This window comes from Triticum aestivum, chromosome 1B (genome assembly GCF_018294505.1).
Source record: "Triticum aestivum cultivar Chinese Spring chromosome 1B, IWGSC CS RefSeq v2.1, whole genome shotgun sequence".
In the NCBI taxonomy this organism is placed as follows: Eukaryota; Viridiplantae; Streptophyta; class Magnoliopsida; order Poales; family Poaceae; genus Triticum; species Triticum aestivum.
In genome coordinates, this window is record NC_057795.1 from 637759428 (window position 1) to 637831516 (window position 72089).

The 72089-nt window shown below is 45.2% G+C and overlaps 3 protein-coding genes and 1 pseudogene across 3 annotated transcripts; 3 read left to right on the plus strand and 1 right to left on the minus strand.

The window, feature by feature from the left end:
• Positions 1–3691: 3691 nt before the first annotated feature.
• On the minus strand, positions 3692–6422 carry LOC123144314 (heme chaperone HemW). Its single transcript, XM_044563410.1, has 2 exons — positions 5612–6422; positions 3692–4542 (listed from the first exon to the last, which is right to left on the minus strand). Exons 1-2 carry the CDS (start codon positions 6403–6405, stop codon positions 3915–3917), a joined length of 1422 nt encoding a protein of 473 aa, XP_044419345.1. The 5' UTR covers positions 6406–6422; the 3' UTR covers positions 3692–3914.
• A 1639-nt stretch (positions 6423–8061) lies between these two features.
• On the plus strand, positions 8062–13920 carry LOC123097893 (probable U3 small nucleolar RNA-associated protein 7). The gene is made up of 8 exons (XM_044519743.1): positions 8062–8206; positions 8401–8524; positions 8646–8735; positions 9382–9514; positions 9947–10068; positions 11385–11452; positions 12000–12048; positions 12715–13920. Exons 2-8 carry the CDS (start codon positions 8411–8413, stop codon positions 13741–13743), a joined length of 1605 nt encoding a protein of 534 aa, XP_044375678.1. The 5' UTR covers positions 8062–8206; positions 8401–8410; the 3' UTR covers positions 13744–13920.
• Positions 13921–14738: 818 nt separating this feature from the next.
• On the plus strand, positions 14739–15170 carry LOC123097900 (defensin-like protein). The gene is made up of 2 exons (XM_044519749.1): positions 14739–14802; positions 14882–15170. The coding sequence occupies exons 1-2, from the start codon at positions 14739–14741 to the stop codon at positions 15052–15054; spliced, it is 237 nt and encodes a 78-aa protein (XP_044375684.1). The 3' UTR covers positions 15055–15170.
• Positions 15171–27946: 12776 nt separating this feature from the next.
• Positions 27947–45485, plus strand: LOC123097901 (BTB/POZ and MATH domain-containing protein 3-like; annotated as a pseudogene).
• The last annotated feature ends 26604 nt before the right edge of the window (positions 45486–72089 follow it).

A 72089-nucleotide genomic window follows, 5' to 3' on the forward strand; every position in this document is an offset into this window, starting at 1 on the left:
ATAGTGTTTCTACGTAAGTTATCGGGTATGTGGTTCGTATACTATCATTCTATTTTCACATAATTTATCAATGATATGTTTTTCAACAATTTTCTTGCTTCTTGGTAAAATTTACCGTTGTCTTTGTACGTAATTTATCGTGTATGCAGTTCATATATTACCGTGCTATTTTCACATAAGTTATCGATGTATATTTTTCAACAACTTTTTTCTCATGGGTAAAAGTTATCGAGGTATTTGTGGATAAGTTATCACACCCGTGGTGCACATGTTACCATGTTGTTTACGCAGAAGTTACCGGGGGTATATTTTTAACAACTTGTTTCTTCCGGGCTAAAGGTCCCGCACGTGGGCTACATAAGTTACCACACCTGTGACATGTTAGTTATCATGGTATTTTCGTTGAAGTTACCAGGGGAATGTTTTTCAACAATTTTTCCCCTTTTGTGAATGTTACCGCGGTGTTTGTAAGTGCTGTCAGATCTACGGTCCGTATATTACCACGCTATTTTCATAGAAGTTATAGAGGGTATGTTTTCAACAACCTTTCCTCTCGGGTCAAATATTTTCTCTCCGGTCAAAAATTACCACAGTGTTTGTATGTAAGTTATACGTCTGCATTGTGTATATTATCGTGTTATTTACACATAAGTTACCGGTTATTGTTGAATAAATTTTTCCACAACTTGCTCAAGTTCCTACTATAGAAAAAAAGAAAATAGTATTCTTACATGCAATAGAAATTATTGCCCCATGACTAATTTGGGTTGTACAAGAAGAATATATACATCCCCCATTGAAGAAAATACAAATATTTCGCTCACCCTCGAAATAATCAAAAATTTGTGAAATTTTAGAATTTTTGTTGAATTTTTCCTTGTACATGAACGGTTTACAATAAAAGTTGGATAGGTACACAATTATGTGATGATAACCTTAACATGAATAGATTTGTAACTGAATAGTATCGACGGCAAGATAACTAATATTCACCATAGTGGTAAATTTAACCGAGCTAACGGCACGGTGATAACTATAACCTAAATATGGTGGCGACTATTCTACTTGAACTCGTTTGATCAGCTTTCAACCGTTAAAAAAGGCACACCACAAAAACAGTAGGATGTCTATCATTCCCTGAATAAACTGAAGAAAGTAAAAAGAGAGTGGGGGAAAGCAAGTTATTAGACACATGTCCTCGGCGTCATTGTAGCTGAGGGCAATTCTGCAAGCTTGCTTACACCATAATTTTCTTATGTATTTTGAAGTTAGTAATGACACATCATTCACCACTCTGCACAACAACACCGATCATCCATGTTTATCGACTCGCTCTCCACCTTTAGCGCCAAGGTACTCGCATTTGGTTCCACTTTTTCTTAGAAGCAAATGCACCATTATCTCCTTTTTCACCATTGTGGTTCTGCATGTGCTTGAGTTATGCATTATGGCTCTCCACTTTGAAGTAGAAGGCGTTTCAGCTTGGTTACAACCCTTTGTCCTGGTAATTTCGTTGTTATTTTGCTTTGCCTGGATTGTTCTTGATCTCTCAAGTTTTGTTGTCCTTATTATCCTGTTATGACCCATCTTCATTGGAGCATTTGGCCATTTACTAACCATGCTTGTAAACTCTTCTAAATTATATCTTTCTGGTTTGTCCGAGCAGATCTATCAAGTTTGGCTGACGGCCCCATGGTTGTGTTTGCTGTCTTGGATTTCATCGCCATTTTGGTCGTTCAAGAGGCTACTGTCACCGTTAGTCTTCATCTTGGCCACCATAGTATGCTCTTTTTTCTCTGTCTTGCTATTTACCTCTTTGATTTAGAAGTGTAGCTATTGACAACCAACATTAGTTTGCAGCACAGTCTCCATCTGTAACAGCCAATTGATCCACACAAGCATCCAGTTTAAATACCTAAACTGCAGCTCTGAAGAATTCCATCTTCTGCTCTAAACAGTAACTCTGATACGATGCAGCTCGACGGGAGCAAAATCCACACCAGCGAGCCACACGGCCGACGGAGTGGTGCAGGCGGGGTCGATGGCAGTCGTCATGGAGGCACCGGAGGCCATATTCGTCAGGCAGAGCTGTGTTCCTGCCGCAGCGAGCACCAGATCGAGCCGTCCAGCCGGTGAAGAGGTGCGGGCGATGGTCAGCGGCGGTCTTTAGGAAGTCGCCGGAGGTCGCGACCATCTGGGCGAAAGGAGTACAACAGAGCTCCTTTCAAAGGTGATAGCAGTGAGTAGAAAAAGATGAGAGAGGACGAGGGAGGAAGGAGGATGAAGGGAATAAAAAGGAGCCGACGGGGCGGCAGCGGCGACGGCTCGTCGAAGGAGAAGGCAGCGACGATGAACAGCGAACACGGGCGGCGCACGCTGAGCGCTGCAAGGGACGGCATATCGGTATTGTGCGTCGCTCAGGGGCGAGGCATGCTCGAGCGATTTGAATCGAACAACGACGAGAGCGTGTGGCAATTTCGCGCGTTGGATTCAAATCGACGGCATCCAGGTGGTGTGGCGTTTTTGCAATCTGTCACAGGGTTGCCAAATACATTTTTCGTTTATCAAATTGCTCATACAAAGATGGTGGACGGCGAAACAACAAGTAACAGAAATGTAGGCTATAAGACACGTGACTCTAAGAGGACAACATTTCCAACTGCACGGGAGCACGGCGGAGTTGTGGGAATACAGAAAGGAGACCGATGCTTGTTAGCGAAAGAGATCCCGTGATAAGGAAGAAGAGGGCGGTGTCAGTGATTTGAAACTTCTCCCTTGGTTCGTTTGTTGTATTTTTCCATACTACAATAACTGGTGTGGTAGAAGAAGAACTCTTGTGGTGAAATCGAAGATGTGCAGGATGAGAATTGGAGAAAGAACGAGACTAGTAACTCGGCCTAAGTTTCTCCATCTCTGTGAAGGAAACTCGGTACCTTTTTCTTTACATGAAAATCTCGGCACCTGACTGCAGCAGCTCAAGTTCTTTTTTCCTAAACACGCAAGAGCTTTGCGTGTTGATGCATTTAAGATTGGATAGAACAAAAGAGTTTAAGTTACATGATGCTAAAGAAGAAAGTCTCAAGCAATCCACATCCACCCCAAGCCTATGAGAATTTTATGTCTCTTGTTCTCTCACTATCCTCACTTCACTCCTCTTCATATGCCAAGCTAGTTTCCATAGCCTTCACTCCACAAGGATTTTGTTTGCCACCTCGTTGTCCGAGGTTGAGATATTATCGAAAGTTCGCCGATTCCTCTCTTTCCAGATGGAGAACATCACCAGAGTGATTATCACGCTGGCTTCCTTTCGGCGGGCACCTCTTCCCACCAAGGCACGAGAACTGAATTTTGCTGAGGGCACGGGATGGCAATATTCAGAGGTATGGTTACCGATGACCAGACAGTCCCGGGGAATGGACACTGCCTTAGGAGATGATTCATCGTTCCAGGCTCCTCAAGGCACAGCGTACACAGCGGTTGGTGCTGAGGCCCTCGATCTTGAAGACGATCCTTTCTGTTTGCCCTCCGCAAGGATTCTGTTCAGGACCAGCAGGTAAAGTTCAGCGTCCAGACTCCGTGACCACTAAGCAATTCATGTGCACATTATCAGCAACCAAGCCTTGCCAAAACATGATCCTCGCCAGGATGTACCACACTACATTATCATCTCAGGAGGTGCGAACTCAATTCGTAGAGGGTGCCCCATTAAATTTAAATTCAGAAGCACCAGCTAGGAGTCTGGTAAACGCACCGATATGTGTCGGCTGAAAATTTGAACAATTTTATAAAACAAAAATTGCTATGGATCCCAGTGATCAGCTAATGTCTAGTATATCAGTAAGTGTCAATTTTGTCAGATAAAATCTGACAAATAAGAATACGGAATTATCAATGCGAAAAGCCAGCTACTGTTGTCATGGCGAAATAGTCCCAAAGGCCAGCGAGATCAACTCATTGGACAACAGAAATCCATCCGGGTCACTCAGACGGATGAAGGCCACCCTGCTCCCGGTCATCTCTCCCTCGCTTTCCAAATCCGACTCAAACTCACTGAACTGCAGGGCCTCTCGCTCCTTGTCCATGGCGATCACCAGCCCACTCTCAACAAAAGGCCTGAACGTATCACACAATGACCGTGTCAGACCCTCTCCAAAAGATTTACTGAAACTGTGCAGATCCAGCCCGCGAGCTGTTCTCAGTGACAGCATCACCGAGTCCATAGCCATATCCTTCGTCTCGGAGACGCTGGACTCATGGCACCAGGTGCCGTCTTCCAGCTTCTGAACCCAATCTGCGTAGTTCTTCATTCCTCTGGGCCTCGAGTACCTGACACCGTTGATGTAGCTTGCTGATCCAAGGCCAAACGCATAGAACGGCCTGTTTTGCCAGTATGTTACGTTGTGCTTGCACTCGTAACCAGGCTTGCAGTAGCTACTGATCTCGTAGTGTTGATATCCTGCTTCAGAAAGCCGTTTCGAAGCTATCTTGTAGAAGTTCGCAGAGTCTGTCTCATTTGGGAGAGGAAATACACCAGGCGTATAGCTGCAACATTTAATATGAAAAGAATGAGATTGGCATCAGTATGACACATATTTACGTGAGTTCGCTTGATCTTTAATACAAAAATGTCAGTGCAAATTAATATGTGAAGAAATTGTTAGAAACTTGGCCTTAGTAGTATAATGCAGGCTGTGTAATACCCCCCCGAAAAAATTCAGTTAAGCCCTTTAACTTCGCAACTATCAGCATCATGAGTCAGAAAAGAAGACTGAACTTCTTTCTCTGGAATGACATAACCTTCACGAACAGTTAGACAACAATCAGACCTACGGTTCAGTTCTTACTCAATTGTAGTAACACTTTACAATATATCAAAGGGCAAGACTACTGTAGTCCACGGACAAGCTAGCAAGGAGAAATTCCATGCCAGACAAATTGTAGCACTGGTTAGATGCCACCTAAAATAAAATTGCAACTTGGACGACAAATGAAGAGGAAAAAATCATTATGCCTGCCTGGGACATGGTGCCATGTTGCCCTAATGCATAAGAAACAGAAGCCATTAGATGTCTAGACGGTGTCCAAAAAGCGCTGGTCTGCACTAATCAGGCCGATGCCGATTCAGAGCAATTGCCCGATGGTGGTTAATGCCCTCAAGCCTCACAATTAGTGGTAGCATTCGAGAGGTTTGTCTCCTGTTGCCTGAACTCTCAAGTCACAGAATTCTAAAAGCAGGGTCACAGGGTATCGAATGGTTTAGCTCCGCACTGTAGAAAGGTGGTTCTTGGTTGTGTCAGTGTTCTACGAGATACAGTCCTGGCCTGCCTGTTGGTATGATTACTGCGCGATTGTAATCTCAGCTCTGTAACTTATTAATAAGTAGCCCCTTTCCAAGAAGAGAAGACTGAGCTTGTACAGCACAAACCAGTGCAAATCAAAACAAGAATTGTAGCTAATTGTTTGAAGATGATGGTTGTAGTGTGTTAGTTTTCACCCAATTTCATTATCCATAGAACAGAACCACCACAAACCACGCACATAGAGTATTTGTCAGGACCGATAATGTTTTCAAGATAGGCCATAGGAGTAGTCATGCACAGAATGAACTCACATTTGCCCAAACTTGGTGCCCTGCTCGATCTGCAGGTCGTAGACGGAGACATGCGTGGGGCGGGCATCGACGGTGCGCCGCAAGCTCTCCTCCCACATCTCCTGGGTCTGGTTGGGCAGGGAGGAGATGAGGTCCATGCTCCAGTTCTGGAGCCCCTCGCAGGCGGTCACGATCCCGACGGCCTCGTGCACCTCCCGCAGGCCGTGCGCGCGGCCGCACGCCCGGAGCAGCTCCTCCTGGAACGCCTGCACGCCGAGCGACACCCGGTTCACGCCCACGCCCACCAGCTCCCGCAGCTTGGCCGCGTCGAACGTGCCGGGGTCCATCTCGATGGACACCTCCGGACACGCGGACAGCCCGAACCTGCCGCGCAGCGCGTCGAGCACCGCGGCCACCAGCCTCGGCGGGACTAGCGACGGGGTGCCGCCGCCGAAGAAGATGGTCTGCAGCGGCACGCCGTCGTCGGAGACGGGACGCGTGGCGGCTACCTCCCGGAGCAGGAGGCGCACGTAGTCGGCGATCCGGGGGTCCTCGCCCTCGCCCGGGCCGCCGGGGGAGGACGCGGAGGAGCCGAGCGCCACGATGGGGAAGTCGCAGTAGTGGCACCGCTTGCGGCAGAAGGGGAGGTGCACGTAGGCGGAGGCCGGAGGTAGTGGGCGTGGCGGAGGAGGCGGCGGCGGGACGGCGGCGGCGGGGGAGGCATAGCGACGAACAGGTTGTGGGCGGGGTGGGTGGATTGGGGGCGGTTTCCTGTGCGGCAACTGAGAGACGAGAGGGAAGGCTGATCTTAGCATTACTGACCACTCGCCTCCCTCCCAAGGCTCCTCCCGGTGGACTGGTGTACTAGAAAGAGTATTAGAATTGAATTGTTATATGAATTCCAAATTGAATTTTTAAAAAGTAACGATCCAACTTTGTTGATAAATTACACAAAGTGCATCAAATCAAACAAAGACGGGAATAGCAAGGGCCAAGGAAAAAAAACATAAAGTTACAAAAGTCCTCTGTAGTCATTGACTCTAGATCCATGTCTTGTATCTTGATTTTTTTTCCATACATCTAGTGAAGAAAAAGTAGAATCTCGCAAAAAAAAACATGAACCATAAAAGACCTAACCTGCACAAATTGTACTGATTTCAAACATTTTCAAGACTCGTATGGACCGTCCACTTCAACGGGTGTCAAGTTAGGATCGGTGACATGTATTATGGTCAGGGGGACACACTGCTTGCAAGAGTCGCCATATTATCGGGGAAGAAAACCAGGAGCACAAAAGAACGAATATACATACCTAGTGATGAGGGCATGCTTGACAATACTATTGTGGCCACACCACCGGATAGGCCCAAGCATCGGACGACCATCTACAAGGGCATCAATCATCGATCTACGAGACAAAAACACCGTCAAATCCGCTGTAGATTGTATCGGCCACGATAGCCACACTAGGATGAAGATAAAAACCACGAGAATTGTTCCGTGTAACGCCGCCTCCACATCTATAGTTTGTTGTCAAGGGCACATAAAAAATGTTGAAGAAAAGCAATCTGGACTATGAGCATTGATCGATAACCCCTCCCCCTCTCACCTTTGAAAGTTGAATAGGATGTTGGACGGGAAGCCAGAGCTTAAGCACGTGTGTTTCCTAAGTGTTTTTTTTTGCTTGTTTTCTTTCCTACTTAAAATGAACGCAAGGTTTTATCGTCCATCTCACCCTTGCTCCAACCTTACTTATGTTTCCCCTTCATCTCTCCGTTTTGATGTTTTTCTTGTATCTTTGGGTTTTTATTGGTTTTCCTTGAGCATCGTCTTCACTGGCTCGTGACATATCAAATAAAATTATTTTTCTCAAAAAAGTTATGTTTTCTTTGAAAAGCCTTACAAAATAAAATCCTAAAATTTATTTGGGTAGGTAAATAGTAAATATACACAATCACATGTATATGGACAGTCAAATTACAGGCTAACATACCACGTTGCAAGCACGTGTGATTATCTAGTCCTTTTTATAAGAAAAAACATTCTCTCCAAAAGAGGGGAAAGCAACAAACCAACTTTTGGTTGGGATGATTAGAAGAATAGTGGTATCTTCAACCCACCAAAGTTCAATTCTAGATTTGAATTAGTGCTTGCATTATTCTTGGATTTATTTCAGGCTTCCGACGATGTTCGTTCAGTGGGAGGGAACCTTACCGTCGACTGCGAAGCGTTGATGGTGACTTCGTAAAATCTCGAGATGTTATGTTGGCTTAATGTGTGCGTGTGTGCGTGTTCAAAAAAAAAAGGAAAACATAACCTAACGTTTTTTTCAGACAAATACAAAACCTAACGTCCGTGAGGCCGAGTTAACCAGGCCAATATCTGGCCCAACGCGTGGCTCGTTATGAAGGCCCAACACGTGGCTTTGCGCTTGCCTGCCGCCGCGTGCCCAATAAGCTATATATATAGCTTGAGCCGCCGCGGCCCGCGTCCACCGCCGACGCATCAACCCCGTCGCCGCCGTCGCCATCGCCGTCCCCGTTCCCATCGTTGCGGCGTCGTCTCTGCTGTCTCCACACGCCCACGAGCTTTGGCCACTGGGTTTTGGGTTCCGAGGTATGAACTTGTGATCAGTCAAACCCCCACTGATGACCTATACAATTGCAGGGCAGATGAATGCCGATGCTTCTAATCAACATGCTAACGCCACGATATCTGCTCGATTTTGTTTTCAGGAGTTTATTCCTGTAAATTCACTCGCGTGGCCGTCTCGTTGTTAATTTCGATTTTCCATTGTGAGATTGTGACAGGTTGAGCAGGATGGGGATCGCCACGGAAGGAGACCCCAGTGAGAGGGAGAACCGCCGAGGCTCTCCGGACGAGATGGAGATGAAGGTGGCCAGGTTCTCCCGGGGGAAGGCTGCTAACCTGGGGGTGAGATTGCTGCTCTGCTACTGTCCTACTAGTGCAGTTGTTGGAGATTCAGGTGCTAGATGCTCTGCCTGCTATAATACTTCAGAAGTGAAGCTGACATTTTTGGTTTTCTCCGTAACAGGATTTGCGCGACAAGAAACTGAAAGGGCAGCTCGCTGGAAAGGAGAAGCTGATTGGAGTGTCCGCCAAAGCTGCCGCGCAGGCTGAAAAGGTCTGTGTTTGTGGATTTGTTGCAGAACGTGTGTGAATTTGTTGATTCATACAACATATATATATATGTAGCTATCTCACTGAAAATCTCGGGGGCACTAACCAACAGGGTATGCATGACAAGGGAATCTGGCATTCTAGACTAGTGACTTGTGACAGTGTGATGTTCTAGAATATATATAGCTCTTCTTTAGCTATTCACCAGTGTCATGTGGAACTGTTTGGATGAAGTGCTCTACTCATATGTATAGAATCCACATTTTAAATGTAAACATGGATTGATCTGGCGTTGCCGTTAAAGAGATGATGGCTAGTCGGCGAAAGACCGCCCAGTAGGTTTTCGACGAATCTACCGTGACAAGGAGTAAAATTTACTGAGTATACACATACTCTTTTTGGATCGTCTTAATTCACATTGCTTGACAATTATGGCATAGATAGATATGGCTATATGTCACTTTGAGTATGGACTCTCTTGCATAACTCCATGGTGCTCGTCGGAACATAATATAACACTGCACCCATGTAAATTCTTTGTCTACCTCATGCCTCTTGATTTTCATGCTAAACAACTATCCAGTCGAACTAACTTGTGCAAACATGAGATAATTTGCACTACGCTGATTTTTCTTTTACTCAATTTACAGTGGCTATTGCCTAGCGTTGGGGGCTATCTAGAGCCTGAAGGTCTCGAAAAGACATACAGATTTGAGCAGTGGTCGATTCTGCCAAAGGTGGACATTTGGAGTTCAAGAAAATCATTTGACATGATCTTACCTGGTAAATATGTAGATCTGTTACAGTATTATCTGAATCTGCCACCCTAGCTACATTATCCAGTACCAAAATAGCTACATGATGCCCAGCTCAGATTGACGATATCGTATTTCTTGATTCTTATTGTGTATGCCTTTATAGACTTACAATGTGGTTGTTACATATACCCTTCTTACTGTTTACGTGAAAGGAAGATGCAAGTTAGCCTGTAAAACATTTGTAACCATAACATAACATTGGCTCTATCAGCTTTGTATGACTAAACAGTTTTCCTAATTGAATAATTCAGTGAAAGAACTCTGCTGCAGGCTCTTATGTTATTTCATTAGGCATACTCTATGTTGCGACCTTGCTGAATGCTAACTGTCAGTTTCCCTAATTATGGTTTATGACCATGAGTTGTATGAGGGTGCTGACTAGCTGTTTTGTATGCAGTGCTTGGTCCTTATACTCTAGAATACACACCAAATGGGCGCTACATGATAGTAGGTGGGCGAAAAGGTCATATTGCATTTATGGATATGTTGAATAATATGGAACTCATCAATGAATTTGAGGTCAGCTTTCAGTATTTAAGCAGTTTGTCAGTATGCAGGTTTACTTCTCTTCTGTTCTTTTTTTCTCAGTAAAATGTTCGCTATTGAATTTCAGTGCTTTGCTCATAAATTAGACTCGCGAGAATGATCTTAGTCTGGTCCTCAATTTTGGTGGAAGTTAGCAGCACTAGAAGTTTGTGCCTTTTGTTAGACCAACTTGAAAGCAAGAACTAAATGAACGCTGGGGTTTCGTTTGCTAGTTCGAAAAATATACGCATGCGAAGGCTAAGAGCCTAAGAGGCTAAGATACCATCGAGAAATAAGGATATCTATTTTGTGTGCTCGTAAGTTGTAAGTAAAGATGATGCACATTTTAATTGATGGAAGGCGTGGGTGTTGAAGTCAAGGAACTACTTAATACTTCAGATTGTTCCAAGGTATTGAAACTAGAGTAACTGCTACCCAACAGCTTGCTCACCTTGCAGGGTTTACATTACATGGTTTAATCGCCCTTGTACTTAGTTATAATCAGCCTTGTACTCCGGTTATTCTGATAACCTGTGAGTGCACCTAGTACAAGTTGAGTTTACGACTTAGTAGACCTAGTCATTGAGTTTTTCATTTCATATGATTTGAGTGATAGCAGCTCAAATTCAGATCAAATACGCTGAGTTTACTGTAGGTAGTTTTTCTTGTTTGCCTAGAGAGGAGTAAAGTCCATTGTTTCTCTCCGTTGGTTTCCAAGGTAAGCGGGTGGTGTATGGTTGCCTAGTTCCTAGACGGTCACCTGGAACATGGTGAGCCAAGTAGCAAACCGAGCACCTGGGCCAAGGACCATGCATCCAAGAGTAAAAATTACATAGAGCGGTAAGGGAGTAGGATGGAGGGTGGATGTGGAGAATGTACAGGTCGTTGCAGCAGGCAGCTGGAGGAGGATGCTTCGTGGCGGTAGGGGAGTGTGGCTCGTGGAGTCTGGAAAATGGTGTCCCCTGCCCCCATGTTTTAGTTCATAGCGGAGCATGTAAGCAGCGCCTAATAGCATCTTTTGAACCTTGATGAAAGAAAGCGGACCTGATCCCTTCGCATTGTTTGTCCCTCGTAAAAAAGGAGAAATTTCTATATAAGGATACCACGAATGTTGACACAAACTGAATGGTCTAGATAGAGGGTACACTGGCACAAAAAATCCACACTCGATTCTAATATTGTCCCCTACTTTTCTCTGACATCAGCCTCTGGTTTTTATAAAATCACTGTGACTGTAGACATCTCCAACATTATTTCTTGTTGCACCTCATATAAGTATTGTACTTCTCTGATCTTACCTTTTTTTATAGGTGAAGGAAACTGTGCGCGACGTGGCATTTTTACAGAACGAGCAACTCTTTGCAGTCGCCCAGAAAAAGTAATTTATTGACTCTACTCAAGCTTTGCGACATATTTCCATTTCTCATGAAGTATATCAACATGTTCCATGTGCTAAAAAAGATGTAATAAGATGACCCCTACAGCTTGATGATGTAAAGTAAGGATGCACAAACCCATGCTCAACAAAATAAGAACCGTTGTCAGAATAAGTTTGATCTGTGGACCAATCAGGCTATAGAATTATGCAACACATGCCAACATGATTCGCTACATCATTTCCTTGTACACTTTCCCAAAAGTGGGGCATTATCATAAAAATGGCATCGGTGAACAAGTCTAATTTCTAGCAGTTTCTTGAATTGTTAGTGCATAAATGTGTGAGCTAGGTACAGCATAGAATTGCCTTCTGACTTCAATATTTGAGAAATGGGTTGTTGCTCTGGACTCTGGAACTGTTTTTTTGGTAAGCCGTGTATTAATACTCTATGTGCAAATGGTGCTTACAAGTTGTGAAGGGCTGATTATGCTGATGAATCCTGTACTTTGTTAGTTCCTCGCAAGAATACTGAATATTGTTGTAACAGGTATACCTACATATATAATCGTCATGGCACAGAAATTCACTGTCTAAAGGTAATCATGGTTTGAATACCTCCATGTTCTTCGTAACTTTGCCCTGGTTATTGATGGTTCTGAGGAAGTTGTTGTAACTTGTAAATGTTGGTAACATGCTTTAATATGTAGAAATAGTAGTAATATATGTTCCTGTTCTCCTTTTTTAAGAACTCCACGGAACTAATGATTAATAGAACTCAAGTTTTTATGTTAGGTACAATCAAGTGATTTGTTCTTCGATCAGCTAATCGCAATACAGAACCTCCCGTTTTTGAACTTGGAAAACTAGCAAAGTAGTGCCCAAACCACGTGTCGCTATCAATGTCCATGTCAGTGTACATCCAGACACATTTTTGATAACTGAAAGCTTTGTGGTGGTAAAATAGCACCATGCAAATAGCTGAATTGATTGTTCCTTTGTTAATGAGTGAGATACTTTTTTCCCCCCGAGGCTTTCAAAATAAACTTTATTAGTACTAAAACAGTTGGGTACTGCATTTTTTTTGTCGGAAGGAATTACTTTGGACAGTGCTTCTGTTTCTTTAGCATCATAACAGTGTAGTAACACTCATTTCTTAGCTATCTGTCATCTAATTTGTACCCAATGCATGTCCACGAAAGACGTGGTATCTCCAAAATACTTCTTTTTGGGAATCTAACAGTGATCACTCTTCCGTTTCACAGGAACATGGCGAATCGCTGAAGCTTCAGTTTCTGGATAAACACTTACTCTTGGCATCGATAAACAGCTTCGGGCAGCTCCACTACCAAGATATGAGCACTGGTGAGATGGTTGCAAACTACAGCACAGGTCTTGGACGTACGGACGTGATGCGGGTAAATCCCTACAATGCCGTCATTGGCCTTGGACATGCTCGTGGGAAACTCACAATGTGGAAGCCAACCAGTGCGAAACCCCTTGTCACAATGTTGTGCCATAAGGGTCCTCTGACTGCAGTCGCATTTGACAGGGGTGGTCACCTTATGGCAACTGCAGGTGCTGACCGGAACCGGAAGATTAAGATTTGGGATCTCAGGAAGTTTGAGGTTGTGCATTCATACACCGCACGTGCTCAGTCCCTAGATTTCAGCCAGAAGGGGTTGTTGGCGAGCAGCAACGGGTCTCTAGTGGAGATATACAGGGATTGCGGGGGCCAGGACTATAAAATCTATATGAAGCACAGAATGATAAAGGGATATCAGGTGGGCAAGGTTTTGTTCCGCCCTTACGAGGACATCTGTGGGATCGGGCACTCCAAGGGATTTTCCTCCATTCTCATTCCTGGATCAGGCGAGCCAAACTTCGATACCTTCGTTGACAACCCCATGGAGACCGGGAAGCAAAGGCAGGAGAAGGAGGTGCAAGCCCTCCTTGACAAGCTCCAACCAGAGACCATCATGCTTGATCCGAATGTGATAGCCACCGTAAAACAACTGAAGAAGAAAAAGAAGAAAACCAAGAAAGAGATCGAGGACGAGATTGAAGGTGCCGTCGAGGCCGCCAAGAACATTAGGGTCAAGAATAAGACCAAGGGTAGGAGTAAGCCGAGCAGGCGGGCCAAGAAGGAGGAGGAGGAGGTTCTCAGAGCCAAGAGGCCTTTGTTGGATCAACACAAGGAAGCCAGTGGGCACCCGGATAAGAAACAGCGGATCAGCGATGAGACCGGGCTGCCGAAAACATTGCAGCGGTTTGCCAAGAACAGGCAATCGTGATCTTAGTTATCAACTTATCATTATCGGAGTATTATGTAAAGGAGTAGCTGGCAAGTGAACTTGTTAGAAAAATATGCACCAAAATTTTATTCTCTGCTGGGCATTACGTTCTCCAGGTTGAAGTTTGGTTTAGGTCAGCTCTTCTTCCTGGGCTGGCGTATCTTTTATGTTTGATGATGATGAGGTTGAGGCTTGAGAGGCCCGTTTGATCTAATTACTTGTGCCTTGGTGGTGTCTAACACTGTTTTATGTGCCGAGCTCCAATTCCTATTGGAATTCACAACACTGTTTTTGTAGGATAAATGTCCTTTGGGTCAGAAATCCCGACCAATGCAGCATAGAAAGAAACAAAAAGCATAGGTCTGGTGGTTACTGCTGGGAAAGGGGGCATGTGTTACTTGTGTATATGTTTTTCGGTTGTAGCATGAAGAAACTATCAAATTCCACCGAAAATTATACAGAACAGTTTCCTGTTCCCAACCTTAGTTGTCGCCACCGCCGAAGGTCTCCTCCACAGTCCACACTGCTGTCTCGGCCCCTCCTCTCCCCTGTCCGACGTTCTCGTCGTCGGCAATACGAGTGGGGACCTGTTTGATTTCTTTTTCTTTTTTATTAGGTTTTGTTTCCATGGCAGTGGAGGCGATGAAGGCAAGTTATTGACAAAAAACTACCGCTTTAGGGGTTTGCGTCCCACTGAACTATCATGTCACTATCATCCAAGGCAGCAAGATATAGTCATCATGCAGGTTGCCCTATTATTAGCCATGGCTTTAGGCAGCCAATCCTTTTTAATGAACGTGCGTTGATTCCAGCAATCAAGTCTTGAGATTCATGTCACTACATAGGAGGCCTATCCCCAAAATCCAATCAAATCATTCCTATGCACGTCCTCACCTTCGACTATATAAGAAGCCTACCCCAATCTCCCTCCTGTCATCTCCAAACACAGCTCCCCATTTCTCTCTTACTCCTCCAGAAGAAGAGCTCCCGCAACAATGGCGGTTTCGTCGAAGCTTTTCCCGGCCGCCGTCCTTCTCCTGCTTCTCCTCCTGGCCACAGGTAATTGACTGTTTGTTTCTCCTGATAGCCTTAGTAACTTCAAACCTAACCTGAGACTGATCGTTCTTGATGCGTGCAGAGATGGGGCCTGTGCGGGAGGCGACGGCATGCGAGCACGCTCCGTGCAAGAAGTGCACCGGATCGTGCTTCGACCCGGAGGAGTGCGCCATCACGTGCCGGAACGAGGGCTATGACTCCGGCGACTGCACCGGCAGCGGAGCCTACCGCTGCACGTGCAGCAAGAATTGCTAGCTAGCTAGTGCGTGAAGAACACACGAGTAGAATAAAAAGGGAATTACAGTTCTGTGCTACTCTAGTTTGTTCTTTTCTTTTTGACCTTGGATTTTGTTGGAAGGTTCACACGAATATGGCCGAAACTCAGTGGACTTCACTAGGGCCCAGTTCTGAGATTATTTTGTATCGCACAAATTATGTACTAAGAGAGATTTCTCTCAAAAAAGAATACTAAAAGAGAGTAATTGTTAGTCACATGTTTGTCCCTCAGAACAGGAGTATACGGTGGGCAATCAAATTGACATGGCAAACATCCAAAACAGATTAGCAAAAGTCCGACAAGTGGGGTTAACCAAAAAAGTTTGGGTAGAGCCAGATCTAAGTCTTGGCTAGATAAACGCCCTGCGATAAGAGGGTAGTTATGAACCTTGTGTTGATTTGAGGGGAAAAAAGAGTCAAAATCCAATCGAAACCTTCATATGCACATCTTCCTCTTCAACTACATAAGACACAAAACAAACATGTCATCTTAACCCTTCAGAACTATCTCAGTGGCGGTTTCTCGGTCATCCTTCTCCTGCCCACATGTATGTTGTAATTGATTGTGATATTGGGTGCTTATGCATGCATGGATTAAACGTCTCCAACCACAATGGTCATTTGCCACAATGAGGGTCTGCTTTAGACCCTCATTTGTCAAGGTACAGAACGATATTTCTTAATCCATTTTCAAATTGTCTAAACACAAGCACATGGTTGATAGGGTGGTCAATTCTCCATTAGTGAAAGGAAAGAAGAAAAAGGTCAAAGATGGGCCGGTCGGACGGACTGTCCGGACACCTCCGTTTCTTTCACACATGGCTGGGTTAGTGGATTTGCGGACAGCCATGGCAAACGGAGGTTTTTGAGGACTCGGTTGAAGGCTTCTTTTGTACGTATCCACACACTGTCCGGATATATAGATATATGAGGACGATTTGAGTGTCTGGTTGAAGACCCTCTTACATAAGGATCTGCAAATACAGGTTCTTTCAGGTGAAAAAAAAATCTCATTTTTTTTGTGTGAAACATTGACAAAATGTTTGTACTTGCAAAATTTCATCACCATATTACATTCGTGGAAACCAAGGCAAAAGAAACAAAATCGATGCTCCATATATTTTGGAGCATTGGTTTTTTTTTGCCACATTTTCCAGGGATTTCATTTCATGATGAAATTTGCGATCTAACAAACATATCATCAATGTTTCACACACAAAAAATTAGTTTACTGTTCACACACGCTCACATGAGCTAGGGCTTAGAACATCACTTTCGTTGACAAAATATATTTCTTTGTCTAGCATAGATTCATTCATACGTGCTAGAAATTCTTGGAGCTGCCACTTACACTCAGAGTTGGCAGCTAGGTGTTGTGAAATACTCCCTTCATTCCCTTATATACGGTGTATTTACTTTTAGTTCAATTTTACTAAAATTTTACAAGTTAAGGTGTATTTATGCTAATTTCACATATCCTCGTTTCTGTGCCTCCACCCTCATGTACGAACAACCTCACACGAGAATCAGTGCCGAAAGCTAGTATCATATCAATGATACTGTATCTTAATAAAACTAATTACTACCGTGTGTCGTGCAAAACAACAAACAAGATTATCTAAGGTTGTAACGTAGTACTACCTTCGTCCTGGTTTATTGGTCATCTTTATAATTTGTGCCAAAATTTGACCAAATATTTAATTAACAAAATGTTAATGCATGTCAACAAAAACATGACATGTATTACATTTTATTAGTTAAATCTATGGTTAAAATTTGACATAATTTACAATTAGTGGGACCAATAAATCAGGACGGAGATAATATGCACTATGAAGTTAGAATCATACACTGCGAGTAGTCTAACCGTACGTGCATGCAATTAGCTAGATGCGGCCATGCGGGCCACCAGATCATTTGTTTCCCAATGGAAACGCATGCAACATGTATTTTTGTGTTTTAGAGATACTTCTGAGGGGGGAAATGCTGTTGGGGCACGTAGCAGAAATTTAAAAAAATTTCTACGAGTCACAGAGATCTATCTATGGAGAGACTAGCAACGAGAGAGAGGGGAGTGCATCTACATACCCTTGTAGATCGCTAAGCGGAAGCGTTCAAGAGAACGGGGTTGAAAGAGTCATACTCGTCGTGATCCAAATCACCGGAGATCCTAGTGCCGAACGGACGGCACCTCCGCGTTCAACACACGTACAGCCCGGTGACGTCTCCCATGCCTTGATCCAGCAAGGAGAGAGGGAGAGGTTGGGGAAGACTCCATCCAGCAGCAGCACAACGGCGTGGTGGTGATGGAGGAGTGTGGTGATCCAGCAGGGCTTCGCCAAGCACCGCGAGAGACAAGGAGAAAGAGAGGTAGGGCTGCGCCAGGGAGAGGTGGAAACTCATGTGTATGGCAGCCCCAAAACCTCAAGTATATATAGGGGAGAGGGAGGGGGCTGCGCCCCCTTTAGGGTTCCCACCCCAAGGGGTGCGGCTGCCCCAAAAACCCATCTAGGGTGGCGGCCAAGGGGGGAGAGGGGGAAAAAACTTGCCCCCCCCCCCCCCCCAAGCAAGGTGGAGGCGCCCCCTCCCCAAACCCTAGGCGCCTTGGGCCCTTGTGGGGGGGGGGGGAGGGGGGCGCACCAGCCCACCTGGGGCTGGCCCATGCTACCCTCTGGGGCCGGTGGCCCCACTTGGTGGACCCCCGGGACCCTCCCGGTGGTCCTGGTACATTACCGATAACACCCGAAACTTTTTCAGTGACCAAAACAGGACTTCCCATATATAAATCTTTACCTCCGGACCATTCAGGAACTCCTCGTGACGTCCGGGATCTCATCCGGGACTCCGAACAACATTCGGTAACCACATATATCTATTCCCTATAACCCTAGCGTCATCGAACCTTAAGTGTGTAGACCCTACAGGTTCGGGAACCATGCAGACATGACCGAGACGTTCTCCGGTCAATAACCAACAACGGGATCTGGATACCCATGTTGGCTCCCACATTTTCCTACGATGATCTCATCGGATGAACCACGGTGTCAAGGACTCAATCAATCCCGTATACAATTCCCTTTGTCTAGCGGTATTGTACTTGCCCGAGATTCGATCGTCGGTATGCCGATACCTTGTTCAATCTCATTACCGGCAAGTCTCTTTACTCGTTCCGTAACACATCATCCCGTGATCAACCCCTTGGTCACATTGTGCACATTATGATGATGTCCTACCGAGTGGGCCCAGAGATACCTCTTCGTCAACCGAAATGACAAATCCCAGTCTCGATTCGTGCCAACCCAACAGACACTTTCGGAGATACCGATAGTGCACATTTATAGCCACCCAGTTACGTTGTGATGTTTGGCACACCCAAAGCATTCCTACGGTATCCGGGAGTTGCACAATCTCATGGTCTAAGGAAATGATACTTGACATAGGAAAGCTTTAGCATACGAACTACACGATCTTTGTGCTAGGCTTAGGATTGGGTCTTGTCCATCACATCATTCTCCTAATGATGTGATCCCGTTATCAACGACATCCAATGTCCATGGTCAGGAAACCGTAACCATCTACTGATCAACGAGCTAGTCAATTAGAGGCTTACTAGGGACATGGTGTGTCTATGTACCCACACATGTATCTGAGTTTCCTATCAATACAATTATTGCATGGATAATAAACGATTATCATGAACAAGGAAATATAATAATAATAACTAATTTATTATTGCCTCTAGGGCATATTTCCAACAGTCTCCCACTTGCACTAGAGTCAATAATCTAGTTCACATCGCCATGTGATTAACACTGATAGGTCACATCGACATGTGACCAACATCCAAAGAGTTTACTAGTGTCACTAAACTAGTTCACATCACCATGTGATTAAGACTCAATGAGTTCTGGGGTTTGATCATGTTTTGCTTCTGAGAGAGGTTTTAGTCAACGGGTCTGCAACATTCAGATCCGTATGTATTTCGCAAATCTCTAGGTCATATTGTAAATGTTGCTTCCATGCTCCATTTGGAGCTATTCTAAATGGTTGCTCCACTATACGTATCCGGTTTGCTACTCAGAGTCATTCGGATAGGTGTTAAAGCTTGCATCGACGTAGCCCTTTACGCCGAACTCTTTATCACCTCCATAATCGAGAACCATTTCCTTATTCCTCTAAGGATAATTTTGACCGCTGTCCAATGATCCGTTCCTGGATCATTCTTGTACCCCTTGACTGACTCATGGCAAGGCACACTTCCGGTGCGGTACACAGCATAGCATACTATAGAGCCTACGTCTGAAGCATAGGGGACGACCTTCGTCCTTTCTCTCTCTTCTGCTGTGGTCGAGCTTTAACTCTTAACTTCATACCTTACAACTCAGGCAAGAACTCCTTCTTTGACTGATCCATCTTGAACACCTTCAAGATCATATCAAGGTATGTGCTCATTTGAAAGTACCATTTAGCGTTTTTGATATATCCTAGTAGATCTTGATGCTCAATGTTCAAGCAGCTTAATTCAGGTTTTCTATTGAAAAACACTTTTCAAATAACCCTATATGCTTTCCAGAAATTCTACATCACTTCGGATCAACAATATGTCATTCACATATACTTATCAGAAATTCTATAGTGCTCCCACTCACTTCTTTGGAAATACAAGTTTCTCATAAACTTTGTATAAACCCAACATCTTTGATCATCTCATCAAAGCATATATTCCAACTCCGAGATGCTTACTCCAGTCCTTAGAAGGATTGCTGGAGCTTTGCATACTTGTTAGTGTCTTTCAGGATTGTTAAAACCTTCTGGTTGTATCACATACAACCTTTCCTCAAGAAAATTGTCGAGGAAACAATGTTTTGACATCCTATCTGCAAGATTTCATAAATAATGCAGTAACTACTAATCCAATTCTGACAGACTCTTAGCATCGCTACGAGTGAGAAAGCCTCACCGTAGTCAACTCCTTGAACTTGTCGGAAAACATCTTAATGACAAGTTGAGCTTTCTTAATGGTGATACTTACCATCATTGTCCGTCTTCCTTTTAAAATCCATCTGTACCCAATAGCCTTACGACCATCAAGCAGTTCTGCCAAAGTCTACACTTTGTTTTCATACATGGATCCTCTCTCGGATTTCATGGCCTCGAGCCATTTGTCGGAATCCGGGCCCACCATCGCTTCTCCATAGCTCGTAGGTTCATAGTTGTCTCGCAACATGACCTCCAAGACAGGATTACGTACCACTCTGAAGCAGTATGCATCCTTGTCGACCTACGAGGTTTGGTAGTGACTTGATCTAAAGTTTCATGATCACTATCATAAGCTTCTACTTCAATTGGTGTAGGTGCCACAGGAACAACTTCCTGTGCCCTGCTACACACTAGTTGAAGTGATGGTTCAACAACCTCATCAAGTCTCCACCATCCTCCCACTTAATTCTTTCGAGAGAAACTATTCCTCGAGAAAGGACCCGTTTCTAGAAACAATTACTTTTGCTTCCGGATCTGAAATAGGAGGTATACTCAACCATTTTGGGTATCCTATGAAGATGCATTTATTAGTTTTGGGTTCGAGCTTATCACGATGAAACCTTTTTCAGATAAGCGTCGCAGCCCCAAACTTTCAAGAAACGACAACTTAGGTTTCTCCAAACCATAGTTCATACGGTGTCATCTCAACGGAATTACGTGGTGCCCTATTAAAGTGAGTGCGGTTGTCTCTGATGCCTAACCCATGAGCGATAGTGGTAATTCGATAAGAGACATCATGGTACGCACCATATCCAATAGGGTGCAACTATGATGTTCGGACACACCATCACACTATGGTGTTCCAGGTGGTATTAATTGTGAAACAATTTCCTCAATGCCTTAATTGCGTGCCAAAGCTCGTAACTCAGATACTCATCTCTATGATCATATCATAGACATTTTATCCTCTTGTCACGATGATCTTTAACTTCACTCCGAAATTACTTGAACCATTCAATAATTCAGACTTGTGTTTCATCAAGTAAATATACTCAACATCTACTCAAATCATCTGTGAAGTAAGAACATAATGATATTCACTGCATGCCTCGGCACTCATTGGACTGCACACATCAAAATGTGTTACTTCCAACAAGTTGCTATCTTGTTCCATCTTACTGAAAACGAGGCTTTTCAGTCATCTTGCCCATGTGGTATGATTTGCATATCTCAAGTGATTCAAAATCAAGTGAGTCCAAACGATCCATCTGCATGGAGTTTCTTCATGCGCATACACCAATAGACATGGTTCGCATGTCTCAAACTTTTCAAAAACGAGTGAGTCCAAAGATCCATCAACATGGAGCTTCTTCATGCATTTTATACCAATATGACTTTCATGGCAGTGCCACAAGTAAGTGGTACTATCATTACTATCTTATATCTTTTGGCATGAAAATGTGTATCACTACGATCGAGATTCAACAAACCATTCTTTTAGGTGCAAGACCATTGAAGGTATTATTCAAATAAATAGAGTAACCATTATTCTCCTTAAATGAATAACCGTATTGCGATAGACATAATCCAATCATGTCTATGCTCAATGCAAACACCAAATGACAATTATTTAGGTTTAATACTAATCTTGATGGTAGAGGGAGCATGCGATGTTTGATCACATCAACCTTGGAAACACTTCCAACACATATCGTCAACTCACCTTTAGCTAGTCTCCGTTTATTGCATAGCTTTTATTTCGAGTTACTAACACTTAGCAACCAAACCGGTATCTAATACCCTGGTGCTACTAGGAGTACTAGTAAAGTACACATTAACATAATGTATATCCAATATACTTCTATCGACCTTGCCAGCCTTCTTATCTACCAAGTATCCAGGGTAATTCTGCTCCAGTGGCTGTTCCCCTTATTACAGAAGCACTTAGTCTCAGGTTTGGGTTCAACCTTGGGTTTCTTCATTAGAGAAGCAGCTGATTTGCTGTTTCACGAAGTATCCCTTCTTGCCCTTGCCCTTCTTGAAACTTAGTGGTTTCACCAACCATCAACAATTGATGCTCCTTCTTGATTTCTACTTTCGCGGTGTCAAACATCGCGAATATCTCAAGGATCATCATATTTATCCCTGATTTGTTATAGTTCATCACGAAGCTTTAGCAGCTTGGTGGCAATGACTTTGGAGAAACATCACTATCTCATCTGGAAGATCAACTCCCACTCGATTCAAGTCATTGTTGTACTCAGACAATCTGAGCACAAGCTCAACGATTGAGCTTTTCTCCCCTAGTTTGCAGGCTAAGAAAATCGTCGGAGGTCTTATACCTCTTGACGTGGGCACGAGCCTGAAATCCCAATTTCAGCCCTCAAAACATCTCATATGTTCCGCGACTTTTTGAAAACGTCTTTGGTGCCTCAACTCTAAACCGTTTAACTGAACTATCACGTAGTTATCAAAACGTGTATGTCAGATGTTCGCAACATCTACAGACGACATTCGAGGTTCAGCACACTGAGCGGTGCATTAAGGACATAAGCCTTCTACTGTCCGCATAATTGCTACTGTCAACTTTCAACTATATTTTCTCTAGGAACATATCTAAAACAGTAGAACTGAAGCGCGAGCTATGACATAATTTTCAAAGGGTTTTTGACTATCTTCAGGATAATTAAGTTCATCTAATGAACTCTCACTCAGATAGACATCCCTCCCTTCATCTAAGTGATTACATGATCCGAATCAACTAGGCCATGTCCGATCATCACGTGAGATGGACTAGTCATCATCGGTGAATATCTTCATGTTGATCGTATCCACCATACGACTCATGCTCGACCTTTCGGCCTCTTGTGTTCCGAGGCCATGTCTGTACATGCTAGGCTCGTCAAGTTAACCTAAGTGTTTCGCGTGTGTAAATCTGGCTTACACCCGTTGTATGTGAACGTTAGAATCTATCACACCCGATCATCATGTTGTGCTTCGAAACGACGAACTTTCGCAACGGTGCACAGTTAGGGGGAACACTTTCTTGAAATTTTAATGAGGGATCATCTTATTTACTACCGTCGTTCTAAGCAAATAAGATGCATAAACATGATAAACATCACATGCAATCAAATAGTGACATGATATGGCCAATATCATTTTGCTCCTTTTGATCTCCATCTTCGGGGCTCCATGATCATCATCGTCACCGGCATGACACCATGATCTCCATCATCGTGTCTCCATGAAGTTGTCTCGCCAACTTATTACTTCTACTACTATGGATACCGGTTAGCAATAAAGTAAAGTAATTACATGGCGTTGTTCAATGACACGCAAGTCATACAATAAATTAAGACAACTCCTATGGCTCCTGCCGGTTGTCATACTCATCGACATGCAAGTCGTGATTCCTATTACAAGAACATGATCAATCTCATACATCACATATCATTCATTACATTCTTTTGGCCATATCAAATCACATAGCATACCCTGCAAAAACAAGTTAGATGTCCTCTAATTGTTGTTTGCATGTTTTACGTGGCTGCTATGGGTTTCTAGCAAGAACATTTCTTACCTACGCAAAAACCACAACGTGATATGTCAATTGCTATTTACCCTTCATAAGGACCCTTTTCATCGAATGTGATCTGACTAAAGTGGGAGAGACTGGCACCCGCTAGCCACCTTATGCAACCAGTGCATGTCAATCGGTGGAACCTGTCTCACGTAAGTGTACGTGTAAGGTCGGTCCGGGCCGCTTCATCCCACAATACCGTCGAAACAAGATTGGACTAGTAACGGTAAGCATATTGAACAAAATCAATGCCCACAACTACTTTGTGTTCTACTCGTGCAAAGAATCTACGCAATAGACCTAGCTCATGATGCCACTGTTGGGGAACGTAGCAGAAATTCAAAAAAATTCCTACGAGTCACCAAGATCTATCTATGGAGAGACTAGCAACGAGAGAGAGAGGAGTGCATCTACATACCCTTGTAGATCGCTAAGCGGAAGCGTTCAAGAGAACGGGGTTGTAGAAGTTGTACTCGTCGTGATCCAAATCACCGGAGATCCTAGTGCCGAACGGATGGCACCTCCGCATTCAACACACGTACAGCCCGGTGACATCTCCCATGCCTTGATCCAGCAAGGAGAGAGGGAGAGGTTAGGGAAGACTCCATCCAGCAGCAGCACAACGGCGTGGTAGTGATGGAGGAGCGTGGTGATCCAGCAGGGCTTCGCCAAGCACCGCGAGAGACAAGGAGAAAGAGAGGTAGGGCTGCGCCAGGGAGAGGTGGAAACTCATGTGTATGGCAGCCCCAAAACCTCAAGTATATATAGGGGAGAGGGAGGGGGCTGCGCCCCCTTTAGGGTTCCCACCCCAAGGGGTGCGGCTGCCCCAAAAACCCATCTAGGGTGGCGGCCAAGGGGGGAGAGGGGGAAACTTGCCCCCCAAGCAAGGTGGAGGCGCCCCCTCCCCAAACCCTAGGCGCCTTGGGCCCTTGTGGGGGGGGGGGGGGTGCACCAGCCCACTTGGGGCTGGTCCCCTCCCACACTTGGCCCATGCTACACTCTGGGGCCGGTGGCCCCACTTGGTGGACCCCCGGGACCCTCCCGGTGGTCCCGGTGCATTACCGATAACACCCGAAACTTTTTCGGTGACCAAAACAGGACTTCCCATATATAAATCTTTACCTCTGGACCATTCCGGAACTCCTCGTGACGTCCGGGATATCATCCGGGACTCCGAACAACATTCGGTAACCACGTATATCTATTCCCTATAACCCTAGCGTCATCGAACCTTAAGTGTGTAGACCCTACGGGTTCGGGAACCATTCAGACATGACCGAGACGTTCTCCGGTCAATAACCAACAACGGGATCTGGATACCCATGTTGGCTCCCACATGTTCCTACGATGATCTCATCGGATGAACCACGATGTCAAGGACTCAATCAATCCCGTATACAATTTCCTTTGTCTAGCGGTATTGTACTTGCCCGAGATTCGATCGTCGGCATGCCGATACCTTGTTCAATCTCGTTACCGGCAAGTCTCTTTACTCGTTCCGTAACACATCATCCTGTGATCAACCCCTTGGTCACATTGTGCACATTATGATGATGTCCTACCGAGTGGGCCCAGAGATACCTCTCCGTCAACCAGAGTGATAAATCCCAGTCTCGATTCGTGCCAACCGAACAGACACTTTTGGAGATACCCGTAGTGCACCTTTATAGCCACCCAGTTATGTTGTGATGTTTGGTACACCCAAAGCATTCCTATGGTATCTGGGAGTTGCACAATCTCATGGTCTAAGGAAATGATACCTGACATTAGAAAAGCTTTAGCATATGAACTACATGATCTTTGTGCTAGGCTTAGGATTGGATCTTGTCCATCACATCATTCTCCTAATGATGTGATCCCGTTATCAACGACACTCAATGTCCATGGTCAGGAAACCGTAACCATCTATTAATCAACGAGCTAGTCAATTAGAGGCTTACTAGGGACATGGTGTTGTCTATGTACCCACACATGTATCTGAGTTTCCTATCAATACAATTATAGCATGGATAATAAACGATTATCATGAACAAGGAAATATAATAATAATAACTAATTTATTATTGCCTCTAGGGCATATTTCCAACAAATGCACCTTACATTAAAGAATATGACGATCAAGAAAAAATATACCTTACATAAAAGAATGAAGGAGATAGAATAGAATTTACGTCACGGTTTTCCCCCTTGGGATTTTGAATTTAACTCCGATTATGGGTATTAGTGGCTTTAAAATCAAATCAAAATTCATTCATCAAGGCACGATAAATATGACAACCGCAATTTCATTACAATGAGGCTAAGATTAGCCATTAATGGATTTTTTATGTGTTTCGGAAAAGATGTCTTTTGGAAGGCACACGATGAAGGTATCTTGACCTCTTACACTGCGTTTGGATGTCTATATTGGGGTCCTGAATTGGATTCCGTATTCCTCAACCACCAATTCGAGTGTTTGGCATGCCAGCGGAAACAGCAGTCTGAAATCGATCCAATACAGCGATGAAATCAGTCCCACGCGCCGAGGCCTCGCACGATACTGAGCCCAACCCCTCCGATTTGGCATGTATTCATGCCTCCCGCAAAAGAAAACGTTTCGCGGCCCGTCTTTTCTCCCCCGCTCGACTGAAGCAGCCACTCCCTACCCCGAGCGACGAGAGGAGGCAGCGCCGGCAGCGCCGGCGCCTAGGAAGCACCCGATGGCGGCCGTCCTCCTCACCCCCTCCGCCATTTCTCCTTCTCATGCCCTCCGACGGCCCTTCTCCTCATCCCCTCGTCATCTCCTCTGCCCATGGCTGCCACGACCTGGCTCTCCCCATCCGCCACATCTTCTCTACCCATGGTTCTCACGGCCTAGCTCTCCCCATCCACCACTGCTCCTTCTCCTCTTCCCGTGCTCCGGCGTGCGTCCCACTGGACCCCCTCTTCCTGTGCCGTCGGTTCCCCATCTTCTTCTTCATGGTCAGCCGCCAATCGCTAGATCCCCTCTTCTGCCCTCTGTTCTTCCCCTCCATGGATCTTCCCTTTGGTCATTTTTTGCAGACTTTGCTTTACAGTTTCTAAATCTTGTAATTTTTTCTGATGCTGTGGTGTAATAGCTCTTGTAAATCTGAGTCTTGTAAGTTTATCTGATAGTTACTTACTTATAATCTGCCCTACCAGAGAATTTCATGTATTTACAGCCATTCTTCTCATGAATTACTAGCCTTATGTAACAGCGTTACAATTTCTTCTTGGAAGATAAATTTTAATGCTACATAATCAATTATACTCACACATTGTATAAATTTTGATTTGATGCATAATGAAGATGCAATTCAATAGTTTGCCATCCAAACCGAATTTGGTATTGAAACCTCCTTGTCATTCCATGAGCCAATTCCATGAGCATCCAAACAAGCGAATTTGTATATTCTTATGGAATTGAAATCAATTCAATACGGAGGTCTTCAATACAGACATCCAAACGCAGCGTTAGGAAAATGGAAGGCAAAGATCGGGCTGTCGATTTCTATAAATATAAATACAAGGAGGATATTTATTAATTGATTTACAAATATAAAAAGGCCAGTCAAATTCTTTTGTTTCTTTGGGTGAAGTCAAACGAGCGAGGCATTCTGGAGCTCGGGCTCCATGGAGCTCATCTTTTTGAAAATTCAAAAGTGTATTGCAAAGTCTTAAAAAATCTGAAACAAATTCTACATGTCCATAAGAATATATTCTATAAGTGTATAAAGTTTCACTATGAAATACAATATCATGTGAGGTACATAAAAAGACAAATTCGTGTTTTTATATAATGAACAATGCATGCACACTCACCTTTTAAAATCATGCATTTATCTTTTTGTTCACTACTAAAAACCCATGAAATTTTCTTTTTGTGTAACTATCATCGTCAAACTTTACACATGTGTGGCGTGTGTGTTTTGGGTTTAGGGCTTGTTGTGTTGTGCCCTCAGCATTGACTCTTTCATGTACTTTTGTTCCTGTGGACTTCCGTGTGTGTGTGGCTTTGTGTTGGACCTTGTTGGATGCTTGTTGTGCGGTTGGCTTTATAATATAAAGCGGGGCGAAAGCCTTTTTCGGTAACTTTACACATACGTAGTACACATTCACATGAACATGTGTGATTATTTATTAACTTCCAAATGTGAACATTGTTCAGGGTAGCTTTGCCCAAAGGCAGTGCTGTGAACGACGTATGGGCTTGCAGCTCGTGAGGAAGTGAGGGCCTTAAAACACAAGCCCAAACAAACGTGATAAAGCTGAAGAAAACCCTAACTCTTAACGCCTCAAAAAAAAAAAACCTAACTCTAGGCCGGCTCAAACCGCACGCGCAAACGAGCCGGCGGCGCACGGGGAGAAGCGACGCAGCGAGCGGAGCAACGGCGAGTCCGTGCCCAGGTTTGCCCCTCAGCTCGTCCATGTCAACTCTGAAACTTGGGATGTCAGCATTTTCTTTTTCATTGTTTGCGGTGGGGATGCCAACATTTTCGACAGATCCACTCGCAGATTCGCCATGTCGTCCAGGTTCGCCGGTGTATCCGTCTTGGCCGGCGGCGAGCTGTGCCCTTCCACAGCATCGTCCTTCCTCACCAGCACGGACTGGGGGTACCACCTGCTTGTGGTCCAAGACTACTCGCATACCAAGCAAGCCACTCCCACCATCGAGTGGATCAGCTCTCGTCCTTTCATGGTAGGAGGCCATAAATGGTGCATCGACTACTTTCCTAACGGCTACACGGAGAGTTGTGCCGACTTCAGGCTGGTTGTAATTGGTAGTATCATAAGTTAGTATCATGCATATGATACTAGTGTATGATACTACCTCCCTAATGCATAGTATCATATGGTAGGATCATAGATGACTTTATTTATTATCATGCATGACACATACTAGTGTAGCATTTATTATGATACGATATCATAATATGATACTCAACCCTCTCTTACTTTATTTAATTCTATGCCACCTCATCAAAGTTGCCTAGTTGGCATGCATGATACTAGCTATGATACTCTCATTACAACCAGCCTCATTTCTCTATTTGTTAACCTTCTCGATGACGATAACGACGCCGAAGAGCCTGTGAAGGGGAAGTTCAATGTCTGAAGGTGGATTTGCCCATTCATTCAATCGTTCTCACAAAGGTCCATGCGGACATCTATCAGAATCTAGTACAGATCAGAGAAAAGACCGTGTCTCCCTTTCCCCCGCCCTCGCCCCGGCCCTCGCCCTCGCCTCTCACATCCACGCCGGCGTCTGCCACCAACCACCGCTACCCCCCGAGGCCGGCCGGTAGCGCGCTCTCCGGCGCGAGCGCGTGGACCTGCTCGCTCGGTCGCTCTGGTCTCGGAGTTGGTTTGGGGGTCATTTTGACTCCAGATCCAGTTCGAGATGAGAGGAGCTTCGAGCGAGAGGAGACCGTCGGGCAAAGACCTGGAGGCGCTGCTGCGGGCGGCGAACAAGGCGGAGAAGGCGGCGGTGCGCGCGGCGGAGAAGGCGAGAGAGGCCAAGCTGGCTCTCATCGAGAGTATCATGGCGAGAGTGATGGAAGAGGAGGCGGATCGTCTATTCCAGTCGGGGAACACCTCAAGCCGGATCAGGTGCTGGATTGGGCGGCTGCAGAGGCGTCGTCCACATTGCGCGTTCAAAGGGTGAGATGGCGGCTGTTTCGCCGAGATCCATGGTGAAGCAGAGGAGGGAGGAAGGGGGCCGAATGGAGATTGCAATTGGAAGCGTATATATTCCATTGGTAGCCAGGTACGGGTCCCCTTGCCGCCCTTCTCCGTTCAAAGCAGCCCCGGTGAAGAATCAACTGCGCTGGCGGGATGCATCCATGGATTCAAGGACCGTTGGGGATCCAGGAGGGAGAAGGGCCCCGCGGGTCAGCCTGCAGGAGTTGGATAAAGTTGGATTGGGCCAGGAAATCTGTTATCAGGCAAAGGAGGCGCAATTGCAAAAGGCGCGTCCGCGGAGTGGTGACGAGGAGTTGGTGGATATATATGGGCAGCTCTGGTCCGTTCCATCACCGAGGAGGGCTAGGGTTCCTGCCGGCGGCGGAAGGCTAGTGTGGATCCGCAAGGATTTGTTCCTAGCCAAGAGATTTGATGTGAGCGACTGCTACCCAGCTAGAGAAGCAGATAAGCATCAACAGTCGCCGAAGAAGTTCAGCTTCTCCAAGGATCCGTGGAAGAAGGGATCGGGCAGAGCAACCTACGCCGAGGTGGTGATGGGGTGACGGGGAACAGAGGAGGTGGCCGTCGTGGTGGTGGAGGGGGAGCTGGTCAAGGCGATACATCTCGCACGACTAGTGACCAGAGTCGTTCTTCATCTCAGGGGCAGATCTAGCAGATGCCACAGCAGATGGGCGGCTTCCACCATCAAGCCCCCCTGGCATACAAGCGCATCAAGGTAACTTTGTCCCCATCCAGCAATTTCATGGGCAGGGCGGAGTACAAGGAATGCAGCCGTGGCAGGGGGTCCAATTCCCCCATTTCAACCAGTGGCTGCAGCAATTTCTTCCTGCAATGCCATTTATGCAACAACAGCAACAACAGTATGGTCCTTCTCCTGCTCAGTTCCAATCTGGGCCACAGTTCCAAGGTTTTGGGGAAGGACAGTCAAGCACCTTCCACCAGAACCCTCAAAACCAACAGAAGAAGAAAACCAAGAGCTTCAATTCCCAAAAGGAGTAGCAGGGGAAATCAGGCAGTGTTGACAAAGCTGACAGTAGTCAAAGCAGAAAGGAAGAGGCTGTTATCAACTATGATCCAAAATTGAAAGATGTGATATGCTACAACTATGGAGAACTAGCTCACTTTGTTGGGACATGCCCTATCCCAAAGAATTGCTTCATTTTTCACAAGGCAGGGCACCATACGGATAACTGCCTGGAATGGTACAAACCTCAAGTCACAGCACAGTATTTTGGGAGTGGCAATGCTGGGCTGGGTTTTTTCCATATTGAGTCTGAGGGCAAGGAGGCTACAAAGTGGCTAAACTTAAACAATGTCTGTGTGGTTGTGATTGAGGAGGGAGCTATCACTACTCAAGAGCTGAAACACAACTTCTCTGAGATTTGGAAGACCAATTGGCCATGGCAAGTGAGACAATTAACAGAGAAAAGGTTCCTGGTCAGATTTCCACCCCACAAGAAGGTTAAAGACTTGGTTGAGCTCCCATCTATCAACCTCAAAAAGAAAGGAGTGACTGTCTCTTTTGATAAATGGGATGGTGAAGAGGTGGCATATGCTGAGCTACAGGAAGTGTGGGTTACTATGATGGGAATACCAGTCAACAAGCTTTCATGGAAAGTAATTTCTCAGATTGCTTACATATTGGGAATCCTTGTCAATGTGGACTGGCATGAGATTTTCAGAAGTTTCTATGAAAAGGTGAAAGTGCAAGTTGTTGTAAGAGATGTCTCCAAAATACCAACTGAGAGGCTGGTAGAGATTGACAAGGAACTCTTCCTCATTTCTTTCCTGGTGGACACAGCACCCCATTTGGAGGCTGCTGCTCAAAATGAAGATGGGTCAGAGAAATCAGATGAAGACTTGTTGGAAGGAGATCCTGACAAAGATCTACAAATGCAGGGGCCCAAAGAAATGGAGACTGATAGAAACAAAGACAAGAACAAAAAGGGGTCTGCAAAAGGGCCTGGCCAAAACTCCCGGAACTCTCAAAGAGCCCTAACACAGTCAAAAACCCTATGGAAGTGATGGACTCACTGGAGAAGAGGGTTCAGAGTGTGATTCAGGGTATGAAGAGTGATGGAAATATCAAAAAAACTATTCAGAAGAATCTGCCTGGAGAAAATATTGGTGTTCAGTTGCTTGAACAATTAAATGAAGAATCTGAAGAGGAAGGATCAACAGAAATACCAATCCAGCAGACAGCTCAAGGGAGACAAGAAAAAAAATGGGGCCCTATTGTGGCGCCCAGGATGAGCACTAGGATCAGAAGAGATGGGAGGACAGCAATCCAAAAAGCTGAGGACCTCAAGAAGAGAAAAGATCTGGAAATGCCTAAAGGTAACATAAATTGCAACTCATTATCTACTTTTAATGATGAGGAGTTGTTATCAAAAGCCAGGAAGGTTGGTCTTAATTTGGGTGATGATGTTGAAACTATTTCACGCAATATACAGGCCATTAGGCTGATTGAGAATGATAGGTTATCTAGCTTTAAAGAGTCACATCCTGAATGTTTTCTCCCTGTTAACTTAGATATTAGTTTTGAGGGGGGTAACAAGGAAAACTCACCAAATGTAGGACCTAGCTGTGCTCAAAGTAGTGATGCAGCAGGTAATATCCCTACTTGGGCTGAGGTGGTGTCAGGTAAAAAAGTAGTTGTAGAAAATTGGAATTTAATAATGGTAGTAGGACTGATATGGAATGTTAGAGGGCTTAACAAGCCTGATTAACTAAGTGTAGTGGGGAAACTCATTAGAGACACCCATGCTGACTTGATAGGATTTTCTGAATCTAAGAAAGAGACTTTTACTAGCTTTCAGCTTAAATCTTTAGATCCAAATGAGGAGTTCACTTGGAATTGGATGCCAGCTACTGGCACAGCAGGTGGCATCTTGGTGGGTATCAGACTTGATGATTATGAGATCCTGTCTGTGGATATCCTCCAGTACTCTGTGGCCTGCTTAATTAAAAATAAAAAGGATGGTAATGTGTGGAGATTTATGTTGGAAATATGCCCTAGAGGCAATAATAAATTAGTTATTATTATATTTCTTTGTTCATGATAATCGTTTATTATCCATGCTATAATTGTATTGATAGGAAACTCAGATACATGTGTGGGTACATAGACAACACCATGTCCCTAGTAAGCCTCTAGTTGACTAGCTCGTTGATCAATAGATGGTTACAGTTTCCTGACCATGGACATTGGATGTCGTTGATAACGGGATCACATCATTAGGAGAATGATGTGATGGACAAGACCCAATCCTAAGCCTAGCACAAGATCGTGTAGTTCGTATGCTAAAGCTTTTCTAATGTCAAGTATCTTTTCCTTAGACCATGAGATTGTGCAACTCCCGGATACCGTAGGAATGCTTTGGGTGTACCAAACGTCACAACGTAACTGGGTGGCTATAAAGGTGCACTACAAGTATCTCCGAAAGTGTCTGTTGGGTTGGCACGAATCGAGACTGGGATTTGTCACTCCGAGTGACGGAGAGGTATCTCTGGGCCCACTCGGTAGGACATCATCATAATGTGCACGATGTGACCAAGGGGTTGATCACGGGATGATGTGTTACGGAACGAGTAAAGAGACCTGCCGGTAACGAGATTGAACAAGGTATCGGCATACCGATGATCGAATCTCGGGCAAGTACAATACCGCTAGACAAAGGGAATTGTATACGGGATTGATTGAGTCCTTGACATCGTGGTTCATCCGATGAGATCATCGTGGAACATGTGGGAGCCAACATGGGTATCCAGATCCCGCTGTTGGTTATTGGCCAGAGAGCTGTCTCGGTCATGTCTGCATGATTCTCGAACCCGTAGGTTCTACACACTTAAGGTTCGATGACGCTAGGGTTATAGGGAATAGATATACGTGGTTACCTAATGTTTTTCAGAGTCTCGGATGAGATCCCGGACGTCACGAGGAGTTCCGGAATGGTCCGGAGGTAGAGATTTATATATGGGAAGTCCTATTTTGGCCACCGGAAAATGTTTGGGATTTTTCGGTATTGTATCGGGAAGGTTCTAGAAGGTTCCGGAGTGGGGCCCACCTGCATGGGGGGACCCACATGAACGTGGGTAGTGGGGACAAGGCCCCACACCCCTGGTCAAGGCGCACCAAGATCCCCTCTTAGAAGGAATAAGATCATATCCCGAAGGGATAAGATCAAGATCCCTAAAAAGGGGGATAACAATCGGTGGGGAAGGAAATGATGGGATTTCTTTCCTCCCACCTTTGCAAACGCCCCAATGGACTTGGAGGGCAAGAAACCAGCCCCCTCCACCCCTATATATAGTGGGGAGGTGCATGGGAGCTGCAACCATGTTCTGGCTTAGCCCTTCCCCTCTCCCAAGTCCTCCTCCTCTCTCGCGGTGCTTGGCAAAGCCCTGCAGGATTGCCACGCTCCTCCATCACCACCACGCCGTTGTGCTGCTGCTGGATGGAGTCTTCCTCAACCTCTCCCTCTCTCCTTGCTGGATCAAGGCACGAGAGACGTCACCGGGCTGTACGTGTGTTGAACGCGGAGGTGCCGTCCGTTCGGCACTAGGATCTCCGGTGATTTGGATCACGACGAGTACGACTCCTTCAACCCTGTTCTCTTGAACGCTTCCGATTAGCAATCTACAAGGGTATGTAGATGCACTATCCTTCCCCTCGTTGCTGGTTTCTCCATGGATAGATCTTGGTGACACATAGGAAAATTTTGAATTTCTGCTACGTTCCCCAACAATGGTGTCAGAGCTAGGTCTATTGCGTAGATTCTTTGCACGAGTAGAACACAAAGTAGTTGTGGGCATTGATTTTGTTCAATATGCTTACTGTTACTAGTCCAATCTTGTTTCGACGGTATTGTGGGATGAAGCGGCCCGGACCGACCTTACACGTACACTTACGTGAGACAGGTTCCACCGATTGACATGCACTTGGTGCATAAGGTGGCTAGCGGGTGCCAGTCTCTCCCACTTTAGTCGGAACGGATTCGATGAAAAGGGTCCTTATGAAGGGTAAATAGCAATTGGCATATCACGTTGTGGTTTTGCGTAGGTAAGAAACGTTCTTGCTAGAAACCCAATGCAGCCACGTAAAACATGCAAACAACAATTAGAGGAGGTCTAACTTGTTTTTGCAGGGTATGCTATGTGATGTGATATGGCCAAGAAGAATGTGATGAATGATATGTGATGTATGAGATTGATCATGTGCTTGTAATAGGAATCACGACTTGCATGTCGATGAGTATGACAACCAGCAGGAGCCATAGGAGTTGTCTTTATTTATTGTATGATCTGCGTGTCATTGAACAATGCCATGTAATTACTTTACTTTATTGCTAACCGGTAGCCATAGTAGTAGAAGTAATAAGTTGGCGAGACAACTTCATGGAGACACGATGATGGAGATCATGATGATGGAGATCATGGTGTCATGCCGGTGACGATGATGATCATGGAGCCCCGAAGATGGAGATCAAAAGGAGCAAAATGATATTGGCCATATCATGTCACTTTTTGATTGCATGTGATGTTTATCATGTTTATGCATCTTATTTGCTTAGAACAACGGTAGTAAATAAGATGATCCCTCATTAAAATTTCAAGAAAGTGTTCCCCCTAACTGTGCATCGTTGCGAAAGTTCGTCGTTTCGAAGCACCACGTGATGATCGGGTGTGATAGATTCTTACGTTCACATACAACGGGTGTAAGCCAGATTTACACACACGAAACACTTAGGTTGACTTGACGAGCCTAGCATGTACAGACATGGCCTCGGAACACAAGAGACCGAAAGGTCGAGCATGAGTCGTATAATAGATACGATCAACATGAAGATGTTCACCGATGATGACTAGTCCGTCTCACGTGATGATCGGACACGGCCTAGTTGACTCGGATCATGTAATCACTTAGATGACTAGAGGGATGTCTATCTGACTGGCAGTTCATTAGATGAACTTAATTATCCTGAACATAGTCAAAAACCCTTTGCAAATTATGTCATAGCTCGCGCTTTAGTTCCACTGTTTAGATATGTTCCTAGAGAAAATATAGTTGAAAGTTGACAGTAGCGATTATGCGAACAAAAGAAAGCTTATGTCCTTAATGCACGGCTCAGTGTGCTGAACCCCAAATGTCGTCTATGGATGTTACGAACATCGGACATACACATTTTGATAACTACGTGATAGTTCGGTTAAATGGTTTAGAGTTGAGGCACCAAAGACGTTTTTCGAAATGTCGCGAAACATATGAGATGTTTCGAGGGCTGAAATTGGGATTTCAGGCTCGTGCCCACGTCAAGAGGTATAAGACCTCCGATGATTTTCTTAGCCTGCAAACTAAGGGAGAAAATCTCAATCGTTGAGCTTGTGCTCAGATTGTCTGAGTGCAACAATCACTTGAATCGAGTGGGAGTTGATCTTCCAGAGATAGTGATGTTTCTCCAAAGTCATTGCCCCCAAGCTGCTAGAGCTTCGCGATGAACTATAACAAATCAGGGATATATATGATGGTCCTTGAGATATTCGCGATGTTTGACACCGCGAAAGTAGGAATCAAGAAGGAGCATTAATTGTTGATGGTTAGTGAAACCACTAGTTTCAAGAAGGGCAAGGACAAGAAGGGATACTTCATGAAACAGCAAATCAGCTGCTGCTCTAATGAAGAAACCCAAGGTTGAACCCAAACCCGAGACTAAGTGCTTCTGTAGTAAGGGGAACAACCACTGGAGCAGAATTACCCTAGATACTTGGTAGATGAGAAGGCTGGCAAGGTCGATAGAAGTGTATTGGATATACATTAAGTCATTGTGTACTTTACTAGTACTCCTAGTAGCACCAGGGTATTAGATACCGGTTCGGTTGCTAAGTGTTAGTAACTCGAAATAAAAGGCTACGGAATAAACGGAGACTAGCTAAAGGTGAGCTGACGATATGTGTTGGAAGTGTTTCCAAGTTTGATGTGATCAAACATCGCACGCTCCCTCTACCATCAAGATTAGTATTAAACCAGAATAATTGTCATTTGGTGTTTGCGTTGAGCATAGACATGATTGGATTATGTCTATCGCGATGCATTTATTCATTTAAGGAGAATAATGGTTACTCTAATTATTTGAATAATACCTTCAATGGTCTTACACCTAAAAGAATGGTTTATTGAATCTCGATCGTAGTGATACACATTTTCATGCCAAAAGATATAAGATAGTAATGATAGTACCACTTACTTGTGGCACTGCCATGTAAGTCATATTGGTGTAAAATGCATGAAGAAGCTCCATGTTGATGGATCTTTGGACTCACTCGTTTTTGAAAAGTTTGAGACATGCGAACCATTTCTATTGGTGTATATGCATGAAGAAACTCCATGCAGATGGATCGTTTGGACTCTCTTGATTTTGAATCACTTGAGACATGCAAATCATACCACATGGGCAAGATGACTGAAAGTCTCGTTTTCAGTAAAATGGAACAAGAAAGCAACTTGTTGGAAGTAATACATTTTGATGTGTGCAGTCCAATGAGTGCTCAGGCACGTAGTGGATATCGTTATGTTCTTACTTCACGGATGATTTGAGTAGATACTGAGTATATTTACTTGATGAAACACAAGTCTGAATTATTGAATGGTTCAAGTAATTTCAGAGTGAAGTTGAAGATCATCGTGACAAGAGGATAAAATGTCTATGATATGATCATAGAGATGAGTATCTGAGTTACGAGCTTTGGCACGCAATTAAGACATTGTGGAAATGGTTTCACAATTAATACTGCCTAGAACACCATAGTGTGATGGTGTGTCCGAACATCATAGTTGCACCCTATTGGATATGGTGCGTACCATGATGTCTCTTGTCAAATTACCACTATCGTTCATGGGTTAGGCATTAGAGACAACCACATTCACTTTAAATAGGGCACCGCGTAAATCCGTTGAGATGACACCGTATGAACTATGGTTTAGAGAAACCTAAGCTGTCATTTCTTAAAGGTTTGGGGCTACGACGCTTATGTGAAAAAGTTTCAGGCTAATAAGCTCGAACCCAAAGCGGATAAATGCATCTTCATAGGACACCCAAAATAGTTGGGTATACCTCCAGTCTCAGTTCCGGAATCAAAAGGGATTGTTTCTAGAATTAGGTCCTTTCCCGAGGAAAAGTTTCTCTCGAAAGAATTGAGTGGGAGGATGGTGGAGACTTGATGAGGTTATTGAACCGTCACTTCAACTAGTGTGTAGCAGGGCACAGGAAGTTGTTCCTGTGGCGTCTACACCAATTGAAGTAGAAGCTTATGATAGTGATCATGAAGTTTCGGATCAAGTCACTGCTGTACCTCATAGGGTGACAAGGATGCGTACTACTTCAGAGTGGTACAGTAATCCTGTCTTGAAGGTCATGTTGCTAGATAACAATGAACCTACGAGCTATGGAGAAGCGATGGTGGGCCCAAATTCCGACAAATGGTTAGAAGCCATGAAATCCGAGATAGGATCCATAGCATGGACTTTGGTGGACTTGCCCGTTCATCGGCGAGCCATTGAGATAAATGGATCTTTAAGAAGAAGACGGACATGGACGGTAATGTCACCGTCTATGAAGCTCGACTTGTGGCGAAGAGTTTTTCACAAGTTCAAGGAGTTGACTACGATGAGATTTTCTCATCCGTAGCGATGCTTAAGTCTGTCGGAATCATGTTAGCATTAGCTGCATTTATGAAATTTGGCAGATGAATGTCAAAACGAGTTTCCTTACCATCTTTCATAAGGAAAGGTTGTATGTGATACAATCAGAAAGGTTTTGTCGATCCTAAGGATGCTAAAAGGTATGCTAGCTCCAGCGATCCTTCCATGGACTGGAGTAAGCATCTCGGAGTTGGAATATGCACTTTGATAAGATGATCAAAGATTTTGGGTTTATGCAAAGTTTATGAGAAACTTGTATTTCCAAAGAAGTGAGTGGGAGCACTATAGAATTTCTGATGAGTATATGTTGTTGACATATTGTTGATCAGAAATGATGTAGAATTTCTGGAAAGCATATAGGGTTATTTGAAAAGTGTTTTTCAATTAGAAAACCTGAATTAAGCTACTTGAACATTGAGCACCAAGATCTATGAGGATAGATCAAAAACGCTTAATGGTACTTTCAAATGAGCACATACCTTGACATGATCTTGAAGGTGTTCAAGATGGATCAGTCAAAGAAGGAGTTCTTACCTGAGTTGTAAGGTATGAAGTTAAGTGTTAAAGCTCGACCACGGCAGAAGAGGGAGAAAGGACGAAGGTCGTCCCCTATGCTTCAGACGTAGGCTCTATAGAATGCTATGCTGTGTACCGCACCGGAAGTGTGCCTTGCCACATGTCTGGCAAGAGGGTACAAAGGTGATCAAGGAGTGAATCACCAGATAGCGGTCAAAATTGTCCTTGGAGTAAATAAGGACATGTTTCTCGATTATGGAGGTGATAAAGAGTTCGGCGTAAAGGGTTACGTCGATGCAAGCTTTAACACCTATCCGAATGACTCTGAGTAGCAAACCGGATACGTATAGTGGAGCAACCATTTGGAATAGCTCCAAGTGGAGCGTGGAAGCAGCATTTACAATATGACATAGAGAATTGTGAAGTACATACGGATCTGAATATTGCAGACCCGTTGACTAAAACCTCTCTCACAAGCAAAACATGATCAAACCCCAGAACACATTGAGTCTTAATCACATGGTGATGTGAACTAGTTTAGTGACACTAGTAAACTCTTTGGATGTTGGTCACATGACGATGTGACCTGTCAGTGTTAATCACATGGCGATGTGAACTAGATTATTGACTCTAGTGCAAGTGGGAGACTGTTGGAAATATGCCCTAGAGGCAATAATAAATTAGTTATTATTATATTTCTTTGTTCATGATAATCGTTTATTATCCATGCTATAATTGTATTGATAGGAAACTCAGATACATGTGTGGGTACATAGACAACACCATGTCCCTAGTAAGCCTCTAGTTGACTAGCTCGTTGATCAATAGATGGTTACAGTTTCCTGACCATGGACATTGGATGTCGTTGATAATGGGATCACATCATTAGGAGAATGGTGTGATGGACAAGACCCAATCCTAAGCCTAGCACAAGATCGTGTAGTTCGTATGCTAAAGCTTTTCTAATGTCAAGTATCTTTTCCTTAGACCATGAGATTGTGCAACCCCCGGATACCGTAGGAATGCTTTGGGTGTACCAAACATCACAACGTAACTGGGTGGCTATAAAGGTGCACTACAGGTATCTCCGAAAGTGTCTGTTGGGTTGGCACGAATCGAGACTGGGATTTGTCACTCCGTGTGACGGAGAGGTACCTCTAGGCCCACTCGGTAGGACATCATAATAATGTGCATGATGTGACCAAGGGGTTGATCACGGGATGATGTGTTATGGAACGAGTAAAGAGACTTGCCGGTAACGAGATTGAACAAGGTATCGGCATACCGACGATCGAATCTCGGGCAAGTACAATACCGCTAGACAAAGGGAATTGTATACGGGAATTATTGAGTCCTTGACATCGTGGTTCATCCGATGAGATCATCGTGGAACATGTGGGAGCCAACATGGGTATCCAGATCCCGTTGTTGGTTATTGGCCAGAGAGCTGTCTCGGTCATGTCTGCATGATTCTTGAACCCGTAGGTTCTACACACTTAAGGTTCGATGACGCTAGGGTTATAGGGAATAGATATACGTGGTTACCTAATGTTGTTCAGAGTCTCGGATGAGATCCCGGACGTCACGAGGAGTTCCGGAATGGTCCGGAGGTAAAGATTTATATATGGGAAGTCCTATTTTGGCCACCGGAAAATGTTTGGGATTTTTCGGTATTGTACCGGGAAGGTTCTAGAAGGTTCCGGAGTGGGGCCCACCTGCATGGGGGGACCCACATGAACGTGGGTAGTGGGGGCAAGGCCCCACACCCCTGGTCAAGGCGCACCAAGATCCCCCCTTAGAAGGAATAAGATCATATCCCGAAGGGATAAGATCAAGATCCCTAAAAAGGGGGATAACAATCGGTGGGGAAGGAAATGATGGGATTTCTTTCCTCCCACCTTTGCCAACGCCCCAATGGACTTGGAGGGCAAGAAAACAGCCCCCTCCAAGCGCATGGGAGCTGCAACCAAGTTCTGGCGCAGCCCTTCCCCTCTCCCAAGTCCTCCTCCTCTCTCGCGGTGCTTGGCGAAGCCCTGCAGGATTGCCACGCTCCTCCATCACCACCACGCTGTTGTGCTGCTTCTGGATGGAGTCTTCCTCAACCTCTCCCTCTCTCCTTGCTGGATCAAGGCATGAGAGACGTCACCGGGCTGTACGTGTGTTGAACGCGGAGGTGCCGTCCGTTCGGCACTAGGATCTCCGGTGATTTGGATCACGACGAGTACGCTTCAACCCCGTTCTCTTGAACGCTTCCGATTAGCGATCTACAAGGGTATTTAGATGCACTCTCCTTCACCTCGTTGCTGGTTTCTCCATGGATAGATCTTGGTGACACGTAGGAAAATTTTGAATTTCTGCTACGTTCCCCAACAATTTATTACAGTGTATGGAACTGCTTATGATAATTTTAAAGTAGATTTTATTAATGAACTCCACAATACTATGGAGGCCTGGCTGGGTCCTACTATTATTGGTGGGGACTTCAACTTGGTGAGAAATAGGGATGAGAAAAGTACTAGAGTTGTTAATTTGCATTGGGTGGCTCTGTTTAACGATTGGGTCAATAAATATGGCCTAATTGAATTAAAGAATTATACTAGGAAGTTCACCTGGGCCAACAACCAGTATAATCTGGTGATGGCTAATATTGATAAAGTGTTTATTTCCACTTGTTGGGAGAGTTTATTCCCGGCTGTGCAACTAAATGTCCTGCCTATGGTGGGGAGTGATCATACCCCCCTAGTTGTGGACACTGGAGCCATTAAACCACCAAAAGATAAACAGTTTAGATTTGAAAAGTGGTGGCTCCAGGTGGAGGGATTTGTGGAGATGGTTAAAAACACTTGGAACAAACCTTGTTCTATTTTAGATCCTATGGATAGATGGCAGTTTAAGATTAGACTGCTTAGAAGAGTTTGTAAAGGCTGGAGTGCCAACTATGAGGCCTCTAAGAATAGGAATAAGCAACATCTAGTGGCTGAATATAACCTTTTGGACATAGAGTCAGAAACAAAAGTGCTCTCTCTGCCCTCTAAAGCTAAGATGGATAAGATTGCCCTAGATCTCCAAGATATTTGGAGGTTAGAGGAGGTTAAATTTAGGCGAAGATCCAGAGAAAGAAATATATTGGAGGGAGGGAGGAATACTGCTTACTTCCATGCTTTGGCAAATCAAAGAAGGAGGAAGAAGCAGATCAGTGTGTTAAAAGGCCCAGATGGACCTGTAGAGGATACCAAGAGTATTATAGACATTGCTGTAGATTACTACAAGCAACTATTTGGTAGGGAGGAAACCTTGGATATTACTTTAGATGATGACTTTTGGGACCCTTCTGAAAAGGTTTCTAATGAGTATAATAGGAAATTAGAAGCTAATATTACTGAGGAAGATGTCAGGGAAGCTGTCTTTGGGTCCTATGCTGAAGGAGCCCCTGGGCCTGATGGCTTCCCATTCCTCTTCTATCAACAATTTTGGGACACTATTAAGGGTGACCTAATGCTATTGGTGGATGCTTGGAACAATGATTCCTTAGATCTTTATAGATTATTTTTTTCTCTGTTAACATTGATTCCTAAAGAGTCTGATGCTGATATTATTCAGAAATTTAGGCCTATTGCTCTAACAAACTGTAGTTTTAAGATTTTTGCTAAATGCCTGGCTAACCAGCTAGGTGATATTGGGGATGAGATTATTTCCCAAAATCAAATAGCTTTTATTAAAGGGAGATACATAGTTGAAAGTGTGGTGACAGCTCATGAGATAATTCATGATGCTGTAACCAACAGTAGGGAAGGGTTTGTATTCAAGCTTGATTATGAAAAAGCTTATGATAGAGTCAGTAATTCCTCCTGAAAATCATGTATCAAAGAGGGTTTAGTCCCAAATGGATGAAGAAGGTGGAATCTCTGTTATATAAGAGTTCAGTAGGGGTTAGAATAAATGATTGTAATAGTGTGTTTTTTGAAACCTTTAAGGGAGTCAGGCAGGGGGATCCTGCTTCTCTAATGCTCTTTAATCTAGTGGGAGATGTATTCAGTAGAATGCTCAATAAAGCTGCTAGTAAGAATATGTTGACAGGGATGATGAGTAACATCTTCCCTCAAGGAATAATTAGCTTGCAGTATGCAGATGATACTCTTTTGTTTGTAGAAAATAATTTGGAGTCTGCAAAGAATTTAAAATGGTTACTTGCTTGCTTTGAGCAAATGTCTGGTCTAAGGATCAACTTCCATAAGTGTGATCTGGTTCCCATTAATGTTGATGAGGAGGGTATCCAATGTGTTGCCCAAGCTTTTTCTTGTGGGCTGGGATCTTTTCCTTTGAAATATCTAGGATTCCCCCTCCACCACTCCAAATTAAGGAGAGAGGATTTGCAACATGTGGTTGATAAAGTCCTGAAAAAGGCAGTTGGATGGAGGGGGGGTTGCTAGGCTATGAGAAGAAGCTGATTCTAGTTCAATCTTGCTTAGCTAGCATCCCTACCTATCTGATGAGTATGATTAAATTCCCTAAATGGGCTATTAATTTGATCAACTCTCAAATGGCCCACTGTTTTTGGGATAACTATGAGGGTCACCATAAGTACCACCTAGCTAGCTGGAGTCTATTGAATCAAAAAAACAGTATGGTGGTATGGGGATCCCAAACATTGCTGACATTAACCTTTGCTTACTTGCTGCTTGGGTGGACAAGTATCAAAGAGGTGAACAAAAAATATGGAAGAAAATTGTGGATGCCAAATATAGGACTAGTAATCGTAATATTATTTCTTGCCCTGAGAGCAGTGCCTACTCCCCCTTCTGGAAAGGAGTCCTTTGGGCTACTAAAGCAGCAAAGATGGGCTACCAATGGAAAGTGGGGAATGGTAGGAAAGCTAAATTTTGGGAAGATCACTGGTTTGGGTCCTGTAGCTTATCCATTCACTTTTGGGAGTTGTATAGTATTGCCAATGAGCACAATAAAACTATTGCTGAGGTTTGGGATGGAACAAATCTTAAGATTTATTTCAGAAGATGTGTAGACAATAGGCTACTGCATCTTTGGTTTGATTTGCTGAATATTGTGCAGTCAGTTATTCTAAACGATGGTGATGATGCTATTATTTGGAAACTTGAGCATAATGGGAGATACTCAGTGAGATTCCTGTATGCCATGATAAACTTTAGGGGGATTACCCCTATGCATATTCCAAAAGTTTGGCAACTGTATGTCCCACCTAACATTCATATTTTCCTCTGGTTACTTGCTCAGGATAAATTGCTAGTTAGGAGCAACCTGAACAAGAGGCGACACTTAGATGATCTTAGTTGCTTATTTTGTTGTGAAAAGGAGACTAGTAGCCACCTTTTCTTTGACTGTGTTGTGGCTGTAGAAGTGTGGAAAAAAATCATGAGGTTGTGGGATGTATGCCCCAGCCTGGATTTAATTTTGTGATTGACAAATGGGAGAAACATAAATCCCTGCAAGTTGAGAATATGTTTGTCTCAGGTACTCTCTGGGCTATCTGGAGATGTAGAAATGACATGTGCTTTAACAATTCCCCATGGTTGGGAGTGCAGGTGATCCTGAGGAGAATTGCAGGATTCTGCAACCAATGGAAGATACTGTGCAAAGAGGCTGCAAGAGAGCGCGTGGAGAATCTAACATCATCTCTGTGGGAGCTGTCCAGGCGTCCGCCTCTGCTGCTCTGGCCAGAGCCAGGATGAGGAAGAAGGAACTGTGGGTGAAATACTATCAGAAGAAGAAGACGGAAGGATGGTGCGGTATCGAGGGAGGGCTACTCATGGCAGGATGAAAAGAGATGATGGAGACCAGTTCCAAGCCTCCCCGAGTGTTGGCATTAGCCTTTTAAATTCTTGTCAGTAGACAGTTGAGTAGCTGGAGAGTGTATGAGGTTTGTAGCAGGGTCAGGATGGATTTTTATGCCAGAGAGCGCTAAAACCTCTCCCGCGGGCTGTAATGAGACTAGATTCTGTGGTTTCATTTTAAGTAATGGAACCGGGGCAGGAGTCCTTTTCCTCTAAAAAAAAGTTCAATGTCAGTTTCATCGACGAGGCGGAGAAGTGCAAGCCAATGTACATTTCGGAAACTGGAACATTCAATTCCCACTCTGAGTCCATGATGGGCTACAACATGTTCATGAAAAAAGATGTCCTTGAACAATCATCGCATCTAATGAATGATTGTTTCACCATCCAGTGTGACATCATGTTGTTCAGCTCCAAGGATGCCGGTGGCGATAAGGTGCCCCTGCCTGAAATAGACCAACATTTAAACAATATCCTTCAAACTAAGGTGGGTGCTGATGTGACATTTGAGGTCAGCGGCGAGATGTTCGCTGCACACCGAGGTGTGCTTGCAGCCCGATCTAAACTTTTAATGGCACAACTCTTTGGCCCCATGAAGGAGGGCACTACTACATCCTGTGTCATACAGATCAAAGACATGGGAGCAAAAGTGTTCAGGGCTCTGCTTAGCTTCATCTACACAGACTGACTCCCTAAGATGGAGGATGACAACATGGAGGAGGACGAAACAGATGTTGTGGAAGAAGGACAAGAAGAGGAAGCAACAGAGGATGAAATGTCAGAAGTTGCGGAACAAGGACAAAGAGAGAAACCATCAGAGATTGTGCAATGACTGCAAGGCTTGCTTGTAGCCGCAGACAGATATGATCTCCAACGGCTCATGTTTATCTATGAAAGGCAGTTGTCCTTGCGCATAGGTGTGAGCTCGGTGGCGTCTACTCTTGCTCTAGCTGAGCAGCACCACTGCCATCCATTGAAGGCGGCATGCTTGAAGTTTATCCAAGCCCAATCTCCGTCGCGTTTGCAAATAGTAATGGTGACCGATTGCTGGGAGCACTTAATTACGACATATCCCTTTGTTTTGAAAGAGCTCTTTGCCATGTTTGCTTTGAACCAGCAGTAACACTTCATATGGTATGTGAGGGAGTCCTGGACTAGGGGGTGTCCGGATAGCCGAACTATCATCATCGACCGGACTCCAAGACTATGAAGATACAAGATTGAAGACTTCGTCCCGTGTCCGGATGGGACTTTCCTTGGCGTGGAAGGCACGCTTGGCGATACGGATATGTAGATCTCCTACCATTGTAACCGACTCTGTGTAACCCTAGCCCTCTCCGGTGTCTATATAAACCGGATGGCTTTAGTCCATAGGACGAACAACAATCATACCATAGGCTAGCTTCTAGGGTTTAGCCTCCTTGATCTCGTGGTAGATCTACTCTTGTAATACCCACATCATCAATATCAATCAAGCAGGAGGTAGGGTTTTACCTCCATCAAGAGGGCCCGAACCTGGGTAAAACATTGTGTCCCTTGTCTCCTGTTACCATCCGCCTAGACGCACAGTTCGGGACCCCCTACCCAAGATCCGCCGATTTTGACACCGACATTGGTGCTTTCATTGAGAGTTCCTCTGTTTCGTCACCGATAGGCTCGATGTCTTCTTTGATCATCAACAACAACGCAGTCCAGGGTGAGACTTTTCTCCCCGGACAGATCTTCGTATTCGGCGGCTTTGCACTGTGGGCCAATTCGCTTGGCCATCTGGAGCAGATCGAAAGCTACGCCCCTGGCCGTCAGGTCAGATTTGGAAGTTTGAACTTCACGGCTGACATCCGCGGAGACTTGATCTTCGATGGATTCGAGCCACAGCCGAGCGCGCCGCACTGTCACGATGGGCATGATTTAGCTCTGCAGCCGGACAGTGCCCTGGAGGCCACACACGAGACCGCTCCGACCCTCGATTCGGAGCCGGCTGCGCAGATCGAGGACGGGTGGCTAGACACCGCCTCGGGGGCTGCAACCTCTACGGCGATGGAGCCGAATACTGACCTTATCCCTTGTGAAGCTCGTGACTCCGAGGTGCCGGACTCCTCGCCGGACTCCGAACCTCCCGCGCCCCCTCCAATCGAATCCGATTGGGCGCCGATCATGGAGTTCACCGCTGCGGACATCTTTCAACACTCACCTTTCGGCGACATCCTGAGTTCGCTAAAGTATCTCTCGTTATCAGGAGAGACCTGGCCGGACTGCGGTCAGGACGGTTGGGATGCGGACGACGAAGAAATTCAAAGCCCACCCACCACCCACTTAGTAGCCACTATCGACGATCTAACCAACATGCTAGACTTTGACTCCGAAGACATCGACGGTATGGACGACGATGCCGGAGATGACCAAGAACCAGCGCCTACTGGGCACTGGAAAGCCACCTCGACTCACGACGTATACATGGTGGATACACCAAAAGGAAGCGATAACGAGGAACAACGGGACGTGGCGAAGGACAACTCCCCCGACAAACAACCAAAACGGCGACCCAAGCGCCGCCCGAAGTCCCGCCTCGATAACAACGGCACCCATACTGACCCAGCGTTAGAGCAGGGTGAAGCAATGGACGACGAACATGCCACCAAGCAACCATCCGAACAGGATGAATTGGACAAGCAACCCATCCTCGGTGAAAACAACAGTCCAGACGATCTCACGCCGGACACATCACCGGAGCATAAGAACCTTCATAAAAGGCTCGTCACCACTGCAAGAAGTTTGAAGAAGAAAAAGCGAAAGCTCAAAACAGCGGAGGACGCACTCAGAATGAGATGGAGCAAAGTACTCAATACCGCAGATAAATACGGCGATAGCCACCACGGAAAGAGCTACCCGAAGCGCAATCTGCTGCCCGAATTCGACGAGGAGGCCGTAGAGCCCCCACAGTCAAAAAAGAAAGAGGCCGCCTGGCCGGATAGACGACCAGATGACAGGCTAAGAGCGGCAAGCGGCGCCGCACACAAGCCGGCACACGATCCACATAAGGATCCTCGCAAAAAGGATGGCCCGGTCAAGTCCATCTATGGGCCAAAAAAGAAGACTCCAGGGAGCAACACAACCCGCCGAGTGTTTGAAGACAACGGCACACCTAAATATAGGGGCGCCGCACACCCACTATGTTTCACCGATGAGGTACTAGATCATGGATTTCCAGCAGGATTCAAACCCGTAAACATAGAGGCATATGACGGAACAACAGACCTCGGAGTCTGGATTGAGGATTATATCCTACACATACATATGGCCAGAGGAGACGATCTCCATGCCATAAAATACCTACCCCTCAAGCTCAAAGGGACAGCTCGGCATTGGCTCAAAAGCCTCCTAGAAAATACCATTGGAAGTTGGGAAGAGCTCGAGGATGCGTTCCGAGCAAATTTTCAGGGGACTTATGTTCGTACTTCGGATGCAGACGATTTAAGTCACATAACTCAACAGCCCGGAGAGTCAGCACGCAAATTCTGGAACAGGTTCCTCACCAAAAAGAACCAAATAGTCGACTGTCCGGACGCCGAAGCCTTAGCAGCCTTTAAGCATAACGTCCGAGACGAATGGCTCGCCAGACACCTCGGCCAGGAAAAACCAAGAACAATGGCCGCGCTAACAAGCCTCATGACCCGCTTTTGCGCGGGGAAGATAGCTGGCTGGCAAGATGCAGCACCAGCGACCCGAGTACATCCGAGGTCAGGGATGGAAATGGAAAATCACGACGCAGAAAAGATCAGCGCCAGAATAAGGAAAAAGGCCCAAATAGCACGGCGGTCAACACCGGGTTCAAAAGCTCTTGGCCGAATAATAAAACACTGCCTCTTAAGGATAACAGTGATGAGCTATCCAACCTAAACAAAATCTTGGATAGGATATGTCAAATCCATAGTACCCACGGGAAGCCTGCAAACCATACCCACAGAGATTGTTGGGTCTTCAAGCAGTCCGGCCGACTTAATGCCGAACACAAGGGGCTCGACACACCAAGCGAAGACGACGAACCCCACAAGCAGCATGCCGGAAAACAGAAGACTTTCCCACTAGAAGTCAAAACAGTGAACTCACTTCATGTGATAACAAGGAAAAATAGTGCGGCACCTGCTAAAACACGCGCCGCACGGTCCATCCCAGCAGAATCCCGAAATTGGATGTTTAAACCAATTACTTTCGACCATCAGGATTACTCCAGAAGTGTTCGAAATGCAGGAGGGACCGCTTTGATATTGGATCCCATAATCGACGGACTACAATTCACACAAGTCCTAATGGATGGCGACAGCGATATAAACCTGCTATACCAGGACACCATCCGCAGAATGGGGATAGACCCTACCAAAATTCACCGTAGCAGCACTTCCTTCAAAGGAGTGACACCTGGCCTTTACGCCAATTGTACAGGCTCTGTACTACTAGAGGTCGTGTTCGGTTCATCCGACAACCTCCGTCGCGAAAAGCTCATTTTCCATATCGCCCCATTCAAAAGTAGCCATCAAGCACTACTGGGACGCGAAGCTTTCGCCCGCTTTAACGCAATACCGCATTACGCGTCTCTTACGCTTAAAATGCCCGGTCCACGCGGCATAATCTCATTAAAGGGTAACTCCGAGTGTTCCTCGACCACGGAAAACGTGAGACTGCCTTGACAGCCACACACTAATCCGACCTTGCTGGTCAAAGCCCCCAAAACCAGGTCATTCAGACCTCGGACATGGTTAGGCGAGTCTGGCATAAATAAACAAGGGGCTTCCCAGCCGCATACCTCTTTACAAGGGGCTGCACGTATAAACAATGAGAGCCAATAAAGCTCCACTTTATTATTTTTAATACATCTTTTGCATGATATTTTTTCCAAACTAAGTTCTTCTCTTTCACAGATGAAGCACGTGCTACACCCGTCCAGGATACAGCACAACGAAGACACAGGCGCAGACGTGCAGCAGGGACCCATTGCAAGGATTCTTTTCAGATTAAGACCCTGCGTAAACCTTTCTTACTGTCTCTTGTTGATACACATCCCCCGGTTTCCTACCATAACCGAGGAGGAGGCTGGCGTTTTGGCATCGGCCGCGTCAGAAGTTCTCGCCCGTACCTGGACACTAGGGGCTTAGGGCATTGTTCTGCCCGGTATCATAAAGACCGAATACCTCAGGGAGTGTTCGGCGTCTCAAGTTAGGCATTATATGCATCAGCTCCGAATCATGTCTTTGGTCAAATGTTGGGTTTGCCCGGCTCCTGTGTTTTGCTGCCTTGCGTTCCGCTCCATCGGCTAACGCGGCACCAGGAGAACTACTGCGATTGTGCCCCGGTTCGGCCGGGCGAGCACCTAAGTAGAGAAAGCCGAAAACTGACTACCATGATATAGCGAGAGACTGGTCAACCACTCGATCGACTACTGGAATGTTTAGAATTCCTCCGCTTTGACGAAGGACCGCTTTCCAGTCAGGCACATACGCGCCCCGAGTTCAGAGAGTGCGGTGCCTCTAGGGGCTATATAGTAGCCCCACTATCGAGCTCCTATGGCTAAGTGAAAGTGATAAAGCATTATAGTCCAGTTGCCTAGTTTGCTATGCTATCACCTCCTTCAAAGGACCAAGACGTTGGATTAATTGTGAAAAAGCGCTTTTTTTTTGCAAACACCCCCGCACCATGTGCGTGGGGGCTGAAGCCAAAGACTGCCATCTTTCAGGTTATACATACATATACGGCCGCATAGGAGATAGTTCAATACTTGAACCCACAAGTATAAAAAGTCGTTACATTATAAACATGATCTCACAAATCATACATGTCATTTGAACATAACATCTTTCGAGCACTACGACTCTATTAAACGAGCGCCCTGCAGGACTTCCTCAAAATAGTGCTCGACGGGTAATCGGCTTTTGTTCGAACCCTGGGATGCAACATCGGTGGCATCCATCTCTGCCCAGTATGTCTTAACACGGGCGAGAGCCATCCGTGCACCCTCTATGCATGCCGACCGCTTCATCACCTCGATATGCGGCACCGCCCCAAGGAATTGCTGCAACAAGCCAAAATAACTCTCCGGCTTGGGCCTTTTTGGCCACAGATGAGCCACCACATCCGTCATGGCAAGTCCAGACAATCTATTCAGCTCAGCCCACTCCGCCAACCGATCAGTCAACGGAAGTGGACGCTCCGGACTATGGAATTGAGACCAGAAAAGCTCTTCCATTTCGTGATCCTTCTGGCTTTGGAAGTGCACGAATGCGTCCGCCGCACTCGCCGCCAAATCCAGATAAGGATCCTCCGCACCACACAATTGGCCCAACTGAGCATACTTTGGATCCGTGAACTTCCTACGCAACAGAAAGGGCTTTCCAGCCGCAATGTCTCCGGCCTGACGCAGTTCCTCCTTCATAGCCCGCATCGCACTACGGGCATCCTTGGCTTCGGCGGCGGCCTTCTTCAGGTCCTCTTGCTCCGCTCGGCGTTCTCTTTCAAGAACCTCACAGCGGTCGGTAGCATTTTTTAATTTCACGGCCATTCCGGCCATCTCCTCCCTGCTTCGGTAGTGAGCAGCCTTTTCGGCTTTTAGCTCTTCCGCTGCCTTCGAGGCAGCCGCATCACTTTTCCTGGCTTGCTCCTTGGCTTGAGCAAGCTCCGCTCGAAGGTCTTCCACAGCAGCGGCACCATCTGCATCAAGCATACAAATTGTAAGGAACGGGCATCAGCTCCCTTACTAGGTGACCGTGGAGCAACCACCTACCTTGTGACTCGTCAAGTCGTTTATTGACCAGCGCGATGTCCGCATCCGCAACGTCGAGTTGCCGCTTTAGCTCGGCAACTCCATCAGTCCGGCTGGCCACCGAACGTTTCGCCACCTGCATAGGAAAGGCGACATTCTATAACTGAGATTATGATCCTCAGCACGCTGTCGCTTTCGACAGCATACCAAGTCTCAGGGGCTACTATCTATACAGGGCGCACTCCATGTGCAAAACTGTCAAAAGGTATGTCATTTTTTGTGTACCTCAAACCTCGTCAGCAAACTTCCGACGGCCTCATGCAACCCGCTCTCGGCGGATGAGATCCTTTCAATCACCATACTCATTAATGTGCGGTGATCTTCTGAGATAGACGCCCTCTCAAGCAAATCCTGTAGCTCCACTGGCCGTACTCCAGTGGGTGCCGAACTCCCCGGCCCAGCCGGACTCGGGGAGACCCTCCGTGACGACACCTCAGGGTCGTCCGCCCCGCCCAACGGGGCGGCAGATGGAGGCGTTTCGCTCTCCATCATCTCCGGACGAAGGTCCCCCGAAGATGAGCTCTGCTGAGAAGGGCTGAGATCCGAACTACAAGGGGAAAACTTCGGTTACCCTTAGAAATAAAGTAGGGGTGTCCCCTATTACAAAATTCCCCCTTTTTACTTACGGCTCGCTGGAGGGCTGATTCCTTTGGGGAGACTGTGCGGCCGGGGCTCTTCCCGGCACAGGACCTTCCGGTGCAGATTTCTTGGCCTCCGGGTCTTCGGAAGCGATCCTCTTCTCCCCCTGGAGGGAGGGATTCTCGATTCCCCCCTTACTGAAAGCCTCCTTGGCAGAGGTGGTAGTTTCCCTGTGCCCCCCTTCGCCCTCCTCCGAAGATGCAACCTCCAACATTTTGATTAACATGGGATCCGGTGTGGTCTCAGGGAGGGGGGCCGGACACCGTATCAGTTTTGCTTGCGCTATCCACTCCTGTCCAAGGGATAGCTGGTTAAAAGGCAAACCCATGATAAATAAATGAACAATGTGTCCGGACACAGGGCTACTTACTTGAGTATCCGGGCGATTGCAGCTTAGGCCAGCATCCTCGGTCAAGTCCGGACGCATCTCTTGTGATCCGAAGAACAGTTTGTACATCTCCACGGGTGTCAAACCCATGAAGTGTTGGAGAGCTCGTGGTCCCTCCGGATTAAATTCCCACAGGCGGAGGGGGCGACATTTGCAGGGCAGAAGGCGCCGAATCAGCATAACCTGTGCTACTACGACTAGATTGATCTCCCTTTCTTGGAGGTCTCGAATCCGGCCCTGCAACAGGGGTACGTCTTTGGACGGCCCCCAGTAAAGCCCTTTGTTGACCCATGACATCAGCCGTTGTGGAGGGCCCGGGCGAAAGGCGGGCGGCGGCCTCTGCCTGCTGCCCCTGGGAGCGGTGATATAGAACCACTCCTGTTGCCACAAGCCGAGCTCCTCCTGAAAAGAGCCCTCGGGCCATGGAGCATCGGCCCTCTTGCTTATAACCGCCCCGCCGCACTCTGCCTGACGCCCCTCAATCATCTTCGGCTCCACGTTGAAGGTTTTGAGCCACAAGCCGAAGTGAGGGGTAGTGCGGAGGAAGGCTTCGCAGACGACAATGAATGATGAGATGTGGAGGATGGACTCCGGAGCCAAATCATGGAATTCCAGCCCGTAGTAAAACATGAGCCCCCTCACGAAGGGATCCATCGGGAAGCCTAAACCCCGACGGAGGTGAGACACGAACACGACACTCTCGCTGGGCTCGGGAGTAGGAATAACTTGCCCTTGGGCAGGCAACCTATGCGAAATCTCGTAGGTTAAGTACCTGGCGTCTCTCAGCTTTAGCACGTCCTCTTCCGTGACGGAGGAGGGCATCCACCGGCCTCGTAGGTCGGAGCCGGACATTGTCGAAGGGCGGAAGTACCCGAATCTGGAGCCCTGGGAGTTGGAACTCGGGGCGAGGGGCGGATTCGATTGAGGATTGAAGAAAAAGAACGGGCCTTGGTCTCATTATAAAGAGGGAGAATACCAAGAGCCGTCCCCGTGAACGTTTGGAACCCACCTTCGATGGAGGGGGCGTGGCAACGGGCGCGGTTGGGTTACCCACGTCCGTATTAATGAGAATCCCGGAATAAGGGGAACACGATCTCTGCTTCGACAAGACGTTCCAAGGAAACCGCTTCGCTAAACGCGCGGAGGTGGTATAATAAAAACGATTCGAGTAAAGGCTTGGTTGTGGTGTGACGTCATGCCACAAAATACGTCAGCAGATTGAACTTGTGTAAATATTATTCTCTCTACGGTGGTATGTGGAATTTATTTTGCAGAGCCGGACACTATCCTGGTGTTCACAATCTTCTATAAATTTTTCGGAGAAGGAACCCGCCTTGCAATGCCGAAGACAATATGCGCGCCGGACTCATCGTCATTGAAGCCTGGTTCAGGGGCTACTGAGGGAGTCCTGAACTAGGGGGTGTCCGGATAGCCAAACTATCATCATCGACCGGACTCCAAGACTATGAAGATACAAGATTGAAGACTTCGTCCCGTGTCCGGATGGGACTTTCCTTGGCGTGGAAGGCAAGCTTGGCGATCCGGATATGTAGATCTCCTACCATTGTAACCGACTCTGTGTAACCCTAGCCCTCTCCGGTGTCTATATAAACCGGATGGCTTTAGTCCATAGGACGAACAACAATCATACCATAGGCTAGCTTCTAGGGTTTAGCCTCCTTGATCTCGTGGTAGATCTACTCTTGTAATACCCACATCATCAATATCAATCAAGCAGGACATAGGGTTTTACCTCCATCAAGAGGGCCCGAACCTGGGTAAAACATCGTGTCCCTTGTCTCCTGTTACCATCCGCCTAGACGCACAGTTCGGGACCCCCTACCCGAGATCCGCCGGTTTTGACACCGACAGTATGCATGTTCCTTAGATCTGTATTGACACTTGTGCATATATGGGATTCTCTAGAGATTGTAGCATGTCTATCTTGCTTTTGTCTCGTCATTTAATTTGCCTATCTGCCGAATCGGACAAATCCAACATATGGGCAAATTGTCTCCTCATGGTCTGTAAATTCAGGTGTAAGCATCAACGCTGATCTGTAATGACACTTGTGCGTATATGGGATTAATTCTCTAGAGATTGTAGTATGTTTGTCTTGCTTTTGTCTTGTCATTTAATTTGCCTATGTAATGAATCAGACAAATCCAACATATGGGCAAATTGTCTCCTCATGGTCTGTAAATTCAGGTGTAAGCATCAATGTTGATCAGCATTGTAGCAATTTGTCTAGTTCCCATCATAGTTTTAAATAGCCGGCTATAGCCCGCTATAGCCTTTTCAGCAGGGTGCCGCTAAATGCCCGCCTTCACAAATAGCCCGCTATAGCTGATTTGAAGGCCTGTCGCTATTTTCCATATCCCGCTATTTAAAACATTGGTTCCCGTGCTAGTCGTTTTATCCTACTATATTTCTGTGTGTTTTAGTTGTGTTGCATGTTGTTTGCTTTGTGCCTTCCCTGTCATGTAAAAATCTTTTTCCAGTTGTTACCAAGGAAAACATGTAAATCCTGCTCCAGTACTCAGGAACTTTCTCCTGGGTGATTTGTTGTTCTTCTTGGGTGGGAAGAAAGATTTTGCAAAAATGGGGAGAACTCCCAGTGCACATTGTTGTCTATATATTGGTGTTAGTTTGCAAGAAAGCAGAGGATATGAATCATCACTCTACCTATTTGCAAATTATCAGCAAAATAAATATTTGAAAGTCCTGTTTGTAAATTATCAGCAAAGAAAATATGTGAAAGTGTTTGTGGCCTATTTTAACTTGAGGAAACTATGTGCTTTTTGACCGCTTGTAACTTGTTGCTATTGGCACGGCGGATTTCAGCAGAAATGTATGTGGGGTTGAAATTCATGTTACAAAATAGTGTGCAAGGTAGGTCAACCTTTAGTGCATATTGGTTTCTGCATGCATCTGGCAATCAGGCAACAAGTTGCCTGCTTATCTATTGGTTTATCTCAGCTACTACTACATGAATATTCAAATACTGCCAGCAATGTTATGTTCGATTGTGTAGAGCTTGTCTCGCACGCAACAAAGATATATAGTTTAGCGCGTCGGTCGACCTGTAGAACAGTAGAAAGAAATCTTATATGCAGGTATGGCATACCCTGACTTGCTAGACATCTACAGCACAAGGCACCAATATAACTCTGTTTTCAACCATCAGAAACAAAATATATGGATGTCATTCAATCAGAAAATTACCTCTTGTATCGACTTAGCCATGTGTCTCTCACGGAGTGAATTGCAAAAAACCACCACATTTGGGGCATCGATTGCACAAAACCACCTAGTCCCTAATTTTATGCAAAAATCACCGCGTTTCTAGTAAACTTTTTGCAAATTGCACTGATAAGGTGATTTAGCCTGATTGATTACTTTCTGACAAGTGGGGCCGGATTGTAAGGAGATGATTTGGTAAAAAATTGACATACAGCTCCCTGGATTTCACAAAGACACCCTTATTCAAAAAATGAAAAGCAATCAGCCCCCTCCCCCACCCCCGTCACCTTCCTCCTCTGAGGTGGTGGCTGTCCACGACGAGGCGGCCTCCCTCCTCCCTAGCCTTGCTCGTGGGCGGGGCAGCCTCCCTCCTCCATGGAGGAGGTTGGATCTCGTGTGCGGGACGCTTAGGCCGCTCGACGCCCAGTAGCATGGTGCTGGCCGTGGCGCCGCCATTCGCCGGAATCAGCACTAGCAGTACGAGCTCGGCTGCTCACGACCTTGAAGGCTGGTGGTGCCTCTAGTCTCCAAACAATGCCGGGGAGCAGGGAATGTGCTGTGTCGGGGCGTCACCATGGAGGAGGTCGAAGCTCGAGCTCCATTGTTGCATCACACGGTTGGATGCAGAGGCATCGTGCCCCAAGACGCCGCCGCTGCTCGCCAAGATGCCGCCACCGGCCCGATCTACAGAAGCCCAGCCACGCAGAAGCGGAGGCATCCTGCGCTAGGACGCCGCCGCCCGTGGCTGCTGCTGTTGCTCGTCGTCACTTGAGCATCCCCGACCCAGCGCGAGCACGCCTCCTCCTGTGGCCCAGCGCGAGCATGCCTCCTTCTGTGGCCCAGCACGCCTCCGCCCGCCGTCAGCCCAGCACATCGCTCCGGCGTCCCAGGCCAAGTAGCGCGGCGGAGGCCAGGAACCCGAAGCCCAGCGCGCCTCTGCGTAGGGGTGGGGGCTGATTGCTGTTCTGTTTTAGATCAAGGGGTGTGTGTGTAAATTTTTTGCTCTTACAATCTGGCCCCACTTGTTGGAAAATGGTTGAATGGGAAAAATCACCGTATCAGCGGAATTTGCAAAAAGTTTACTAGAAATGCGGTGATTTTTGTACAAAATTAGGGACTAGGTGGTTTTCTGCAATCGATGCCCCAAATATGGTGGTTTTTTGCAATTCACTCGTCTCTCACAAGAGACAACCTGCCATTTTACGCAAAAATTAAAAATAAAAAATTTAAGAGACAACCTGCCATGCCAGAGTATCTTGGGAGTTTGGTTTCGGTCTTCAGTGCCGTTGGAGGCAGACCACACATGCCTCGAATAAGGTTATCTTTTTTTTAACATCAGTATAGACAAAAGCGCTCATATACACATGCATACACTCACCCCTATGAACGCACACACGTAACCCTATCCTTATGAGCACCTCCGAAAGACTGAGCCGGCATATCATCTTGAGATTTACGAAGTCACCATATGCGCCTCGTTGTCGACGGGAACGTCTCCTCCCACGGAATGCGCATCGCCGGAAATCCTGAAATAAATCCAGGAATAAATGCGAGCACCAGGATTTGAACCCTAATGGGTTGGGGATACCACAGTCCCTCTAACCATCCAACCACAAGTTGGTTCACCGAATAAGGTTATCTAAGATGTTAACATCTTATACTATGCACTACGAAGGTAGTATCATACACTACAAGTAGTCTAACTGTACTGCATGCTATTAGCTGGATACATGCCACAAAATCATTTGTTTCCCGATGGAAAGGCATGCAATGCATTTCTATTTCTACAGATACTTTAAGGGATTATTCAAGGGTATTTTAGTCTCAAGTTCTGGTCGATCGCGTGCCTTGTTGAAAAAATACATCTTACTAAAAGGACAATGGGAGTAGAAAGAAAATTACGTCACGGTTTTTCCCATGGGGATTTTGAATCTAACTCTAATTATGATTATCAGTGGTCTTAAAATGAAATCAAATTCATTCATCAAGGCTCCATAAATATGACGATCACAATTCCATTACAGTGAGGCTAACTTTAGCCATTAATTGATTTGAAAATGAAGGTATCTTGACCTCTTAGGAAAACAGAAGGCAGAGATCATTTGTCAATCTCTAAAAATACAAGCTGGATACTTTCTAATTGATTTACAAAGATAAAAGAAGGCCAGTCAAATTCTTTTGTTTCTTTGGGGCAAGTCAAATGAGTGAGGCATTTTGGAGCACAGGCTCCATGGAGCTCTTTTTTGGGAAATTCAAAAAGTGTATTTCTAATCCTAAAAAAATAGAAATATCATCATATTCATATGGATGTGTTTATAAGTGTACAAATTTTTCATGATGCGATACATTGACATGTGAGCTACACAAAAAAGACAAATTCGTGGGTTTTTAATATTGAACAATGTGTGCATGTTCACCATTTTCAAATCAGAAGTTTATAATTTTGTTCATTATTGAAAAATAAAAACCCACGAATTTGTCCCTTTTCTGTAGCTCTCTTAATGTGCGTTAAGTCGACTAGAGGGGGGTGAATAGGCGATTTTTATGAATTCTTCACTGAGGAATTTCAGGGTGAGGAAATTCCTAAGCAAAGTACTAATAGCAGCGGAATAAGTACTCAGGTATAAGCATCACAGAGCGATAGCATAGTCATCATGATGAAATGAAAGGCAAACACAGAGTATAGGAAGCGTAAACACAGGATAAATAGGTTGAATACAATGTGACTAAAGAAATAGGGTTGAGGAATTAGAGTAAGTCTTCAGTCAAAGTCTTCAAACAGTAATGATCAGGTTTATCAACACATGAATGAAGAAATGAAAGGGTTGAGGAAATAGAACCAGTAGGCTTGGTGAAGACAATGATTTGGTCGACCAGTTCCAACTGTTGTGATAATTGTACGTTTGGTTGTAGCGACTGAGTATTTAAACTCGAGGACACACAGTCCCGGACACACAGTCCTCAACGTATTATCCTTGAGCTAAGATCACGCAGATCTCGCCCAACACTTGTGGTAAGTCTTCATAGGTGACTTCCAAACTTTCACAAGCTAGGTCACTCGGCGATCCACAATTCCTCTTGGATGCTCAGACCATGAAGCCTAACCGTCTGGAGGATACACAGTCATCAAAGGTAACAAGTGTTGGTTCCACGCAGGAACAATCTCTTCAGTGATGCTCAATCACTTTGGGTTTGTAGGTTTGGGTTTGGGATTGGGGTTTTCCTCACTTGATGATTTTCGCTCAAAGTCTTCGGAGGATGGGATGCTCTCAAATGACAAGTGTCAGTTTCTCTCGGAGCAGCCAACCAGCTAGTGGTTGTAGGGGACGGCTATTTATAGCCCAGGGAGCAGCTCGACATGATAAGACATAAATGCCCTTCAAGAATACGACTGTAGGTAGTAGGATATTTTAGGACAGCTGGCGCGTAGCACAGCAACAGACGGATTTTACGTTCGAATTCCTCAGGGCTATCATGTTCCTCACTGTGTAGGAAATCCGCACTGGCGAATTCCTAACTCCTCAGTCAAAACAAATTCCTCATGGACCAGAAGATCTTCGTCTCTGTCACTAAAGAAATTGACTTAACTGATATGAGATTTCCAATGGCTTCACTCGAAAGGATTGGGTAGGTGTAGGGTTTTGAGATGAGCATCACGTGGAAATCAGTTTCCTTAGTATTACCTTGACCCCCTTTAACAGTGTGGTGTTTCCTATGACTCAAGAAAGACAAAATGAAACTATGAAAACAAAAGTCTTCACGCTTCATAATCCTCGCATGAATATCCAAGTCTTCAAGGTCGCACCAATTTCATCACTTTCAAAGTCTTCAGGAGAACTAAAGTCTTCGGCTGAAGACATTCATTTTTAGGGGTAGACTTTCACTCTAAATATCAAACTCCTCATCGACTTATAGAGCCTGTGTACACTCTAAATATCAAACATATTCCCTTAACCAATAAGTATTCAATGCACCAAAATCACTAAGGGGCACTAGATGCACTTACAATCTCCCCCTTTTTGGTGATTGATGACAATATAGGTTAAGTTTTCAACAGGGATAAACATATGAATTGAAAGTGCTCAATATTGAGTAATTTGATTGCAAGATATAGAAGAACTCCCCCTGAATATGTGCATGGTGAGGAATTTGCTTTTGAAGCAATGCACATTTGAAGAGTAGAATCATGGAGATCTCCCCCTATATCTTGTAATTCATACATGCATTTAACAGATAGAATGAAGAATTTGAAATACATGATGAAATATGGTGACTGATGTAATTCAGCATGCGTGCATAGCATATATGAGGAAATAGCATGCAGAAAACAGAGCAAAAGTATCAGGTCACCATCGAACTTAAGTTTACAACTCAATCAACAAACACTTCAAAAGAGCGAGAGTTGCAAATTAACCAGAAAACACCCATATAGATAGACCCGCTTGAATACTAACTCAAATTTCTCCCCCTTTGTCATCAAATGACCAAAAAAGGGACGAAAAGTGAGGACTAACGCCCATGAAGAATTTCATCAAGAAGGTCGAAGTTCCTCCCTTGGTGCCTAGCTCATGTTCTTCATCACGTGACACAGATGAAAATAAAGACCCCAACAACGCTGGCGCTCCTCCATCAACCCCATGATGAAATTTTTCAGGGGCGTTAGTCCTCACATTTCGTCCCTTTTTGGTCATTTAATGACAAAGGGGGGGATTTGAGTTAGTCTTCAAGCGGGTCTATCTATATGGGCATTTTTTTGGTTAATTTACAACTCAATCAACAAACACTTCAGAAGAGCGAGAGTTGCAACTTAACCAAAAAATGCCCATATAGATAGACCCGCTTGAAGACTAACTCAAATTTCTCCTCCTTTGTTATCAAATGACCAAAAAGGGACGAAAAGTGAGGACTAAGGCCCCTGAAGAATTTCATCATGAGGTTGATAGAGGAGTGCCAGCGTTGTTGGGGTCTTCATTTTTGTTTGTGTCACACAATGAAGAATATGAGCTGGGCACCAAGGGAGGAACTTTGACCTTCTTGAATTTCTTCGCTGGTGGCTTAGACCAGTCGAAGTCCTATTGGAAACCCATCTGCTTGAGTTCCTCATCACCGTAGAAATGAGACAGAATAGCCTAGGTGCGATCGAAGACTTCATTGAGGTAGTAATGGTTCTTCTTCACTGAATTATATGTTGCAGTCATGTTGTGAAGAATGGAACTAAACTGCCGTTTCACCCATTTGTGATTGCGATCGACCTTCTAATGAAGACAGAGGAGAAGCTCATGATCAGTCATCACCCTTGGAGCTATGGCTTGAGGACTTTGCTTTGTGGCATTGGCAGCAGAATCATGAGTGGCAGAGTCATCATTGGTGGAATACGATGCAGCTTTGCGAAACTGACCATCCAATGGACGAATGCCCTCATCAACAATTGCAGTGGCCTTACCCTTTTCATCAGCTAAGGAAAATGTCCGCTTGAGGACTTAAATAGGGGAAAAGTAGCTGCCATGGTTGAGAGAGTCAGCCTTGTAGTTGATTGAAGACCTTGATCTGAGGAATCTCATAATCTAGGGAGCGTAAGGATTCAATTCAATGGGAGACGTAGCAATGTTTGTCAAAGTATGCATGAAGAAGTCATGGTAGACATGCATGATATTGAACAACATATTCTTCATCATGCCAACAACTTATTCATCGTTTGAGTCATGGCCTTTGATTGGACTCAAAGTCTTCATCAGAATGCGATAGACAGTCTAAGACACATAGAGCAATTCCTTCACGAGGAATTTGGTTCTAGGGGCTTGACCAGGCTTCATTGGCTTCATCAGCACTTGTATGTAGTGATCTGAAAGTTCAGGTTCTTGGTACATAAGACGAGCACCTTCAAGGGGAGGACTGACTGTCAGGGCATGAAGCAATTCAGTGGCCGGTGCTTTAAAGTGAGTCATCCAGTCCAACACCTAGGAGTTAATGTCTTCAGCATTGCCAGTGATGTGCAGCGTCGTGTAGAACTGAAGAATGAGTTCTTCATTCCAATCGCATATGTCTGTGCAGAAGTTGAGCAGTCCAGCATCATGGAGAGCAGTGAGGACTAGTGTGAAGCACGGTAGCGATTCCATGTCCACATGAGGAATATGCTTGTGGTCGAAGACTTTGTCCTTGTTGAAAAGGAGCAAAGAATAGAAGTTTGCTTGGCTGGCAGTCTAAAAACGCTTCCTTCTAAGATGAGCAGAGTCATGCGGGTTGTAGTTGGTGAAGAATACTCGCTCATGGAAGAAGTTATCAGCCTTGAATTTTGGCATCTTTGAGAATGGATTCTTCGGCATTGGATAAGTATCAGTCAATTGCAGTACTACCTCAAGAATCTCAATCTCTGGAGCCACAGGCTGAGGAATTTCAGCTTCTGCTTCAGGTGCAGCCTAGGTCTCCATTTCTTCAGCAGCTTTTTCATCAGCACTTGTGGCTGGAATCTCTTCATGAATGGAGGGAGTAGTGTGAATTTCATAATAACCCTTCTGAAATTCAGTAGGTACTGGGGACTGAGGAATTTGTTGCAGCGGCGCGAACAGGGGAGAGCTGGGGTGCTGACTTTCCCAAAAATCATCATTCATCACTAGAGTGGTGCTCCCAATGTCCATGTCTTCATCAACTTCCATTTATTCAACACCTGCCTCTTCAGCTGTGAACTGAGGCATAGGCGAGGATATCAGTGGGGTTGAAGTGACATGGTCAGCTTCAATTTCTTCATCCATCTGCTCTGTCGAAGCAGCAGAAGGATTTTTCATCAGATCCACTCGGAATCTCATAATCTTCACCAAAAGGAACGAGTTCCTTTGATGACATGCTTGAAAGAGGAATGGCATCAATGGGATTCTCCAGTGTGCTTGTAAAAATCTTCGCCTTCTTGGGTGCAGAAGATTCTGAGGCAGCAGATGCTTTCCTTTTCTTCAGAGCAGCTCGCTTCGCAGCCTTTGTTTTCTTCACTTCCAAGGCAGATGGAAGAATTGGAGTGGGTGTTGGCATTGGTGCAGGAGGAGCAGAGGAAATTGGGGCAATTTCTTCTTGAACAACAGTTGTAGGTGTCCTGACTTGTTCAGCTTCAGCAGGCGCAACTTCAGTTGCTTCAGCTGCCCTGAATTGTTCGTCAGGCGCAACACTAGTGGTTGCCCTGGGAATTACTTCAGCGGCCGGAACTCCTTCAGCCCTGGTGTTTTCAATTTCATCAGCAGCCTGATTTTCATCAACGGTGGAGAAGATGCATCAGCCGGAGGAATCTCAATGCGTTGGGGCAGCAACATTGGAAATGAGGCCTTTCGCCATTTTGAAGAATCTAACTTTGGCTCCCAGCCATTCTGCCTTGTAGGAGTCAAATTCATCACTGAACTTTTTGATCTCAGATTGCAAAGTGAGGAGTTGGTCAGGCGAAAGCGTCAGCACGTTGTCCTTCAGATAACGTTGTTTCTTGTATTGGGCCTTCTTCACAGTTCTGGCATGTTCATATTTCCATTTTTCTTCAGCTATGAATGTCATCAACATGTGACTTTGTCCCGGAGTGAGGTTTAACTCTGCCAGCGGAGTGTTTGGGTCTTTGTACCAGAGTTCTATGAAATCCAAGATCTTCTTTGGATCCAACAGAAGTGTCACAACACTGCCCTTGGCTCTAGCGGCCCTTTGTTGTTTGTTTCGGATGATCTCAACCAATTCTTCATCATCAGGTTCATCATCATCAGATGGTATTGTGAAGGCAACCTGCTTCTTGTGAGGACTTGGTCTAGTGCCTCGTCCAGCAGTGGCCTTGGTCTTTAGCAAAGTTGGGCTCTTTGAAGACAGAGGAGGAGCAGAAGAACTTGCAGAGGCTCCTGAGGCAATTGAGATGCATGTTGTCCTTTGGCACGTGGTGAGATGCACAGGTGCTGAGGACTTTGCTGGAGGAGCAGAGGATTTTGCAGTCTGAGGAACTGGAGCAGCCTGAGAAATTTGCCATGAGGGCACATATGAGCTTGGCCGTGAGGGCATTGCTGAGCTTGGTGGTTTGCGGGCAGGCTTCTTGGGCATAGCCTTCTTTCTTGAGGAACCCTCAGCAGCGGCAGTAGTAGAATCTTCATTGGATTTTTTCACGACTTCTTTGGCCTGTTTTGCCAATTTGGCTTGCCGCTTGGCTCATTCGTCAGCATAATCCTAACCATGTTTTATGCTTGTGGGATCAACTTTTTGGCCAGGTGCCAACGGAGGTCTTGGGCAAGGAGGGTTGAGAGCGAATTTCTTCATATATTTCGGAGTAACATATTTGTACTCCCTCCATTCCCGAGCCCATCTTCGTTCAATCTTCTGTATGTGAACCTTGCGCTCATTCTTGGTTTCTTTTCCATGAGTTGCCTCATCAGGTGCGCAGTACCCTGCATAAATGTCTGCAGGGATCTCAAAGTTTGTGTTGACTTCTAGTTTCTTCCTCCCGTCTGAGGTCTTTTCTCATCTGCCATTTTCTTCAGTTGAGGAATTTGAACTATTGAGTTCTCTGAAGAAGTATGCAGTTTTTCTTTGAGGAATGCCACAAATGAGTTAAGTTGATGAGAACATGGTGATTCAGCAGTAGACATGTGTACCTTTGAACAAAGTATAGGTGCGAAGAATTTGGAGAGGTCATATGTGTTCTCATAAGTTTTTGCAAAAATAGAACAAGTTTGAGGAAATTTGACCAGATACATCTTGAAGAATTTCACTAAGCGTTCTTTGTCTTAGGTTCTAGAGTTGTATGGATTGTGAAATTCACACAATTGAGGAATCTTGAGGAAAAATGTCACTTAGAGAAACAGATCAAGAAGAGATGATTGTGTGAGGTGTTTAGAGTGTGGAGGTTGAAGAATAAACACATTTTGAAGATTTTGTAGAAATCATCAGGACCAACAAAGGTAGTAAAAGTAACTTTTAATTACCCTCGACAAAGAACACGACGAACTGGATATGTAGATTTAGAAGTTCGTCGGTCCAGATCTTCCATGCCCTAACTCGCCAGAGGAAGAAAGCTATGGCGGCAGCGGAGTGAAGAAATCCGCGGCCGGCGCGAGTACGACAGCGACGAGGTCGAGGCAGTGAAGCTCTTCCTCACTGGCGATGATGAAGGTAGCGGTGGCGCTAGGCCTGGAGAGCTCGAGTGAGGGGAGTGAGGTCGAGCGGGATAAATACAGTCAGAGAAGGGTGACGGTATATATAGCCACGGTGAAAAACTGTTCGCCCGAAGAAATTGGACGAACGTGCCCCTAACCCTTCTTATCCTAGCGACATGTGTCACCCACGTACAGTGTAGTGGAGATCGTGGGTGAATAGATAAGTCTTATCATGGGATGTGGAACGGTTTGAGCGGCAAAAACCGAAAATTTAGATAAGAATATTTTAATGTTCCGTTCGCAAATTCTTCAGCTGACAAGGACGCAATGAAGATTTTGAACGGGTTTCAAAGTAGAACGCACATGAAGAATTTGTGAACAGACTAGGTTGAGCTTAGCATAGAGGGAAAAGGGTCCGATCACATTCACTTAGCAGAAAAGGCAGCTTAAAAATTAGCAATAAGTGAATGATGTAGAGGACATAAAACTCAAATATATATATATATATATACATATATATATATATATATATATATAGTCAATGAAGAATAAATGATGGGAAGAGTGAAGACTTTGCAAAGTTGAAGAATTTGGAAAACTGAGGAATTTCAAAGTGACAAACTCAATTGAAGATTTTCAACTTTGGTTGGTGGTGTAACCCACCGTATAAGAATGATGACTTCAGACACCCCGTACAATTGTCGTAGGGTTCTGAGAGTCAAATTCTTCATTAATTTCTTCACACTTCGAGGGTTAGTCTTCATTGATTGAAGAAAAATGTTACCTCATGTGTTGCACATCTAAGTCATCAAGTTTGCATAAGTGTTAGGATGTGCGTCCTTTTCAAAGAACATTCGAAGATTCCAGGATATTTAGCTCACACCACAACTTGCTAAATCTCTTCTCATCCAAGGGCTTAGTGAAGATATCGGCTAGCTGGTCTTTAGTACTTGCGTGGTCGATGGAGATGTCGCCCTTCAATGCATGGTCACGAAGAAAATGATGACGAATTTGGATGTGCTTTGTCTTCGAGTGCTGAACTGGGTTGTGAGCAATCTTGATAGCACTCTCATTGTCGTAGTAGAGCGGCACATTCTTCACATTGATGTTATAGTCCTTGAGGGTTTGCTTCATCCATAGCAATTGAGCACAGCAGGATCCAGCAGCAATGTACTCAGCTTCAGTAGTAGAGAGTGATACGCAGTTCTGCTTCTTCGAGGACCAACATACCAAGGATCGTCTGAGGAAATGACGTGTGCCTGGCATTGACTTGCGGTCCACGCGATCACTAGCATAGTCAGAGTCTGAATATCCAATGAGATCAAATGAAGAGCCATTGGGATACCATAATCCAAGTGTTGGTGTGTGAGCTAGATATCGAAGAATATGCTTCACAGCCTTATGGTGTGATTCCTTCGGTGTAGCTTGAAATCAAGCACACATGCAAACACTAAGCATAATATCCGGCCTAGATGCACATAGGTACAATAAAGAGCCAATCATGGAGCGATATACCTTTTGATCGAAGTCTTTACCATTTTCATCAGTGCACAGATGGCCATTTGTGGGCATAGGGATTTTGACGCCTTTGCAGTCTTGCATGCCGAATTTCCTCAATACATCCTTGAGGTATTTCTCCTCAGATTTGAATATGCCATTGTATTGTTGACGAATTTGAAGACCTAAAAAGAATTTAAATTCTCCCATCATAGACATTTGATATTCTTCACTCATCATATAGGCAAAATCGTCACTCTAACGTTGGTTAGTACAACCAAAGATAATATCATCAACATATATTTGTCACACGAATAATTCATCATCATATGCTTTAGTGAAAAGAGTTGGATCAAGTGAAACGGGTTTGAAGCCTTTCTTCATAAGGAATTCCTTCAGTGTGTCTGTTAGTGCATCTAGTGCCCCTTAGTGATTTTGGCGTATTGAAGACTTATGGGTTAAGGGACTAATATGTTTGTGAGTTTACACATGCTCTATAAGTCGATGGGGAGTTTGATATTTACAGTGAAAGTCGACCCCTAAAAATGAATGTCTTCAGTTGAAGACTTTGGTTCTCTTGAAGACTTTGAAAGTGATGAAATTGGTGCGACTTTCAAGACTTGGATATTCATGCGAGGATTATGAAGCGTGAAGACTTTTGTTTTCGTAGTTTCATTTTCTCTTTCTTGAGTCATAGGAAACACCGCACTGTTAAAGGGGGTCGAGGTAATACTAAGGAAACTGATTTCCGTGTGATGCTCATCTCAAAATCCTACACCTACCCAATCCTTTTGAGTGAAGCCATTGGAAATCTCATACCAGTTCAGCCAATTTCTTCAGTGACAGAGACGAAGATCTTCTGGCCTCTAAGGAATTTGTTCTGACTGAGGAGTTAGGAATTCGCCAGTGCAAATTGCCTACACAGTGAGGAACATGATAGCCCTGAGGAATTCAAACCTCAAATCCGACCGTTGATGTGCTACGCGCCAGCTGTCCTAAAATATCCTACCACCTAACGGTCATGTCCTTCAAGGGCATTTATGTCTTATCATGTCGGGCTGCTCCCTAGGCTATAAAATATAAATAGCCGCCCCCTACAACCACTACCTGGTTGGCTGCTCCGAGAGAAACTGACACTTGTCATTTGAGAGCATCCCATCCTCCGAAGACTTTGAGCGAAAATCATCAAGTGAGGAAAACCCCAATCCCAAACCCAAACCTACAAACCCAAAGTGATTGAGCATCACTGAAGAGATTGTTCCTGCATGGAACCGACGCTTGTTACCTTTGAGGAGTGTGTATCCTTCAGACGGTTAGGCATCATGGTCTGAGCATCCAAGAGGAATTGTGGATCGCCGAGTGACCTAGTCTGTGAAGATTTGGAAGTCACCTGTGAAGACTTACCACGAGTGTTGGGCGAGATCTGTGTGATCTTAGCTCAAGGAGAATATGGTGAGGACTGTGTGACCGGGACTATGTGTCCTCGAGTTTAAATACTCAGCCGCTCCAACCAGACATACAACTGTCACAGGAGTTGGAACTGGTCGATCAAATCATTGTCTTCACTAAGCCTACTGGTTCTATTTCCTCAACCCTTTCATTTCCTCATTCATGTGTTGATGAACCTGATCATTACTGTTTGAAGACTTTGACTGAAGACTTACTCTAATTCCTCAACCCTATTTCTTCAGTCACATTGTCTTCAGCCTGTTTATCATGTGTTTACGCTTCATGTACTCTGTGTTTGTCTTTCATTTCATCATGATGACTATGCTATCGCTATGTGATGCTTATACCTGAGTACTTATTCTGCTGCTATTAGTACTTTGCTTAGGAATTTCCTTACCCTAAAATTCCTGAGTGAATAATTCTTAAAAGTCGTCTATTCACCCCCTCTCTAGTCGACTTAACGCACTTTCAAATGGTATCAGAGAAAGGTACTCCCTTGTTCTATGTGATTTTGGTTTAACCACCTGGAGTTTTAGTTATGTCGACTTCAGGTATGATCAAGGTCTCGGTTAGGTGTCCTACCTTTGATGGGACGGACTACCCCTAGATGTGCATGCATCTTGAGGCAATTGATAACAATCTGTGGTATGTTGTGGAAAATGGTGTTCCCTCAGTCACTCCGTCTGTGAATGCTGCTGATGTGAAGAGATTCAAGCAACACAATTCTCAACTGAAGAATATCATATGTGGCCATCTGAGAAAAGGACAATACGGTAGAGTGAGTGCCCTGGAAACTGCAAAGCTGATTTGGGACAGGCTATCCAAGGTCAACGAAGGAGTTTCAACTCAACGTGACTCCCGAGTTGATGTTCTTCGCAATCTCTTCAACCGCTTCAAAAGACTCGACAACGAAAATGTTCAACAAACCTTCGATCGCCTCATTAACATCTCAAATGAGCTTCAAGCACTTGGTCCCACTAACATCACCGACCATGAGGTAGTGAAGAAATTGTTGAGATCAATTGATTCCTCATTCGATACTCTTGCACTGATGATTCAAGAGCAAGCTGATTACAAGTCACTAGATCCCGCTGATATCCTCGGGAGGCTAAACACTCATGAGTTCCAGCTTGCTGAGAAGAGAGACATATATGGACCGAGCTATGGAAGATCATGTGCACTGAAGGCCAAGGCAGTCTCCGAATCTGAAGCTAAAGATTCTGGTAGCATCCTTGGTGATCCTGAAGAACTGAGCTAGGAGTTAGCACTGCTCGTGAAGAAATTCCAGAAGTTCTCTCGCCGCAGTTGTTTTGGAAAGTCTTCAAGAAATGATGATTCCTCATCTCGTGACTACAAAAAGAGAACTTGCCACAAATGCAAGAAACATGGTCACTACATGTATGATTGTCCTCTCTGGGAAAAAAATCAAAGAAGAAGAAATCTTCAAAGTCTTCATCATCAAAATCTTCAAAGTCTTCATCTCACAAGAAGAGATGTTCCAAGAAGGCTCGGGCATTTATTGGCAAGAAAATGGACTCTGAAGCTGAATCTGAGGATAATGTGGAAGAAGAGGAATCTGAGGAGTCAGACTCTGGTGTGGCGAGCTTAGCCCTCCCTACGGCTAACGGTAGCACGTCCATCTTCAACACTGAAGAAAATGACCTCCCCAACTCTGCTGACAAGAGCATCGATGACTATGCTCCCACCTACTACTTCATGGCAAAAGGTGCCAAGGTACTCAAACATTCCCCATCTGACTCTAGTGAGGATGAATCTGATGAAAATCTCAAGCCTAGCTATTCCAAACTTGCTAAAAAATTTGTTACACAACAGAAGGCTTTAGAAAAGATTCAAAATCAACTAGACAGAAGCAATGACCTGTTGGGTGAGGAATTGAATCGAACCAAGACTCTGACAGATAATCTTCAAAGACTTCAGACCAAGTTTGATAACCTTCAAAATCATCATAACACTCTCTTAACTGATCATGAGAAGCTTTATTATGAATTTCTTCAGAGAAAGCAATATCTTGAGAAGTTAAAAGTGAGTTATGAAGATCTTCAGAAGGAAAATGATTCATTGCTCACTCAACAGACCAGTTCCACTCAGGAAGAATTTATTCCACATGTCTAAAATGCATTGAGCATGAATCTGCTAATTCATCACCTGAATGTTCAAATGCTTCTATTGTTGCAAATTCTTCAATTGTCTCTGTGGTTACAAATTCCTCATCTGAGGATACCACAAGTATCACTGACGATAATGCAGGGCTGAAGGAATTGTATGTGACAGGCATTTACAAAAGCCTCAAAGGGCATTAGACTCTTTGTGATGTGCTTAAAAAGTAGATCTTCAACATGAACCCTAGGAAAGAGGGTATTGCCTTTGAGAGGAAACTCAATGCTGATGGGACCTACTGGAAACCTGAGCAGTATCCCAAAACCTCATGTGTTGCTGCGAAAGGACCTCCTGTAGATCCATGCACTTTATCAGGCATTACTTGTTATTCTTCATATTCCTCTGATGAGTCTTTTGACTCCAACTATAAACTATTTATGAATCAGAATGGTGAGGTATTTGCTTGATCTGTTGGTACTAACTACAGGAACGGTTTCCCTATGAAGAAAATCTGGGTTCCCAAAAGGTACCTTGAAAATTTTCAGGTGAATGTCATCATGACAGCGCCTATGAAGAACAGGAACCCCAGATCAAATTCTTCGTATGGATCAAAATATTCATATGGATCCAAGTCCTCATATGGATCAAATTCCTCACATGGATCAAAATCCTCATATGAACATCATCGTGCTAACACTTCTGTTTCATAGGGGAAGTCTAAAGGCTATGAATATGTGCATTATTCTTCAAACCATCATGTTCATAAGTCCTCGAAGAATTTCTCTGCTTATTCATATGCTTACCCTAACCACTCTTCTGTGAAACAAAGTGCACTGGCTTCAATGCTGTGTTTTTCATATGGAGCTCGCAGAATGATGAATTCTTTGCCACCCCTCCAGATGTGGGTGGTGAAGAAAAAGAACTAATCTCCTATACAAGGTCGGGTCTCCAAACGAACTTAATCGTCTGAAGAAATTGCTGGAGACCTGAATGTGCTTGAATGGACGCAAGCTAATCATGAAGAAATGAACTACTCATTTCTCACGTCCTCATATTACTATTGTTGTTGATGAAATTGATATCATATTCTTCACTGATGAAGTATATGGGTTCGTAAGTTTCACTGATTCATCTCTAGGACGAACAACCTAAAGCTACTAAGTGGGTCCTTGACAGTGGATGCACAAACCACATGACCGGTGACAGGAACTTATTGATGGACACTGATCTATCACCATCTCATTTGAAGCATATCACCTATGCTGACAAAGGCAAAAGCAAGGTATTGGGTCTAGGTAAGGTTGTGATCTCAAAGGATCGACACATGGACAAAGTCATGCTTGTCAAGTCCTTAGGATTCAACCTCATGCCTGTCTCAATTCTTTGTGATCTTGATATGGTTGTCGTCTTTGGCAAATATCGTTGCATTGTGCTAATGGAATCTGACAACTCCAAAGTCTTCGAAGGCTTTAGGAAAGGAGACTTGTACATTGTTGATTTCTCTGCAGGACCACAGCCTGCCACATGTCTACTTGCAACAGCTTCAGAATGTTGGCTATGGCATCGACACTACGGGAAACTGCTAATTTCCGTTTGTGGATCACAGACGGCAAAGACCTAAATCCAGACGGCAAAGACTTTGCCGTCAGGAAGCAGACGGCAAACTCAGACGGCAAAGATAAGTCAGCAAAGAATGCTTTGCTGTCAGCTTTTTATCGTACAGACGGCAAAGTCTTTGCTGTCAACTGAAGTCATGTTTTGCCGTCAGCCTATTAACCAACAGACGGCAAAATCCAGGCTCTTTGCCGTCAGTAAGGCTTCTTCTTTGTCGTCTGCCCTCAAACCCATAGACGGCAAACAATTATTTATATATAAAAAACAATAGCAGGTAGTTTGTGTTCCTTTTTTATTTGTACTTTTAGTTGTTTGAACGGGAGACGCTCGCGAAGGACCCAGAAGCTACTTCATTGACAATTATTTGCAAGAGTCTACAACTGCCACAAGGACCCACCAAAAAAGTGAAATTACAACATAGTATGGGATCTTTACAGGAAAGACCCGAAACACGAGCTGGAAAACGCGATCTGGTCCATCTTCTTCCTTGCTTCGACAGGACTGGACCACCGCGGTTGTCGCCCAGACGGCGGCCTCCTCTGCTCAAGGCTGGAACAAAGCAGCGACGAGGAGGCTGGAACAGGACCGGCTGGTGCAGACTGCACGGGCCCATCGAGCAAGGAGGAAAGGCATGCACCGCGATGTAGGCGTTCCGGTCGACGTGGTTGGGGGAGGAGGCGGGCACCCATTGTGGAGAGCAGAGGACCCGGGCGAGGCTGGGAGAGCAGCGGGTGGCCCGTCGCGCCCCGCGTCGCCCGCCCTCACCAGCACCGGCCGCTGCCCACCCTCGCACATGCCAGCTGCGACGCCCGCCCTCGCAGACGCCGGCCGCCGCCCGCGCAGGTGGCCCTCCTTGCAAACGCTGGG

Excerpts from the sequence above, each read along its gene's own strand:
- LOC123144314 (XM_044563410.1), bottom strand. The coding sequence starts at position 6,405 with ATGCTAAGATCAGCCTTCCCTCTCGTCTCTCAGTTGCCGCACAGGAAA. Across the intron at positions 4,543-5,611 it reads GGCACCAAGTTTGGGCAAAT|CTATACGCCTGGTGTATTTC; the intron begins GTGAGTTCATTC and ends TAAATGTTGCAG.
- LOC123097900 (XM_044519749.1), top strand. The coding sequence starts at position 14,739 with ATGGCGGTTTCGTCGAAGCTTTTCCCGGCCGCCGTCCTTCTCCTGCTT. Across the intron at positions 14,803-14,881 it reads GCTTCTCCTCCTGGCCACAG|AGATGGGGCCTGTGCGGGAG; the intron begins GTAATTGACTGT and ends TGATGCGTGCAG.
- LOC123097893 (XM_044519743.1), top strand. The coding sequence starts at position 8,411 with ATGGGGATCGCCACGGAAGGAGACCCCAGTGAGAGGGAGAACCGCCGA. Across the intron at positions 10,069-11,384 it reads AACTCATCAATGAATTTGAG|GTGAAGGAAACTGTGCGCGA; the intron begins GTCAGCTTTCAG and ends CTTTTTTTATAG. Across the intron at positions 12,049-12,714 it reads CAGAAATTCACTGTCTAAAG|GAACATGGCGAATCGCTGAA; the intron begins GTAATCATGGTT and ends TCCGTTTCACAG.